Source organism: Nicotiana sylvestris, chromosome 8 (genome assembly GCF_000393655.2).
Source record: "Nicotiana sylvestris chromosome 8, ASM39365v2, whole genome shotgun sequence".
NCBI classification, from domain to species: domain Eukaryota; kingdom Viridiplantae; phylum Streptophyta; class Magnoliopsida; order Solanales; family Solanaceae; genus Nicotiana; species Nicotiana sylvestris.
Genome location: NC_091064.1, coordinates 12092828 through 12152577, shown reverse-complemented (window position 1 = coordinate 12152577; position 59750 = coordinate 12092828). Strand labels below are relative to the sequence as shown.

The 59750-nt window shown below is 38.0% G+C and overlaps 1 protein-coding gene across 1 annotated transcript; it reads right to left on the bottom strand.

The window, feature by feature from the left end:
* Window positions 1–19393: 19393 nt before the first annotated feature.
* Window positions 19394–23766, bottom strand: LOC104212876 (uncharacterized). Its single transcript, XM_009762239.2, has 2 exons — window positions 23044–23766; window positions 19394–19745 (listed from the first exon to the last, which is right to left on the bottom strand). The coding sequence occupies exons 1-2, from the start codon at window positions 23362–23364 to the stop codon at window positions 19572–19574; spliced, it is 495 nt and encodes a 164-aa protein (XP_009760541.1). The 5' UTR covers window positions 23365–23766; the 3' UTR covers window positions 19394–19571.
* Between the last annotated feature and the right edge of the window lie 35984 nt (window positions 23767–59750).

Below are 59750 nucleotides of genomic sequence, written 5' to 3'. Positions count from 1 at the left end.
GTGACTCACCCCAAACTGATGCTAATCATTTGTTTTTTATCAAGAACAAATGAACAGCATCGGTTTTGTAGTGAGTCGACCTTCTAATCACAAAAACTAGAGGCTTGGATCGATGCATGTCATCAGGCTCAACGGAAACTGATTTTGAACTTTTAGGTTCGAACTTAGATTTAAAATTCGATGAGTTCTGGTCAGATTCGAAGGAAACCATTGATGGATTTGGTATGAGGGAGTTATGGGGGTTGTGTAGTGTTAATTTGGGAGTGATTGGGGTAACCTAGGGTTTGGGGTTCAAACTTCGATCGAAGATTCGACGAGTTTGGTTGTGACTCGAAGGAAACGGTTTGGGGATTTGGGATGGGGAGATGAAGGAGAATCGATGGTGTTAATTTGGGGTTGTTTGGGCCACCAGAACCATCGTGAGGCGATTTTCGGTGGGCGAACGAGGGCGGTGTGCGGTGGTGCATGTTCTTGGTCTCTGAAGAGACGAGTGCGGGGGGGGGGGGTGTTTGGTATATTAAATTAGTCAGTTAATTTGGGCCGTTGGATGATGGGAATCCAACGGCTCCGATTAACTTTCTGATGAAACGAGGTCGTTTTGTGTAGTAACTGGGTGGTCCGGGTATGGGAATGGGTCAGGTTGTGGGGAAGGTTTGGGACCGTCCGATCAAATGAAATTGACGGCCCTGATCAAAACGTGTCCAAACGACGTCGTTTGGTTCTGGTAGGGGTGGACCGGGTAGGGAATGGGTTGGGTTGGCTTGAGGATCAGGTCTGGCTGGGTAATTGTTTGGGCTTGGGGATCTTTTGGCCCAGATTTGCTCTCCTCTATTTTATTAACTCTTTTTCTTTTCTTTTCTTTTCTTCTTTTTCTTTCAAAAATTTAAAACTAAAATCCTAATTAAATTATAAAACACCAAATTAACTTAAAAATACTAATTAACTCTAACTAATAATTATCACAAATAATTAAATGCCAAATTAAAAGAAAATCACACAATTTGACTAAAATTACAAAAATATGTTATTATTTTTTGAATTTTCATTTTTATAAAAAACCTAATTATTAATTCATTCCAAAAAATGTAAAAATAAAATCTTAAATGCAAATGCTATATTTTTGTATTTTTAATGCATTAATAAAATTAAACATGCACACAAATATATGCAAACAATCAGGAAAATCACACAATAATTCCTAAAATAACACATAATTAAAGACATGACCTAATTTTGGGAATTATTTTGGAGTAATTCGTATGAGGCAAAAATTACGTGCTCACAGCTGCCCCTCTTTGTCCGAAAACACGAAGAGTTTTCGTGCAAAGATAAAGTGAGCGGATACAAGCGATTTTTGTCTGTTCGAACACTCCGTGGGAAGCATTTTTTGAAAGGTTTGACCGAACCTCTGCTTCAAAGGTTTCCTACATATCATTGGCTATAAAGGAATCAGATCAATGTAGTTCGGGAAGTTTTGGTAGCTGGGACTACCATGAAGCTGCGGTTTTGCTGTTACTGCTGTTGTTGCTGCTGATACTGCCTACTGACCTCCTTATTACCTCATGACAAAAATGAAGAAGCTAGACTAAGCTATGATCTATGCTTTACAAAGATTTATTTTCAAACTTGATCTTGTGACTGATGTTGCCTCGTTGACTTGTATTTTCCTCAGAATTTCCTTTGTGGCTGACTTGAATGGTATTCTTTGAAATGCTTTCCTTTCTTCTCCAGGCGGGCACCCGATTGCTGAACCCTTTAAATGTCTTCCTTTGACTATTGTTTCCTTTCCTATGTTCTCCAGGCGGGCTTTGAAATTTGAATTGCTTCTTCCCTTCGTTCTCCAGGTGGGCTCCTGATTGCTGAAACTTGAATTATATTCCCTTGTTCTCCAGGTGGGCTCCTGATTGCTGAAACTTGAACTGTATTCCCTTGTTCTCCAGGTGGGCTCCTGATTGCTGAGACTCGAATTGTATTCCCTTGTTCTCCAGGTGGGCTCCTGATTGCTGAAACTTGAACTGTATTCCCTTGTTCTCCAGGTGGGCTCCTGATTTCAACAAAATAGACAAAAGCAAAGAAAATTTTCTGCCCCAGTTCGGTAGCTGGGCGCATCTGTGAGTGTTAAACTGAAGCATATTACCAAATATTAATAAGAATTTGAAAGCTAGGTCCCATTATCCAGGGGGCCCCTAACAACTCTTAACTAAACGCCAATTTTAAATCTAAGCTATATCTTTTAAAGGCATGACTTCTGCTAAATCTTGTTATCTAAACTAGTTTTAAACTATGTCCCATTATCCAGGAGGGTCCTGACAACTCTTATGCGAACTTTGAAACCAACTTATATTCCTTGGGGTACATTTATGCTAGATTTTGCTACTTATGATTGTTTCGATTTTTAAACTATGTCCCATTTTCCAGGAGGGTCCTGAAAATTTATACGATCAAACCTTCATGGTACTTGTTTCCCTCATAGGGTGCTTCCTGAAACAAATGTCATCTTTGCCCCTATTTTCAAATCAAAGAAAATCTTGTCAATTTAAAATGTGGTAGTTAGTTGTGGCATTCTTGCTGGGGAGGGTTTTCTCTTTGCCCTGCTTTGCTTCAACAGACTGCCTTGAACCGGTCGAAAGGACTGTTTTGACCTCATGATTGATCCTTAACTGCAGGATCCCCAACTGTTGTTTTTCACTTCTGACCCTTTTATTCGTAACCATACATCTCTCATGACATTACTGAACCATTCCACCGATTTAACCTTTGCTTACACCCTAAGTTCCACTTTTTATCATACTATCTCCAGCATGTCCTAGCCGTATTTTGCTTTGTGCAATTTTAAATCTTGGTAGTATACTTTGACATTCCTTCTTATTTGTTGGAACAAGGCTAACCTTGGAAGAGCTTTAGAGGAGTAAAAATTAACAGCAATGAAATGCGACGATTTTGAGAATTAAGAATAAAGAAGAAAATCCAGATTTGGATGACCGTTGGAGATAGGAAAAAAAGAACTTATCTGAGTGGAGGCACTGACACCAATGATCATGGTATGTATTTTGGATTAATCAGCCCAGTCTATTTAACCAATCTCCTTTCCAATTGTTTTACTTTGTTCTCCAAGATTTCCACAACCCAATTTTACTTTCCGCCAACTTACGGACCTTGTTCGACTTGCAGTGCCCTGAAGGGTTTTCACCGACAAACTTCTCTCATTTGTTTGTTCCTCAATTCCTTGTTGCCTTATGGTGCCCGCGAAGGTTTTTACCGATAAGACTCTCTTATTTTTACTTTCTCTCAACTTTCGTCGCCTCATGGTGCCCGTGAAGGTTTTCACCTATAAGACTCTCTCATTTTTACTTTCTCTCAGCTTTCGTCGCCTCATGGTGCCCATGAGGGTTTTCACCAATAAGATTCTCTCATTTTTGCTTTCTCGTAGCTTTCGTCGCCTCATGGTGACCGTGAAGGTTTTCACCGATAAGATTTTCTCATTTTCATTACTTTTCCTGCTTGGACCAGAGTGTTATCCTGGTATGAATCAACTCTATTTGCTTAACTTGGCATCTCTCGAAGACTGATCGGAAGGTCTTTCTTTGGACCGTAATGTGGGCTTTTGGATGGGGTTAGAAAGAAAGGGTATCAAAGGCTCAAAATAATTTGACATGGGTTTAAAATTACAACTCTTAGAATCACATTTCTTATTACAAGTACAACTTTTGCCCCAGTTTCTTGCTTGGGGATCTTTTGATATTTTATTTTACTATGACCGAGCCGTGAGGCTGCCTACGTATCCTTAACAGGAATCAGGTCAAACGTAGTTCACACCTGAATTTCCTTGTTGTTATACTTTCTCTTTTCACTTCTTTTCTTTTCTCTTTTTCTTTCTTTTCCTTTTCTTTTTGTTATTGATTCCAAAATAGGGGTATGAAAGAAACAAATGCGGCTTAAAAGGGGGAACAAAGGGTAAAGTGTTGAGATAGCAGAACGAATTGTCTTGTCATTCCAATCTTTGAAACAATGCCAAGTACAAACAATCAACAATTATAACAAAGAAATCATACATAATATCTCTTGACCGCGACGGAATTGATGGCAATGTCTATGCATTTTCCTTCGATATCTGTTAAACATAGAGCGCCATTGGATAATACTCTGGTCACAATGAATGACCCTTGCCAATTCGGGGCGAACTTGCCTTTTGCTTCAACCTGATGTGGAAGAATACGTTTCAGCACTTGCTGACCCACTTCAAACTTTCGGGGACGCACCCTTTTGTTGTATGCTCTTGCCATTCTTCTTTGATATAACTGGCCATGGCATATTGCTGCCAATCTTTTTTCATCAATCAAGTTCAACTGCTCCAAACGGGTTTTGACCCACTCATCATCATCAATCTTAGCCTCAGCGACAATCCAAAGGGAAGGGATTTCAACTTCTGCAGGTATTACTGCTTCAGTGCCATATACCAACAAATAAGGAGTTGCACCTACCGAAGTGCGAACAGTAGTGCGATATCCCAACAACGTGAATGGTAATTTTTCGTGTCATTGCCTCGAACCTTCTACCATTTTCCGAAGTATCCTCTTTATGTTTTTGTTGGCTGCCTCGACTGCTCCATTCGCCTTGGGACGATATGGGGTAGAATTGCGATGTGTAATCTTAAACTGTTGACATACCTCTTCCATCAAGTTACTGTTAAGATTAGCACCATTATCTGTGATGATCACCTTTGGGATTCCGAATCGACAGATGATATTTGAGTGAACAAAATCGACCACTACTTTCTTGGTCACCGATTTGAAAGTTTTGGCCTCAACCCACTTGGTGAAATAATCAATGGATACCAGAATGAACCTGTGCCCGTTGGATGCTGTTGGCTCAATTGGTCCAATGACATCCATGCCCCAAGCAACGAAGGGCCATGGTGCCGACATTGTGTGCAATTCCGATGGTGGAGAATGAATCAAATCTCCGTGTATCTGGCACTGATGACATTTGCGCACAAAATTGATACAATCTCGCTCCATGGTAAGCCAATAATAGCCTGCTCGGAGAATTTTCTTTGCCAACACATATCCGCTCATATGTGGTCCGCAGACTCTCGAATGTACTTCGGACATGACAGTCGTAGCTTGTCTAGCATCTATGCATCTTAATAATCCAAGGTCTGGTGTTCTCTTATACAAAACTCCTCCACTTAAGATGAATCCATTTGCCAACCGTCGAATTGTTCTCTTTGATCACCCGTGGCTTGCACTGGATATACCCCCATTCTGATGTACTCCTTGATATCGTGGAACCATGGTTCGCCATCAAGTTCTTCTTCAATCATGTTACAGTAAGCATGCTGATCTCGGACTTGAATATGCAGAGGATCGACATAAGCTTTGTTCGGATGGTGCAACATTGATGCCAGGGTAGCCAAAGCATCGGCGACCTCATTATGGACCCTTGGAATATGTCTGAACTCCACTGATCGAAACCGTTGACAAAGATCATGTAAACATTGTCGGTACGGTATGAGCTTCAAGTCTCGCGTTTCCCATTCTCCTTGAATTTGATGTACTAGAAGATCCGAGTTTCCCAAGACCAAGATTTCTTGGATATCCATGTCTGCAGCTAGCCTTAGACCCAAAATATAGGCTTCATACTCAGCCATATTGTTGGTGCAATAAAACCGAAGTTGAGCCGTAATAGGATATTGATGCCCTATTTCAGAAATAAGCACAGCTCCTATCCCGACTCCTTTCATGTTGGCAGCCCCATCAAAGAAAAGTTTCCACCCCGGTTTTTTCAATTTGCTCCAGTTCATCGATATGCATCACTTCTTTATCGGGAAAATAAGTTCTCAATGGCTCGTAATCTTCATCGACCGGGTTTTTGGCTAAATGATCGGTCAATGCTTGGGCTTTCATCGCAGTTCGAGTCATATAGATGATGTCAAACTCTGTGAGCAATATCTGCCACTTCGCAAGTCTCCCTGTCGGCATAGGCTTTTGAAAGATATACTTCAACGGATCCAAACGCGAAATGAGGTAAGTAGTGTAGGATGACAAATAATGTTTCAATTTCTGAGCCACCCAAGTTAGGGCGCAACATGTCCTTTCTAGATGAGTGTACTTAACCTCATAAGTCGTGAACTTCTTGCTAAGATAGTAGATGGCCTGTTCCTTTCTGCCGGTGATGTCATGCTGCCCCAGTACACAACCAAATGAATTTTCCAAGACTGTCAAGTAAAGAATCAAAGGTCTTCCTGGTTCTGGCAGAACCAACACGGGTGGGTTTGACAAGTATCCTTTTATCTTATCAAACTCTTCTTGACACTCATCAGTCCACTTGACCGCAACATCCTTCTTCTGCAATTTGAAAATAGGCTCACAAGTTGTCGTGAGCTGAGCAATAAACCTGCTGATGGAGTTCAACCTCCCTAACAGACTCATCACTTCAGTCTTGTTCCTCGGAGGTGGAAATTCTTGGATGGATTTGATCTTTGATGGGTCCAACTCGATGCCTCGCCGGCTGACTATGAATCCCAACAGCTTTCCAGATGGAACACCAAATGCGCACTTGGCAGGGTTAAGCTTGAGGTTGTACCTGCAAAGTCTCAGGAAGAATTTCCTCAAATCCCCAACGTGGTCGGCTTGACGCTTTGACTTTATGATCACATCATCCACGTATACCTCAATCTCCTTATGTATCATATCATGAAACACCGTAGTCATTGCTCTCATGTAAGTTGCCCCGACGTTCTTCAAACCAAGTGGCATTACCCGGTGGCAATAAGTTCCCCATGGCGTGATGAATGTCGTCTTTTCTGCATCTTCTTCATCCATTAGAATCTGATGATACCCGGTATAGCAATCCACAAAAGATCATATCTCATTCTTGGCACAATTATTGATCAAAATGTGGATATTGGGTAGTGGGAAGTTGTCCTTCGAACTTGCTTTGTTGAGATTGCGGTAATCGACGCATACTCTGATCTTGCCGTCCTTCTTTGGCACAGGTACGACATTAGCCAACCAAGCAAGATATCGAGTGACCCGAATAACCTTTGCATCCAACTGCTTGGTGATTTCTTCTTTAATCTTCACACTCATATCAGTTTTGAATTTCCTTAACTTTTGCTTAACGGGAGGAAACGCTGGATCAGTGGGCAATTTGTGGACCACTAAATCAGTGCTCAAACCCGGCATGTCGGCATACGACCATGCAAAAACATCTTTGATTTCAATGAGTGCTTTGATTAACTCTTCCCGGATCTTTGGCTCGAGGTGGACACTTATTTTAGTCTCTCGGATATTATCTGTGTCTCCTAAATTGACGGCTTCTGTATCATTCAGGTTGGGTTTGGGTTTTTCTTCAAAGTGAATTAACTCCTTACTAAGCTCTTCAAAGGCCTCATCCTCATCGTATTCTGATTCGTAATCACAATCTACTTCTTGAACTATTATTTCGGAATCAGATTGATTTTTAAGACTGGGCTGAGGAATCCTTATGCATGCCATATCACTAGAGCCAGCGTAAAAAGGACTGTACAGAGAAGAAAAGAAAAACAAAAGAAAAACTATCAGGAATGATAAAGAAAGGGGAAACTGCATTTCATTGAATGATGAAAAATAACAAGGTTTGCACACTTCAAACAGACTGAAAGATGAAAAATTTGGATTACAACCCTGGAATGATCTAGACAAATTGAAGGAAAATCAAAATAAACTACCAAGACTCCTTTCGAATGGGGAGAGGGGTGGCTTTCCAATTATTAAGCTTTGTTTCTGGCCCAACGAATTGAATTTCTGCGTTGCTAGGACCTTCACCACTTTCCACCGTGTTCACACCATCAAACAACTTTTCAAACCTTTCAATTAAATCCTCGTCAGGATTAATCATAAACTAGGAATTGTTATTACCGGGCGACCTCTGGTACCAGACTTGACAAATAATTTGGAAAGACGTGGGACTGGCTTTGGAAGGACCCATGCCTTCTGTTTTAGCTTTATGGCCTTTCTTATGTCTGCGGCAGTGGGCTTGAATCCCAAACCAAATGTTCCCAAGTTTTCGGGAAGAGACACCAGCTGTATGATTCCTTGCAAAGATGAGCCCAAACCTTTACCGAGTACAAAACCATTCTTCAATATCTCATAGGCTACCATGACTGATGCAGCGATTATCTTTGGATTTGGAATGTATTTCCCCTCCGGAACTTTCTCTACCAACATCGTGTCAGAAAACTGGTAGACCCATGGTCCCTGGTCATCTTCCACCTCAATGACTGGTACAATAGCATTGCTGCGAGCACATAAACTGTCTTCCCCATGCACAACTATTTCTTGTCTATCCCATTCAAATTTGACTACCTGGTGTAGTGTTGATGGGACTGCTTTAGCGGCGTGGATCCAGGGTCGACCCAACAATAAGTTATAGGAAACAGCTATATCCAGCACCTGAAACTCCATTGTGAACTCGACTGGCCCTATCGTCAGCTCCGGCACTATGTCCCCAACTGAATCTTTACCTCCGCCGTCAAATCCCCGCACGCAAATACGGTTCTTATGGATCCTCTCATCTTCTATTTTCAACTTGCTTAGAGTGGAGAGAGGACAGATGTTTGCGCTTTATCCGTTGTCAACCAATACCCGGGTCACCACAGAGTTCTCACATTTTAATGTGAGGTAAAGAGCTTTGTTGTGCTCAGTACCTTCTACAGGCAATTCATCATCGAAAAATGTGACTTTGTTTACTTCGAAGATTTTGTTGGCTATTTTTTCCAAGTGGTTCACGAAGATCTTATCGGGAACGTGGGCCTCATTCAAGATCTTCATTAAAGCTTGACGGTGCTCGTCCGAATGGATCAATAATGACAATAGGGAAATTTGAGCGGGCGTCTTTCTTAATTGTTCCACGATAGATAGTCATGCAGCTTCATTTTCCTCAAGAATTCTTCTGCTTCTTCTTCAGTTACAGCTTTCTTTATTAGTGCTGAATTATTTTTAGCTCTTCTTAACTCCTCGGGAGTAAAACACCTTCCCAAGCGAGTCAAACCCTGTATTTCACAGATTTCTTCCTTGACTTCCTTCCCTTTGTACATCACCGTTACCCGTTCGTAATTCCATGGAATAGCCTTGTTGTTGATTATTGGTAACTGGGTTACTGACTTGATAATAACCTGATCTGTACGGGCTCTTTCCACGATTATGATGGGTTTGTTGGCCGCTCCCGGTACAATCACCTTTACCCCTTCCTGTTTCGTTGTAACTCTGCTTAAAGACCCCTTCTCTACTGCCACAGATGGCTCACCACTCTTTTTGCTCTGCTTGAGCACCAACTTCTCATCTGCTGATTGTTCATCTATCTTGACTCCACTAGACCGAATCATCATGACGGTCTGTGATGGCTTCTTGGGTTCCCTCTCCGCATGTACTATTTCGATGATATTTGCCTCCTAATGGGCTGGCATCGGATTCCTGTTGATATTGGGTGCTTTGGGAGCTTGAACTTCAATTCTATTGGTATCAATCAACTCCTGTATCGCACTTTTCAAGTGCCAGCACTTTTCTGTATCATGACCCAGAGTACCAGAACAATACTCACAGCTGACCGTATAGTCAAGATTTTTTGGAGGAGGATTTGACAGTTTGGACTGTATCGGCCTTAGCATATCTAGCTGTTTTAGCCTGTGGAACAGACTGGTGTATGATTCTCCCAATGGAGTAAAGTTTTTCTTTTTCTGCAACCTTTCACCCTTGAGTGCTTGACTAGGCCTGAAACTTGGTCCGAGAGTGTTTTGGTAGGCTCGTGGATGTGGATAAGTATTTGGTAGGACAGGAGCACGCCATTGAGCGTGGGCAGGAGGTTTGTTGTATGCTTGTGCATGGTGGACGGAAAAATGAGGTTCTAGTGGGGGAGAGTAGTGTTGGGGTGGATTGTGGTGATAAGTTTGTTGGTGGGGTTGAGGTTGATTGTAATGGTAAGGTGAACCTCTGGATCCAGACCAAGTTCCTGAATCAACCATTGCTGCTTCCTCTCTCTTCTTCTTCCCAATCCCTCCTATGCTGCCCTGAATAGCCTGAGTAGTTGCTTTGATAGCCGAATAGCTCATGATTTTATTCGACGTGAGGTCTTCTTCTACCATGCCCCCCATCTTTACTACTTTGTTGAATGACTTTCCCACAGTTGAGACCAAATAGCCATAGTAAGTAGGTTCCAAATCCTGTAGGAAGTAATCTACCATCTCACTTTCCTTCATTGGGGGATCTACTCTTGCTGCTTGCTCCCTCCATCTGAAACCATATTCTCTGAAGCTTTCACTGTGCTTCTTCTCAAGTTTAGTCAAGGACAGTCGATCTGGAATGATCTCAAGATTGTATTGGAAGTGACAAGCAAATGCTTGCGCCAGATCATCCCATGTGTACCATCTCTCATGGTCTTGGCAGGTATACCATTCCAATGTTGATCCACTCAAACTCTGACTGAAGTAAGCCATTAATAATTCGTCTTTTCCTCCAGCTCCCCTCATCTTGCTGCAAAAACCTCTCAAGTGGGCTACTGGATCGCCGTGCTCATTGTATAGATCGAACTTGGGCATCTTGAAACCTGCCGGTAATTGCAAATTCGGGAACAGACATAGGTCCTTGTAGGCCACGCTGACTTGCCCTCCCAACCCCCGCATGTCTCTGAATGATTGTTCTAAGCTTTTAACTTTCCTGAACATCTCCTCCTGTTCGGTATTTTTGACTGGTTTATCAACTTCTATCGGGAGGTCAAAGCGAGGAGTATATGAATGGGTTTCTGGAGCTTTGAAAGTGGGCTCCGAGGGGTAGTATTGGTTGTCTTGGGCCTGGAACGTAGGCTCGCTAGGAGATTTGTGGAGTGTAGCTGGTGGAGGTGCTACGAAGACAGGAGTTACTGGTGGAGGAGGGTATGGAATTGGTTAGGGGGTGGAGATTGTGGTGTATGAGAAGTGGTGCCCCGGTAGTGCTGGTAAATGGGAAAGCTCGGGGATAGATCGGTGGCAGGATGATCCTGAGTTTAAGCCGGTGGTGGGGTGGAAGCAGGGTTAGCAGGGTAAGCTGGGGGTGATTGTCCTTTAGACCAGGCCTGATACATCTCGGTCATCTGTTGCTTAAGTTTGAGCATCTGCTCTTTCATTTTACTGACGTCCAACTCCTCTACCTCAACACTTGTGTCGACATCTGGGATAGACATGATTTTTGGTATTGGTCCTTTTGATCTGGTTTGGTAATGATAATGTGCCAGTATACTCTAGATAAACTAACTGCTTGAATTCTGGAAAACAACAAACTTGTTAGTTTTTAGAGTTTAACACATATGCAATTACACGTTGGGATGCAATGCACCTAGGCAATTAACCATTTTCTATCATGTATTCGCTCGGTTGCTTGTGTCATCCCAGATTTTCCTGACCTTTCCCTTTTATTCTTTTCTTTTGGTCGTGGTCGAATCCTATGGAGATTGCCTACGTATCATGACCCAGCATGAATCAGACCGAGAGTAGTTCTGGCGGTCATAATTATTTATTATTTTTAACAAGCGAAATAGTACAAAGACAGAAATGATATTACATTTGGACAACACTTTAAGAAAATGGTTTAAAAGACTCAACATAGACTTAAACTAAAACATGACTATTATATGAAAAGTTCCAACAACTATGACTACACTTCACTCTACAATCTTTTGCTTTTAATCACTGGAACATCTGCTCACGGTGGGGCTTGACCCGGCTGACCTCCTAGTGTACGGTACATCCTCTCTAACTCCATTGCAAGATGACAGGCAAAAGTAGGTGCATGCTCTAGAAACCTTTCATAATCCATCCCTTGGCAGTTCACGTAACTTTGAGAAGTACAAACGGCCAAATCATGGATTTGTGCTCTGAAATCTTGGAGATTTTGGTCTTGGTTTTGAAATCGTTGTTGGCGAGTGGTGGCTATATCTCTTATGTGGTCTTCGCGATCTAAAGCTGAGTCCAATTGAGCTCGAAGTCTGGCCTGATCGAGTCTTGCCTGTGCTCTTTCCCTATCAATATCTGCGTGTTGATGTTCTCTATTGTACCTTCTCATTTCTTCCAACTATGCATGGAGTTGAGCTTCTGAATGTATCCAATGGTCCTTCTCTCTGTTGAATTGAGCCATTTATTCTTCACATCTCATTACTTGGCGTTCTTTACTAGATTTGGCCTTCTCATTTAACTGTATGATTTTTTCCTTAGCTTTGTTTAACGCCTTCTCAGTCTTTGTCAAGATGGAGTCATAATCTTGCATTTTTTCCATCAGATTGGCAATGATTTTCTGATCTTTCCAACTTCTCACTGGCGCTTCAGAGGCTTTCTTCATATGTTGAAACTGAACGTGGAGAGTTTTATTCTCGTTAATCAGACTCTTCTTTTCACCTTCTGCTTCTTGTGCTTGTAAGTCTCTCTCCAAATTGAGGTTCCTCGGGCTTTCTTTTAAGGCACGAATAGTTGCTTTGTACCCCTTTTCCTTTTCACCCCAAGCCAACCATTCTTGGATTTTGTCATCAAAGGCTTGAGCATGCGGTCTTTTTATGGGCCTTTTAGGATCAGGTTCTGGTGCATCATCCACACGGGATCTTTTTTCAAACCACCTAGCATAACCTGGATTTATCTTGCCTTTCGCAGGATATGGAACTTGGGTATCATCTTTCAAGTATCGACAACCATTCCAAATCCGCTGGATTAAAGCCTCAGGGAGAGTGGCTTCGGGGTGTAGTTCAATCACTTGCACACTCAAATCTTCATCATCAGGCACCACTTGGTATCTCCCTAGCTGTCTTAGAACTATTTGTGGTGCATACGGCTGGACGCTTCTTAAACCCAACAACAGCAAATAACTCTTCAAGGTTGACATGTGTATCACCTCTCTTACCGGGAGCCATCCCAAAGTCCACTCAATTTGACTTGCCATTAAAGATCTTAAATGAGATATCCAGGCTTCCACCCCTTCTGGAGATTTATAATCTTTTATTCTTTCTTCATAACTCTCGATGAAATTGTCCTTGCTTGGACCATACTGCATGAACTTGGGGTGATGTCGGAGATGTTCAGTCAACCACATTTGCAACAAAATATTGCAACCTTCGAAGAATTTTGCCCCGGATTTACATAAAGTCAACGCCTGATAAATGTCTGAGAGAATGACTGGGGCAAGAGTGTGACGTTCTTTGGTAGTGAGGACTTGTACGACTCTGGCTATGCGAATATCAATCGCCCGCTCTTTGTTTGGGAAGACCATGATTCCCAAAAAAGCCACCATGAAAGCGAAGCGACGGTGAATTTGTCAGGTGTCCTTATTTTGTTTGTTAGTAAGGCCCTTTTGATGAATTTCAAATCCATCCGGCTTTCCGAACCTTGAATATAGGAAGTTGAAAGAACAACACCCTTTGACAATGTTGTTTTTTCTGATTTGATTACTGATATTCAGAAGACCAAAGAATCGGTGTACTGAGGGAGCCTTTGGGAATATAAGATTTTGGTTTCTCAAATCTCCGTCAAAACCGGAATATCCAGCTATTTCTTCTAATGTGGGAGTAAGCTCGAAATCAGAGAAGCGAAAGACATTATGAACAGGGTCCCAAAAAGTCACTAGTGTCGTAATCAAATCATTGTGCGGTTTAACTTTCATAATATCTGTGAGAGCTCCCAAATACTTAATGACCCATTTCTGACCATCTCCTCCCAACTCATACCACCACACCTGAAGCCGAAACAGAAACTCATCTACATCTGTGAACGGCGGGTTTTGGATGGTGCTCATTTTGTACCTGTGAGTGATTTTAATTTTAAAAAAAACAAAATCAAGACTTATTTGAAAAAAAATCATTAATATTTCTAAAAAAAAATCATATATATAAAAAACACTTCGATGAAGAAGGTTTAAAGGATGTGTTTGCTAACCGGCAAATTTTTTTTTTGAAAAAAAAATGACCAAAGGCGGATGTTCTTGCAAAAACAGCCTTCCGGCGCCCTTTTGGGGACATTCGGCATATTTTGGACAAGAATGACATCGCCTTACTTATGACAACACAATGACATTTATGTACCCATATTTTTAATTATTTATTATCTATTTTTTAATAGTTGGGCCCGATGTGGGTTGCCTATGTATCTCACATCCGGTGAGAATCAAACTTACGTAGTTCGTAATAAAAAGACCACTCTTAAAAGAAACACAAATTTTTTCTTTTTTTTCTCAAAATTTCAGTAGTATTTTAAAATATTTTGGAAATTGTTTTTTTTTTTTCGAAAACAACCAATTTTCTTTCTCGGTCCTCACAGTGATTTTCCTTTTCTAAATTTTTCCTATAAACTGATCAACATGCAAATCCGAAACAAATGAATGCACAAGTAGCAAGTAAGATGCATCGGGATGGTCTTTTTATTTCGGGTACACTTGTCCTAAATAGACCCAACCCCTGTGTTGAGTCTCCGAAGTCAAATGCACATGATGCAAACAAACGTTCCTACTAGGGATCCGGCATGAAGCTGAGTTATTCTAAGTGTAAAACCTGGGGTATACTGTTCTAGACCTGGCTTACTCAAGCGGACAGCTTGAGCCGAAGTGGGGGCAACGTACCGGGCGCACGAAAGTCTACCCGGCCTAGTTACTTGGCCCAACTTCGTTCTATTTGGAATGACTTCTAACAGAAAGGTGGGCCACGCGCACGTGTGCATCATAAATTCAGAAGAATCAGAAAGAAGAAGGTTTCGTAACAGTTTATATATACAATTCAGATAATATCAAAGCGGTAAAAAGCAACATTTATCACATTAAGCCCAAACATGTGAATAAACCAGATAATAAATAAAGTCAAATATAACAATTATTCTAAGCTCAAATTCTTGAACCCTGAACCAGAGATTCTGGATTCGAGTCCCCAGCAGAGTCGCCAGAGCTGTCACACCTCCTTTTTACTACACATCTGAGAAGGAGTGTATAAGGGAGTTTTCCAATTAAAGGACAATCGAAACGGGATTTGTTTATTTAAAGATTCAGAGTTGCCACTTGGGATAATTTATGTTGTCCCAAGTTACCGGTTCGAATCCCAAATCGAGGAAAAGATTGACTCTGTATTGTAGCCTGCGAACCAGAAATCCGGGTAAGAAATTCTGTTAACCCGGGAGAAGGTGTTAGGCACTCCCGAATTCCGTGGTTCTAGCACGGTCGCTTAACAATTTATACTTGGCCTAATTATCTGAATTATTACACGTTTTAAACTTATTGTGTATTTTTAGCTTTTATAACCGCTTTTAGCTTGATTATTTGTAATTATAGAATTGTCTTGAAACAAATCACGCATACGTATATTCGTTTTATTTTTGCATGTAAGGAATCATGTCACGCGTACGTGTACATAATTAATAACACTTTTGGCGAGTCAAAATCATGTCACGCAAACGTATCCACGATTAATAATGCTTTTGTCTATTTATTAAGAAATATTTGGTTGAAGTTGCGCGAACGCATCCCTCAAGTCACTTTTTAGAATCAAATTCGCAATTATGTTACGCGAAACGTATACGTAATCACAACACTAGTCTAAATCGAGCCTAAAGCAAACTACGAGTGTTCATTTTTTAGAAATTGTAATCGTGTCACGCGAACGTGTACACAATTATTTGCGAAGGAGTTCATCTAATCTAGAATTAAAATAACAAAAACCAAAGTTCAAGCATCTTCCTAAAATATACGGCATAAGTCATGACTGAATACAATAATGTCCAGGTAATCAAACTAATTTAAACAAGAAAACACATGTACAGATCATTCAAAATAGAGGTCATTTATTAACTATCTAAATCAACTACATAGCTTCCCTTTACATCTCATATGCTACTCAAATGCTGAAGCATACCTGGAAAATGAGAGGAAGTAAGAAATGTGAGATCAGTAGCCAAGCAGCAGCAGTCACAGCTATGAAACAGTGCCCAGAACCAATCAAACAGTAACCAAACAGCAGAATTTAGAACAGAGCTTTCAGAACCCCTAAATTCAGACCATTTCTCAACTCAAGTGCAGAATGTAAAGCTTTTAGAGATTTTGGCTCATTAAAAAGATCAAAAAGACCCACTTAATACAGAATTTGATCAATTTTTATCAAGCAAAATTGCTGGAAATCAGTGCAGTTTCAGAACTTCAGCCGTTTTTGGTTTTCTGGATTTTCTATCTCTTAAAGTGTCTAAGCTCTCCTTGATCTATCTTTGTACTCTATCTCTCTGTATTCTTAAGCTATCTTTCTGTATCTTTTTTCTGTCTCCTTCCCTCTTAGAATCTCTCTCTTAGAATGTTTTTCTTTTTTGTATTCAATTCCAGTATTTTCTGAATCCCCCCTTTTGTCTTTGATTTTCAGCTCCCTTAAATGGGCATTCAATTAGTGCATTTTCCACTACCAATTCAACTTTTTATTTCTTTAATCATCCACTTAATTGTCCACTCAATTATCCACTCAATTAGTGCGTTTAGTTAATTCGATAATGCAAATACTACCCTACCACTATTAGAAGCTTCTCAATTAGTGACCACTTGCATAAACTTATACTAATCAGTTGATTATTATACACATTCAACCAAATTATTGAACTAATCCCAGTTATTCTGCCTAAGTGATTAAACGAGATACCATTTCAAAATTTTCTGATATCCTAATTATACGAAACACATCCACAAACCCAATCTAAATAAATAAACAGTGAACAGAAATAGTTTATACCAGAGTACTGATCGAATTTTTATTGACCAGGAAAAGAAAAAGAGATGAGGAAGCCGAGTATCAGAATAAAACTAATGTAAATAAACAAAGACTAAGAGAGAACTCACCGGACAGGCTCGAACTTGGGTTTGGCTTTGATACTGTGACTCACCCCAAACTGATGCTAATCATTTGTTCTTTATCAAGAACAAATGAACAACATCGGTTTTGTAGTGAGTCAACCTTCTAATCACAAAAACTAGAGGCTTGGATCGATGCATGTCATCAGGCTCAACGGAAACTGATTTTGAACTTTTAGGTTCGAAGTTAGATTTAAAATTCGACGAGTTCTGGTCAGATTCGAAGGAAATCATTGATGGATATGGTATGAGGGAGTTATGGGGGTTGTGTGGTGTTAATTTGGGAGTGATTAGGGTAACCTAGGGTTTGGGGTTCAAACTTCGATCGAAGATTCGACGAGTTTGGCTGTGATTCGAAGGAAACGGTTTGGGGATTTGGGATGGGGAGATGAAGGAGAATCGATGGTGTTAATTTGGGGCTGTTTGGGCCACCGGAACCGCCATGAGGCGATTTCCGGTGGGCGGATGAGGGCGGTGTGCGGTGGTGCATGTTCTCGGTCTCTTAAGAGACGAGTGGGGGGGGGGTGTTTGGTATATTAAATTAGTCAGTTAATTTGGGCCGTTGGATGATGGGAATCCAACGGCTCCGATTAACTTTCTGATGAAACGGGGTCATTTTGTGTAGTAACTGGGTGGTCCGGGTATGGGAATGGGTCAGGTTGTGGGGAAGGTTTGGGACCGTCCGATCAAATGAAATTGACGGCCCTGATCAAAACGTGTCCAAACGACGTCGTTTGGTTCTGGTAGGGGTGGACCAGGTAGGGAATGGGTTGGGCTGGCCTTGGGATCAGGTCTGATTGGGTAATTGTTTGGGCTTAGGGATCTTTTGCCCAGATTTAATCTCCTCTATTTTATTAACTCTTTTTTTCTTTTCTTTTTTTCTTTTTCATTCAAAAATTTAAAACTAAAATCCTAATTAAATTATAAAACACCAAATTAACTTAAAAATACTAATTAACTCTAACTAATAATTATCACAAATAATTAAATGTCAAATTAAAAGAAAATCACACAATTTGACTAAAATTACAAAAATATGTTATTATTTTTTGAATTTTTATTTTTGTAAAACACCTAATTATTAATTAATTCCAAAAAATATAAAAATCAAATCTTAAATGCAAATGCTATATTTTTGTATTTTTAATGCATTAATAAAATTAAACATGCACACAAATATATGCAAACAATCAGGAAAATCACACAATAATTCCTAAAATAACACATAATTAAAGACAAGACCTAATTTTGGGAATTATTTTGGAGTAATTCGTATGAGGCAAAAATTACGTGCTCACACTGCATATGACGGAGACCCAAGACACACACACACAAAAAGAAAGAAAAAAAAGCCTTGAAACGAAAAATAATGCTAATATTCAAGAATCGTTCATATTACGGGCATTTTATGCAGGTTTGTCCTTATATTTCCGCACATCTGATACTCCTAGTGCAACGGAAACATGACATCGGTGGGGAAAAAAAGAGGAAAAAGTTACTCCCTCTATGTCATTTTTACAATAAGTAGTATTTAAGTATGCACGAAGTTTAAGATGTTAATTTGAATTATGTATTCCATTTGTGAAAGGTTAAAAGTATTAACGAGATAATTGAGATGCCAGTTTATTATAGAAAACATCATATCAAAATTTGAAACAATGAATAAATTTGAATTTGAAATTCGTGGAAGTTGTGAGAAACAAGATGGTGTCATAACATCTTTTTTAACGTCTCAAAATGGAAAGTGTTACGAAAATTGGTAGGGATGAAGCTTCAGAATCAATCCAATAAAATGACAAAAGCAACTTGCTCTAAATTCAGTAAGAGAAAATTAATTTCCCAACCGGTGGATGATTCCTATTCGAATTTCAAAGAGAGACCTAAAATAGAATCTTCCAAAAAGTCAGAAGCGAAGTGCTGTACCAGAGTGGAAGGTAGGGAGGAGGGGGAAAAGAAAAAAGATATCAAGATGATTTTGTGTAGCAGGCTTGTAACAGTGACGTCTGGAGTCTGGACCGATCTTCCCAGACATTTACACTACTGTATTTCTTCTCTATACTGTTGTGATCTCCATGCTTGCTTGGAGCCGAGGGTCTACCGCAGTCCACAAACAACAACTCTACGTTACACAAGGTAGGGGTAAGACTGCGTACACGCTACTCTCTCCAGTCTTCACTTGTGGAATTACATTGAGTTTTTTGTTGTTGTTGTAATGACATCTAGACCAACTTACTCGCACATCGATCATTCCATGGGATATTTGCTAGGTCCTACTAAATAGTATCTTTTTGCCATGATATGCTACATATAACTCAAAAGAAAGACCATAATAAAAAGGAGAAAAGGAGAAGGCTTTTTGAGATAATGAAATTGTGTTTTGCAAGGGAGTAAGATTGTAAGAGGTTTTGAATCTGCCTTGATGTGCTTGTGTAAAAATGTCAACCAAGAAACAAGCAAGAAAGTGAGTTTGATTCTTCATTTTGGTATTCCAAGCCCCATCTAAACAAGGGCTGGAGTTGGAACATACCCTGGAGTAGTGAAGAAAGCCAGTAGGCAAATTACATTACACTATGTAAATACAATGATAAGTTCCTCAAGGGGAAAAAAGGCCCTTAAGTTTTCATCTCAATATGAGTGGACATTTCTACCAATATCTACTTTTACAGGTTCAGGATACTGATATCCATAAACTTCAGTTTCATATTTGTATTGTCAATTGTGGCTATGGCCAATAGAAGTTGAGGCTGGACTTGAACACGCGTCGTCTTGATGACGGGGTTGAGGAATACACTCCGGAGGACAAGGTGGAGGTGCAGGATGTGCAATGAAGGTAGGAACTTCTTCTCCAGGCATCAGTACTGAGACTCCGTTCGCGTAAAAAGTCATCTGAAGTAGTAACAAAGAAAATCAGAAAGGCAGCTCTGCATAGTTGAGAATCATTTAAAAAATGAACTTAAGTTATATACGCTAACAATGTAAAAAATCCATACTTCAAGTATAGTTTAACCTTGTATGGAAGTTAAAACGGAGGAATGAAACCAAAAGAGTAACATATAGCTCTACTTATGAAAGAAGCAGGTAAATCCAATACATTATAATCAAATCTAGTCTAGCATATAGCCATGGCTCTGACTTTGCCATACAACATAAACATAAATTTTCTCCTACATTTTCACAGTAATATATATGTATGCCTGTACATTCGTATGTTTCGTGTTTAGTGCTCTCCAACAACAGCAACAACAACAAATACAGTGAAATCCCATAAGTGGGGTCTGAGGAGGGTAGTGTGTACGCAGACCTTACCCCTACCCTGGAGAGGAAGAAAGATTGTTTCCGAAAGACCCTCGGCTAGAGAGGATGTTTAGTTCTCTCCACGTTTTATATTTTGAATAAATTAGTTCTCTTCACCATTAAGCATTTGTAAAACATGATTCTAGGAATCAATTAATTAACTAAACATCTAAAGCAAAGAATGTAGCTTTAGGAATAATCTTGTGAATATTACTAGACAAGTGTTGCTTAGCTAAAAAGGAACAGTTAACAAGTATCTCATAATATAGCCCGCTATAGAAGTTTCAGATATTCCCACTTGTACTCCATCTAGATTGTGAATTTTTAAATTCAAATTCATTGATCTGCTCCATTATTTTGCCAAAAAAAAAAAAGGTAACATTTCAACACAATGTTGAATCCCAGCATTAATTCAAAGGAACCAACAAAGGTTATGGTGAGGTGCTAATTACCCCTCCATCCTTAACTAGATGTCTCGGTTCAAGTTTCAGGAATGGAATCGTCATTGGTAAGGAGCGCTTTATTATCCATCAATATGGGACTTTCCAGCACAAAATCCGGATTTGTTGGACCTCGAAATGGGTATCCGACACCGAGTGAAAAAAAAAGGTCTTATGTCATTTTGGTCTCCAAAGTCAAAATATGGTAGGATGTCATATAAGCTATAGTTTCATGTCTCCCTACCACATAATTTTTTTTTGGCTAGATACTGAGACAAGCTGACCAAAAAATTGTAAATCAGTCAATTAAAAAAAACATGTTTTGAATGGCTCCTTGTATAAAATAGCATATCCTGGGTATTAATGTCTTCTATTATGCACAAAACTGGGACACACAACATGGGTTTCAATCAAAAAAGTCTTTTTCCCAAAAGTCTTTTAACTTAAATAGTACCATGCAAAGCCACAATGGGGCCATCATAGCAACCTCTTGTCCAATATAATTTTGGCTTTAGATAAAGAATCGCATGAACACTTGGGAATGAGATGTTTCAACTTGGAAATTGTATTTTTCTTTGATAAGTGAGAAATTCCCGAGGATAAATGGCGCTCGATATAAAATTCGATGGATAATGGGCTCATTCTTTACCGTTCTTCACCTAAATACAAGACGTTTGTCTGTGACAAAGTTTGAACTCGTGACGCGCAAATGCTACGCATTTTACCGCTAGACCAAAGACCTAGGGACAATTATATTTCATTTTTTTGGAAGTCTTTTTTTTTTGTTTCCCACCCGGTGTCCGGTACCAGCATTGGAGCCCGATTATATTCGGATTCACGCCACGTAGGGCCCCATTCAGGGGAAGCGCTCCCTACCAAGGATTTTTCCATATCCAGGGCTAAAATTCGAGACCGGTTAAGAGAAAAGCAGCCCTATTCGCTGCACCACATCCTTTGGTGGTAAAATTCATGACGCTGAAAAGAAGCATTTTACACAACAATTTTTTTGTAATTTAACCATATGCTATTCGAATCTATTTGGTCTGAGAAAATCACCGAATTAAAAGATATCTTTAACCGGAATAATATTATCACTTTTTCTTTTTGGTCTGAGGCATAAATATTTCAACGACATGATTATCACGAATCATCAACAGTCACTAAGGTCTACCAAATGATAATTATGAATAGAATCCCAGTCAAATAATCCAGCTATATACTATAATAGCCATAATTATGTGAAAAAGCAATAATGGCATAAGGAAAAAAGCAATTAACTGTCACAAAAAAGTTAGTTAGCCTACTCATTATGATCCTTAAAACATACAAGAAACCTAGAATAACCGTATATATTTCCATTTTCTTAGGAAATATTGTAGTAATACTTACTTTTATTTTCCATGCAAAAAAATTATTAAATGACTAGCACTGAAGCAACGATTAAAACATACACAAATCACAAATTGCTAGATAAAACACTAAAAATAATTTTTTATATGAGTTTAAGTTTTATTTACTGACAAAATAAATAATAAATTAAACATTCAAATCACTTAATTAAGAGAGGTAATTATAAGTTAGTATTCGTGATATATAGTAATAATAACTTGGTAAAATATAGTTAACCTATTATCACATGTTAAACTACATTTGAAAGACCAATTATCTACTGTCTCTAACCAATATAGTTGAATAAATTATTTGACTTACGGTAAATGAAATTTAACACTAACAGTCAGAGGCGGATTCAGGATTTGAAACTTATGGGTTCCTACCGTAATTTTAGATTAATATGCAATAATAATTGGGTTCACAGTTAGATATTTATAAATATTTAGTGAATTTCTTAATATAAATACAGGATCGATGCAAAAGTTACTGGGTTTCGGAAACCCATATTCTATACTCTAGGTCTGTCCCTGCTAACAATTTATCTTAATTTGTAATATGTCATATTTTCGAGACTACTAATCCTTCTAATCCTTCATTTTATAAAGGATTACATATACAATCAAACTTTTTTATGAAAGCTTTGTATGTTTTGATATTTTTTGGTTGTTATAACATATGATAAAAAACTGATTCCAAAGAAAACTTGACCGATATATCCAAGTTTTGTACTTATTTTTTTCACAAGTATAAAAGTTAAACTCAAATAAAATATTTTTGTCGCAGAATTCCTCTGGTCCACAATAAGTGACCAATTTATTGTGGGCATACCCATTAAAAAAATACTAAATTCTAGATAAAAATAGTTTGTGTGACTAAACTACCCTTAATTAAATGTTGCATATACGTAGACAAGGATAATTTTTTAAGAACAAACTGAATTTTTTTATTATATAAATGTACACTTATTTTGAAAAAAAAAAAAAGAGAAATTAATTGCTTAGGAGTGAGTAAAATATTTTCCTAAGCAATATTGGAAGAGAGAGAAAGAGAAAGCATACCTCGGGAGATGGGTAATCAAGTTTCCTTTGGACCCTCATTTGAGCAACAAGATCAGTACTATTCCGGCCACCGGTGGTGGAAGATCTTCGCCGGAGAAACCTCTCAAAAATAGCCATAACTAAGAACATAGAAATAAGAATAGCAGTTGCAACAAAACCAAATGACACAGCATTTACAGAATTGTCAAAGCTTCTCCAATGGTTACTATCTTCTCCTCCTTCTACATCACTACCACCACTTACTGCTGGTGCCAAACTTGAAATTGGTGGTGGCACTATTTTCCAACTATTAACACCACCATTAATTATATGTCTTCCCATTTGAGTAAAAACAAAGTACTCTGTTTTTGTCTCATCACCAATTAACCAATAACTAACCAGTTAATTGTAACACACAATATGTTTGAATTTTTGCCTAACTGAAAACTGTCAGTTTTGGAGAAAAGAAAGAATTGAACAGGGTAAGCTACTATTCAAGAAACAGAGAAAGACCCAATTATTCTTTCATACACAAGACTCTACACTTTACTTGGTTGATGAAATTGGAGAGAGAAAGATTGTGTGTGTGTGTGTGTGATGGTGGATTCGAGGTGAGTAACTTTCAAAGATTTACGCTAATACTATAAGAAAATTTGGTTTAGTTTACTACTCCTAGATTCTTGAAATGGACAAACAGAGGGTGGAGGGAGAAGAAAAAGTGTAGAGCTTTGGGATGGGGAAATGGAGGAGGAGAAAAAGGAAGACTAGTAGAAAATCAAGGTAAACTAGAGTTTGTTTAAGATAATAATGTTCTTTAATTGGAAGGTAACTATGGTTAGTGGAGAATACAGTGTATTGCAAATACGAGTCCGGAACCAAAATGTGGGTTTTTTTTAACTCAAAATACGCAAATAAGTGTTAAAAAAAAATTACCAAACTATATATAACGCCACAAAAAGTGGCGCTATACAGTAACGGTAACTGCACCGTTACTGTATAGCGCCACTTTTTGTGGCGTTATATATAGTAAACCTGACACATCTTACATAGCGCCACTATTAATGGCGCTATACCCCAAAATCCCATCTTACATAGCACCACTATTAATGGCGCTATACCCCTTATTAAAAATCCTTCCGTCTTCTTCTTCTTCGTTTCATCTCCATTATTTTACTCCCTTTTGGTCCCCCCACGATTCTGCCCCATTTTTTTAAAAAAAAATAATAATTTGGGTCTACCCGGCACATAAAAGTTGAAGATTGGTGGTCCCACTGTCGAGTAGAGCTTCATGTTATTATGGATTCACTCTTCCGGAGTCAAAATTTCGATCTATTTACATTCCGAAAATTCTAAATCGAGGTATTTCGATTTATTTTAAGTTGAAACTTTTATAACAATGCATATTACTTGATTTGTATGTGTTCTATTTCGGTTTGTGTTTATTTTTTCCGAAACTAGCATGTTAAATTTTATCCGGATTTAATTTTAGTGTTGTATAAAAATATGTAAATTAGTCTAAAAAATGTGTTTGTTAATATCCTCATGTATATTTATGTGTTTTTATGCCTTTTAGTTTAGATTATTTTTTAGCGTAGTAAAATGTAGACCTTTTTAGTGTAGTAAAACGTAGACCCTTTTAGCGTAGTAAAATTTAGAGCCTTGTAGCGTAGTATTGTGTAGTATTTTAGCTTAGAATTCATTTTGTTTAATTATCTTATATTCTAGCACGAAACCCATAATTATAAAAATTTTATATATATATATATATATATATAATTTTTACAATTAATTTATTAAAAAATATGAATAAAAATTATAAAAAAATATAAAATTATTAATGATAGTTTGGTACCACTGGGCCACAGAAAATCTAGCACGAAACCCATAATTATAAAAATTATATATATATATAATTTTTACAATTAAGTTATTAAATAAATATGAATAAAAATTATTAAAAAAACATAAAATTATTAATGATAGTTTGGTACCACTGGGCTTCAGAAAATCTAGCACGAAACCCATAATTATAAAAAAATTATATATATATATATATATATATATATATATATATATATATATATATATATATATATATATATATATATATATATATAATTTTTATAATTAAGTTATTAAAAAATATGAATAAAAATTATTAAAAAACATAAAATTATTAATGATAGTTTGGTATCACTAGGCCAATCTAGCAGGAAACCCATAAGTATATATATAATTTTTACAATTAAGTTGTTAAAAAATATGAATTTAAATTATAAAAAATCACATAATTATTAATGATAGTTATTAAAAATTATGAATTTGCAGTTGACGACATGGATGAACCTATACATCCCGGCCCTCGGACTTCGAAGCTACTACCCCTACAGCCCCAGCATAGATCTGAGCATATATGGGGGGAGATAGTTTGGTACCACTAGGCCTCGGATGTTGCTGCTGATATGGGAGGTGGCATGCATGAGACCGACATGCCGTCTTACAGCCTTGGCATTTATGACACTCCAGGGACGTCGCAGGTGACCCCATCGGGTCAATTCTTGATCATGGGCTCGGATTTTCAAGGAGTGGAGTTGGGTAGATATTTCCCTGGCCCGTCTACCACTGATGAGTCTCGACCGATCCGAGATTTTGATAGTGGGCACCGACTGAGTTATGGCAGCTCATCACATGCGCAGGTATGAGTTTATTAGTATTAATTTTATTACTGTTTTTACTATAACTTATTTATTTTCTTTAACTTTATTAATTTACTTTTTTAGGCTTCATGCGATGCTGCGACAGATGACTACATTCAGGATCCAGACACGATTATGGTAAGACAATATAAATTTTTGTGAATTGTTATGTAGTTTTCTATACTAAGTTTGATATTATTATGTAGCCTTCTACTGGACCTGACAGCACCACCGATACATGTCATCCTGTGCCGCATACAGCCATAAGGAGACGACTTGATGATGATGATCCTGATAGCGTACCCGGACAGCAGGGGATGCGCCTCAGGCCAACGGCTACTTTGAGACACATCGGATGCGAGACACATTGATTCGGTCTTCCATTTTTATGTTTTTTGGTGTAAATAATATTTTTGTATACATTAACAACAATATTTAATCGATATGACAGTTACTTTTTTTAGTTCTCATTTCGTTTTATAGTATTTGGTATAGTAACACAACAACTTAAACTTAACTTCCACTTAAATTAAAATAAAATTTAGTACAACAAACAAGGAAAACATTACTACAACACAAACACAAACATAACAGGCCAACATAATAAAAATACATGAAATATGAAAATGACACTAAACACATACACGCCAATGCTCCATCCTCAGTTGTCATTTATTCTTCGCTCCAACCACTTAAATCGTTCTTCCATTTGTTCTTTTTCTTCTTCTAACTCTTTCACTCTCGCCTTCACCTCCGCAAGTTCCCGTTTATATTTTTCGTTGCGTTCCTTGTGTGCTTCACAATTCCATTCTGCTCTCCATTTTTTATCTTCCACCTCCTTCAGTTTCTCCCTCATTTCTGTAATAATTCTATCTCCCTCCTTTTGTATTCTATGCTGGTATAACAACATATTATGAAATTCCTGTAATCTATCCCTGTAGCTTTCCTGATAACATGGTTCCTCAGCCCATTCATCAAATTCACAAGTAGGTTCGTCGGGTTGCTTGTACAACGTGTTCATACAGCACAAATAGCGGCATCCAGCGTTAGCACCTTCCCACCCACAATCCATCATGCATGGTTTTCCACATAAGCAAATTGGTGGACGACCAGGTTGAGCCATTTGTGAAATATTTGCTATAATAAAAAACCTTACTTACTTTTAATGAAATATTTCTGGGGGAAATTTTTAGCACACAAATTAACTACAATGACCTCATTATTTATAGGCGAAACAACACACATATAGTGCCATATCTAATGGCTCTATATTAGATAGCGTCATATCTAATGGCGCCATATCATGATGTTGACAAGACGACTTTATGTCAGCCGATCAGCTTTTTCAGGTTTTTCAGTTCGACAAGACAAGACACACATAGCGCCATATATAATGGCGCTATATTTTGCGTATTAAATATCGTGATGTCGACAAGACAACACACACATAATAAATATACCGATAATTATATTAAATTATTATTTAAATAGGTAAAATGGGAAAGTACAAATCATAATTAACAAACAAGAAAATTTTATTTCATAAATACTTAAATCGTATACATAACAACTAATTATTACAACATGAACTCATGGGTAGTTAGGTACAATAGAAGAACACCCGCCCTGAGCTTGATTACTGTTGCCACCCAAAGGACATTTTCTACGGTCGTGTCCTGTTTGCGAGCATATACCACATTTGCGCGCATATACGGTATCACTAACATCCATTTGGTTCCGTATACGCGTTCTCTTCTGCACCTGTCTTTTACGCAAATAGGACTTGTTACACACCATTTTAAATGGTTCTGGGGGCCAGTAATGCTCAGAACCCACTGGTTGCAACTGACCACTATATGTGTTTAGGTATTTGGAAACACTATATTGTTGATCAATATAGTTGGTCTCCGCATAACCAACACGTTGAAAACACTTGATGGCATGTGAACAAGGCATGTGGTAGATTGACCATTTCCCACATGAGCATAACCTTGTAGATTCATTTACAATATGTACATTATTACCCCGATTATTATGGATAGCGGTGCGAACTTCAAAAATACCTCGTTCGTTATCATATTGCAAAAAGGAATGCCAATATGCTCGCCGTCTGTATTTCTCTAATCTCTTCATAGGCACTGGCATAAATTCAACACCCCTTTCCATCAATTCCGTTGTAGCTACAGACCGTTGCACAAACCTCTCCGCCATCTGCTTGAACGACATACGCACCATGGCTGTGACGGGCAATCCTCTTGCCGACTTTAATAACCCGTTGAAGGATTCTGACACGTTTGTAGTAAGAATTCCCCAGCGTCTGCCACCATCTGCATGCAACGTCCACTTTTCAGGATCATGTCGCATTAACCAACGATATGCTGCCTCGTCTTCTTGCCTGATAGAATCCATATGCCTCCGGAATTTATGTTGTTGGTGGTCTGTTGCTGCCATCCACATCAAATCATGTAGATCCTTTTTGGGATGTGCCTTCTTGAAATTGGCCTTAAAGTGCCTCACACAGTAACGGTGGTATGCATGAGGTTCTTGCCAGGTAGGAAGGTTCTCCACAGAACTTAATATACCCCCGTGCCGATCAGATATTAGACAAATACCTGAACGTTGTTTGACAACGTGCCCTTTTAGGTGGTTCAAAAACATTGTCCACGTCTCTGTGCTTTCATAGGCACAAATAGCAAAGGCTAGAGAAAATATCTGTCCATTAGCATCCACTGCCACGGCTATCAATAGCTTGATATCGTACTTTCCATAGACATGAGTTCCGTCTATGGATATTACGGGCCGGCAATACGGAAAACCATCAATTGCTGGCTTAAACGCCCAGAACACGTAATTGAATATATATTCTGGTTTACCCGGACTCCGCTCAAGCTTCCATTCAACAACTGTTCCGGGGTTAAAGTGCTGCAGTGCAGCCATGTACCTAGGCAGATCCGCAAATGACTTATCCCAGTTACCATAGACTATTTCAAACGCTCTTTTGAGCCCAAGATATGCCTTTCTTTTAGTAATTGTGTGGCCATATTCCTGGTGGACTGCTGTAATGCACTCTTTGATTTTATACCTTATGGACGCTTCGATGTGCGGAATAAGTACAAGAGATATCAAGTCAATATCCAAGTTGAAGTGATTCCCGTTGAAAGTGTCCATTTCGCATGTGTGGGTGGGAATGTATTTACCCACTTTCCACATACCTGTCTTCTTCTTCGACGCACGCAACATCCAATACATGGCCAAAACCACCTGCGGCAAATAGCCTTGTATACCGTCGGACTTGACTCCGATACCTGCATCTCACGACACTCTTTAACATTGTGCATTTTACAAGCCCTGCTTACGCGTGCTTTATCAGGAAAAAGCATCCCCTTTGCAAGCACCGTTGGTCTAGACTCATCCCACATTGCTGTCCGGATTTCATCAAAATCCCTTGTGAGAGCTTCCACATCCGGCACGGCTGGCAAGTTATCAATATAAGGAATCTCCCTTGAATGAAACGACACTTCAGACTCGTACACTTTTCGTCTATGGGGGACTCTCTTCAAATCGGGTCCTTCCTCATCGTCCTCTTCATCACCATCCTCACGAGCAAATGGTGTATCGTCTCCCGATTCATCGGCATTGTTATCGTAATCGTTGTTCTCTTCCTCACTCTGTGCATCTGCCAGATCCTGATGTAATACGTCGTTTTCGGGCAATTGAGTGAGTACGGGTAGTTCAACTTGCTCGTTTTCACTGCACATTTCAACAAAAATATAAGCTACTAAATTAATAAATGCTTTATATATGGCTATATCATTTCACTTACAAGTCGTAATGTGATGACATTCCATGATGGACGTTTTCAGTTAGGTGATGACTACCGGATGGGCCACTTGTAAAATTCATATCCGGCCGGTACCCCTATTAAATAAATGAGCGTTAAAATTAATTCAATACGCCAAAAATATACATAATTAACACAAATGAAAATTGAAGTTTACCACTCTTCTTGTGAATTATGGAAAGCAGGGTATAAATTATTTTCTCGCTGCTCATTCGCCGACGGTGATAAATTTAAATCAAGAAAAATTCTTTCATCTGGAACATGTCCGGCAAAAACTGATCCAGAATAAACCACCCGATGACTGGGGGTTATCTCTACTACGCACAACCTCGTTTTTTGGAACGTCTTCGACCTTCACGTACATCTCCAACATTGTGATTACAAGAAATTCCCGGCATTCGTCCGGAGTCCTCAGGAAATCACTCAAAGTGTCATCATCGTCGATGTTAAACTCTGAGTAAAAAGCAACCCCTTGCGGCGTAACGGAATACGGATATCTTCCGGTTACTTTGAGTATCACTGAACGTTTTCTCACACTCATTTTTTTGCATAACAACGATATCAATGTTTCGTACTCCATTGAAAGTGGCAATTTAACATTACACTTAACAGGTAAACTGTAGCCCACAGAGTTATTCTCCATCACAACCTCACCCCCCCAATATAATGATACTCTTATTCTACGTTCTTCAGACATAATGAAAAAATCCTGGAGAATTTAACAACAATAGAAACCAACAAGAGTTAAAAATAAATTTTGAATGAAGTTGTGGCGATTCTACGATGTTTATATAGGAAATGGCTAGTCGGAGAGATTTTTTTTTTGTATATAGCGCCACAAAAAGTGGCTTTATACGCTTTTGAATTATTGAACCCAGAAATTATTGGTGGGGTTAGGTAATAAGGGGTATAGCGCCATTAATAGTGGTGATATGTAAGATGTGTCAGGTTTACTATATATAACGCCACAAAAAGTGGCGCTATACAGTAACGGTGCAATTACCGTTACTGTATAGCGCCACTTTTTGTGGCGTTATATATAGTTTGGTAACTTTTTTTTTTAACAATTATTTGCGTATTTTGAGTAGAAAAAAACCACATTTTAGTTCCGGACTCTTACAAATACACGTAATAAAGCAGCCATGCGACAAAAATAAAAAAGAGATTCACAATTTGATGATTACGGGTGTCACAGTTTTTAATACAAATCGGTGAAGGAGATTGAATTCAAATATAAATTTAATCGGTTCAATTGGCTTTAAATTAGTTCACTTCGATTCAGTATAAAATACTTGTATATACATAAACTTTTACCGGAGCGTCGAGGTATCGTGCCACCCTCAATAGCCTTGATTAGAATAATACTTTTTAATATGAGTTTATGTTATATTATATACATGGTATCATCTTTACCTATTGTAGCATATGATAATTAATAAATTTTAACATGATTTACTTGTAGATATTCTTTGGGTGAGCTCATGGTATTATTTCTTTTTTACTTAATTTAAACTCTCTCCGTATTTACAACTTAACTTATATACATCCAAATTGTAAAAAAATTACACTATAAACTCATAATTACATGTTGTAATAGATAATTAATATATTTTATTTTTAATTACAAATCTTGCTTTTTATAGAGAAATTATATTTTTTATGCGTGACTTAATAGTGTAATTCTTTTTTAATGCAATCGAGTTATATAAATTAAACTCTTGCAAAAGATATTAGACATCGTAAGAAAGTGGGTAAGCCATGTGACAAACTCTAAAAGTTAGAATTGATAATTTTTACGTAGGTAAAAAGCGAGTAGGAGATACCCAATTACACAACAGTGATCGCAAAATTTTAAATATTCGAATATATTGTGATTCGACATGCGACTTTCTTCTCAATTGCGAATACTTTGGTTGTATATCATACCCTAATATTATATATTCTTTAAACATTTTATAAAAAGGAGTACAATTAGAAACTCAGACATTCAAAGATAGGGTTCAAAATAAACTTTTCGTGTATATGTTAGTATCCATGTGTTTCATCTTATATGGTCCTTTTTATAGTTTTTTTCTCATCCTTTTTCTTTTTTAATTTTTACAAATAAAAAAAATTCAAAATATTTTAACTTTAAACTTTATATTTTATCTCTAATAACATGCTTTTGTAATCGCACGATGTCAATAAAATGAACAAATACAATTTTTTTCTGCACAAGTGTTACAGCATTTCATCAGGTCTCTCCCTTAAGAATTTTACTATCAGCTTTTGGGTATTTTATTTTAGATTCAATTAAATAGTACCTGCACCATCTTAAAGGAAGCTTACTCTGCAGTCTGCCTATTTGATTGTTCATAACTTAAAACTTTTAATTTTATTCTTGTTAAACAAAGGAAAGGAAGAAGTAGAATTAGAATAAAAGTAGAATTTTATTTTTAGTCCTTGTAATATTTGACTAAGTATATACAACCTTCAATTGATTGAAATGTGTACTTTCGATCCCTTTGCTTGTGCAATTGCAAATTTACCATAACTATGAACCATTTCACTTCTTAATTACCAATGTGTTAAGTTAATCTTGTACTATTATTTCATATTCGACAATACCAGTGTATGAGGTAAACTATGTTCATATAATGATTGTATGAGAAAGCGACACGTGGAATCAAAGACAAGAGGCAGTTGAACCCGAGGGCAATGGCTTCACTTGTCTTCGAAAATAATGGTATTCATAAAGACAAAATAATTGTCTGTCGTCCGGTAGCATTCAATGAAGAATATTCCACAACATTAAGTGCATGATCTGTTACAGAGAACATGGCATTCAGTGCCCACCATTACACATTCTTCAATGGACCTCATAATTGTCATTTAAGAGGGGCTTGATCCTAGGACCTTGTTCCCTAGGTATAACTATAAATAGTGAACTCTTCTATCATTATAAGGAGGAATTTTCTGAGAAGCATATGCTATATTCTACCAAAAAGCTCAATAACAATCTACTTTTCTTTCTTATTTGCACTGTTCTTACTGACTTTGGTAGCTCTGCGCCCGGAACTAAGATATCTACCGTTTATTTCAATTCCAAGGCTAAGTCTTACATTTCTATCTAAATTCATCTACTATTTTAGGATTAAATTAATTCACTTGTCTATAAAACACGTATAAATTCAACTGTACCATTTTATGGGTAAGCAGTTTGGCGCCCACCATGGGGCATAGAAAATTGTGTAATTGAATTGATTCCTTGTTCTTAGAAAAAATCATTATAAATGGCAGATAATGGTATTAACAACACAAAAAATTGAGGACCAAGGAAATTAGCCTCAACACGAGGATTCAATCAGTGATACCCGTAACTAGGGCAACGAGGCCATGCTGGTTCACGACGGCCGATATCCGTGACATGTTCGGAGGCGACTCCTAATGATACTGAAGAAGAGCACGTCATCGAAGCAGTCAGGGTCTTGCAAGAGCAACAGGAGACCATTATAGGCCATCTCACACGATAGGATAAGGTCATGACAGAGTTGAAGTAGGCGTTGTCGGGAGATTCCAATAAAGCGAATGGACAAGGCCTAGTTCTTCCCAGTGCTCTCGCGAACCAAATGACGCAGATGGTCGACAACAACACCCCGAGGGGTGACTGGTCACAACAATGAGAGTGATTCCTCTAAAATCGAACTCATACAGTTTATAAGGGAAGTAAACGCCCGAATGAAAGCCTTCTAGTTTTTCAAGTTAAAGTTTAAAAGTCCACCACTCTTCAAGTTAATGTTTGCAAAGTCTGTCAAATCGTCAAAGTTTGCCAAGTGTTCAAGTCGATATCGTCAAGTTCACTAAGTCTTCGAGTTGAAACTTTTTAATTTTCCAATCTTAAGGTGGACATTTAAGTCCCTTTGCGCCTTAAGTTGGCCTCTTCGTGGGTTTGTCCTTAAAAGAAACTATAACTTTTCAATATTGAGATGAACATGTAAGTCCATTCGCACCTTAAGTTGGCCTCTTTATGAATTTTTCCTTCTATATATTGCCATGGATTTGTCCTCCCATATGATGTTTGAGGATTTGTCCATCTATTTGTTTCCATGGACTTGTACTTCAATATGCCATATAAACCTTTGCGTCATGAAATAGCCTCCGATTTTTTAGCAGGGATGAGTATCCATCCATTCACACCTTGATAGTAATCTCTCCGATAGTCGGGCCACCTTGAGAGTAATCTCTCCGACAGTCTGGCCACTTTGAGAGTAATCTCTCCGACAGTTAGGACACTTTGAGAGTAATCTCTCCGATAGTCGGGCTACCTTTAGAGTAATCTCTCTGATAGTTGGATCACCTTTAGAGTAATTTCTCTGGTAGTCAGGTCACTTTGAGAGTAATCTCTCCGATAGTCGGGCCACCTTGAGAGTAATCTCTCTGATAGTCGTATCACCTGGAGTGTAATCTCTATGATAGTCGGGTCACCTTGAAAGTAATCTCTCTGATATTCGAGCCATCTTGGGAGTAATCACTCCGATATTTGGGCTGAGTGAGTATCCATCCCTTCATACGCTAAGACAACCATCTTCATGCAAGAGCTTGTACTTCTCTTTTTGGCCTACAAAAAAAGCAACGGAAAATGCAAAAAAAATGGGGCTTACCTTCACTGTGCTCTTGCCTTATAATCATTAAAAGGCCCAGTGAATTAATGCCTACAAGATGAAGAATATGTATCTATATATAGAGACCCAAATAGATTGCCGAGAAGATGTCTTTTGATGTGGGCTCAACCGAAAAGATGGCTAGCACAATTAGTTCACACCATGCATTGGGACGCTATAATTCTATTCCTACTCAAACTTGAATAATGCTAGTTGTGCATAATGAGCCTGCAGTTTTACAATTCTAGTCAGAGAATGAAAGACACGTACAACTCGGTAAAAGCCGGCAATGCTATATGGATTAAGTCTTTTGATCATGGATAGTCACGTACCTTAGCGGTGAAAATTGCTATATCAAATGAAGTGAAACTTTTCTTTAATGTAGAGAATAAAAAAAGGTTTTCATAAGTTTTCTTACGTGATGACTAATGTTTGGTCATTGTGTATCTTTACAAATACAATTATAATATGATATTTGTTTCAAGGAAAGAGAAAGTTCAATTCTCGATAACTTTTAAGAGAACAAATATGTCTTTTACGTGTACTTCAAGCCCAACCTGTGAATTTCAATTAGTCGACACTCCGATAAGTCTTGAAGTAGGGGTTTTTGTAGGCATATAAGTTTTATTAAAATTAAATTCATAAAATAATTTGGGCTTATAAATTAAATTTGAGATATATTGGTCCAAATAAATATTATGGACTAATATAATTGAATAAATTATATAAATCCAATATATATAAATTAAATAAATAAGTCTTAACTCATTGGGCTAGCCCATTTAATTGGGCTAAAGTGATGAGCCCACTTCATTAAGACCAAAATGTCATATTCCTAGTGGCCCAGTTTGGTGTCACGTGTCAAATGACATGGCACGCCAAGTCAATCAGAAGATCCAATGAGATCGTGCCACATATCAAAATGACAAGGCATGATAGGGCAAATTAAAAGGCAAATGAAACTGCGTCACGTGTGCCAGTGACATATTTTGGCCAATCAAATGCGGCCTTATCACACTTCAATTTGATTGGTTGGAAAGAGTGTATTCTTGTCATAACTTTCCCTCCCATATCTATAAATAGGGTTCTTCATAACCCAGAATAGACACAAAAAAATATAACAAGAAAGAGCTCGTGGATCAAACGCTGCAAATTTCTCCACAAGTTTCAAGCTTCAAGCAATCAAGTTCAAGCTCAAGAACGAAGAACAAATCAAGTTCAAGATCAAGAACGAAGAACAAATCAAGTTCAAGTTCAAGTTCAAGCAATCAAGCGCAAGCTCAAGAACAAGATCATCGTTCGTGCCAACAACTACATATTCAAGATCAAGCTCGAAGATCCTTGAATTTATTTAATATTGGAAATAAGAATCAAATGATTCATAGAGAGTGTACACTCATATTAGTTGAAATCAAATACTACGATGTTGCAATATTTTTCGATCTTGATTATATTTTCTTGATGCAATTTATTGTCTATAGACATATAACCAGTTGTTGAAATTCCCAATTCCCCGGGGGAATTAAAAAAAAAAAGAGGTGACCAACCGACAGCAAGGGAGATGAACACAATCTCATCTCTGGTAGCAAAGGGAAGGAGCATGCGACATAGCAATCACAGGAACCGACGCCTACTCCCAAGCCAAGCGAAATCAACCAGGGGAAAGAGTCGTCGGAATCCTATCAATTACCAAGGTATTTTCAGGTACTGGAAGAGACGGACACAACCAAGTCTATAGTGTAGGAACTTGAACAAGTAGCATTGTTTCAAAAGTTTTTGGAAAGGAAGTTCCACTTGGGGACAGGACTGCACCCCGATCTCAGGTCGAGATTTGTTTGAATTCCTTAAATTTAATGTCGATTTTTTTGCATGGTTGTATGTGGATATGACAGGTATCTCACCAGAATTGGTCGTATACAAACTAAGCTTGAATCCCAGCATCCTTCCGGTAAGACAAAAAAATGTCCTATTGCCGAGGTCAAAAACATATTTATCAAAAATGAGGTAACTAGCTTGTTTGATATCGGTTCAATCCGAGAGGTAAAGTACTTTGATTGGCTAGCTAACATTGTAGTAGTTCCAAAGAAGAATAATAAATTTCGCGCGTGTGTAGACTATAAGGATTTAATAAGGCGTGCCCAAAAGACTCGTTTCCATTGCCAAACATTGATCAAATAATTGATGCAATAGCCGGGCACGAGTTAATGAGTTTCCTCGATGCTTACTCCAGGTACAACCAAATAAAAATGAACACGAAGGATTAGGAAAAACTTCGTTCATCACGAATTTCGGCACATATTGTTACAATGTGATGCCCTTCAGGTTAACGAACGCTGGAGCCACTTATCAATGACTTATGAACAAAATATTTGAAAAGAAAATAGGGAAAACCATGGAAGTTTATATGCTTGGTAAGTCTTTAAAAGCAGGTGACCATCTCAAATACTTGCAAAAAACCTTTTACATCTTAAGGAAGAATAACATGAAGCTTAACCCCAAGAAGTGTGCGTTCGGGGTCAACTCCTGTAAGCTCCTAGGATTCATGGTGTAACAAAGCGGGATCGAGATCAACCCCAATAAATTCAAAGCTCTCTAAGACATCCCGCACCAGCTATCAAGTGTAAAAGAGGTTCAAAGGCTAATGGGGAGACTGGCCGCCTTGAACAGATTCAGTTTCAAGTCTTTGTAGAAATGTCAACATCTCTTGTCATTGCTCAAAACGAAGAAGAACTTCCAATAGGCCCCGGAGTTTCAACAGGCTTTGAAAAGGTATTTGTCGAGTCATCCATTACTATCATAACCGGTAGAAGGCAAAAAACTATTGATCTACTTAGCAATCTCGGAGGTTGCAGTAAGTAATATTTGTCTCTGAGGACGAAGGTACGCAATCTACTATTTACTACATTAGTAGAATTTTAATGGGAGCAGAAACTCGCTACCTGTATCTGGAAAAATTGGCCTTAGCCTTCATAGTCACCACTCGTGAGTTAAGGCCTTATTTCCAATGTCATACGATAGCTAAGGTGATCACTTTTCCCCTGTGGAATATTCTTTATAAGCCTGAACTCTCATATAGGCTGGCCAAATGGGTCGTCAAAATGAGCGAATTTGACATAGAATATAAATTGATGATTGTAATTAAGTCACAGGGTTTGGCCGACTTTGTGTCCGATTACAGTCCAAAACTTTTACCTCTAGCTACCAAAGAAGTAGTAATGGTGTCGGAATTGACATTAGGAGTTTGGTCCTTGTTTGTGGACTGATCTTCCAATATGAAAAGGTTCGAGCTCAGCGTGGTTAATCCGGTGTAGTATTAACTACACCTTCGGGATAAACCCTAAGGTAGGCCATAAGAACTATTCCTCTAACAGTGAAGCGGAGTATGAATCTTTGATTGCAGGGCTCGAATTGGCCCAAGGAATGGACACCGAGGTCATATAAATCAAATGTGACTCCCAGTTGGTGGTAAATCAGGTCTACGGGATCATCGAAGCCAAGTAGGAATGCATGCAACAATCGTAATGAAGGTTCAGGCTCTACTCGCTCGATTTCGGAAGTGGTCAGTCACGCATATCCCGAGGGAAGAAAATGCAGAAGCAGATGCGCTAGCTAACCTTGGCTAATTTATGAAAATGAAAGGATTGGACTCCTGTACGATCGTGCAGCTTATGCACTCGGTACTGGACGCAGATAGCCATTACGAGGTAAACGCGCCTAATTTGGTTTGGGATTGGAGAAACAAATTTATTGACTACCTAAAATACGAGAAGTTGCCTGAAGATCCTAGGGCATATTGGCCACAGCTCTCTAAAGCAGCTCGATATAGCTTCAAGGGGGTCAATTATACATAAAATCTTTCCAAGGCCCGTTGGCCCGATGTTTGGGAGCCTCTGAAGCTAATTATGTTATGCGAGAAGTCCACGAAGGGATCTACAGGAATCACTCAGGCACAAATTCCTTAGTACTAAAATCAATAAGGGCAGGATATTATTGGCCTTGAATGGAACAAGACACCAAATCTTACATTGAAAAATGTGATAAGTGTCAACGCTACGCACCGTCGGTATATCAACCAGCAGATCCATTGCATTCAGTTTTGTCACCATAGTCGTTTATGAAGTGGGGAATGAATATCATCGGACCTCTACTATCGGCCCCCGGTAAGGTAAGATTTCTTTTGATTTTAACTGACTATTTTTCTACATGGGTTAAGCCAGGTCCTTGTCAGAAGATTGGTGAGCGTGAAGTGGTAGATTTCTTATGAGAGAAAATAATTTGTAAATTTGGAATACCAAAAGAGATAGCCTACGACAACAGGCCACAATTTATAACAGCATAGATCACAAAATTCCTTGAAGACTTAAAAATCAAAAGGATCACATCTTCACCCTATCATCCAAGCGCAAACAATCAAGCAGAATCAACGAACAAAATGATTATACAAAATCTCAAAAAGATATTGGAAGCAGCTAAAGATAAATGGTCTGAAGAATTGCCAGGTGTATTATGGGCATACCGAACAACGACCAAATCGAGCACGGGAGAAACTCCTTTCTCCCTCGTATACAGAGAAGAAGCCTTGATTCCGGTGGAAGTATGTAAGCCTACTCTGAGATATTACCGAGCGGATAAAGAACAAACGATGAAGCAATGTTGGTCAATTTGGAGCTACTCAATGAACGTAGGGACTTGGCGCATATAAGAATGGCAACCCAATAGCAGAGAATAGAAAGATATTATAGTCGAAGATCTAACCTCCGTTTTTTCAAAGTAGGAGACTTGGTTTTAAGGAAAGTGACGCAGAACACCCGGGAGCTCAATGTAGAGAAGTTAAGTCCAACATAGAAAGGCCCTTACCGGGTTTTAGCTCTCACCGAGAAAGGATCGTATGAGTTAGATAATCAAGATGGAGAAAAGCCTCCAAGCAACTAGAACGTGGCACACCTTAAGAGATATTATTGTTAATGAATATCATCTGTACTGAAAGTATGTGCTGCACTCTTTTTCCTTCGTCCAATTTTTGTCCCAATTGGTTTTTTTCTGGCAGGTTTTTAATGAGGCAACAAAGGAAAGCATACTACGAAGAAAGGGTCAACAATAATACCTTTAAATTACAAGACACAAAAGCAAGGAACCACTACGGAGTAGTTAGATAATCTTTTACTCGATCACAAAGTTCCTACCGAGAAGTTAAGTTTGCTATGAACAGAGATTACCCGACCGTTCACAAGTGCAAGCCACTAGGGGATTTTTAAATAATCTTTGGCTCGATAGCATAACTTCCTAAGGTAAAACGAAGTTTGTTATCGAACTGAAGATTATCTAGCAAGTCACTAGTGGAATCCTCGAAGGTATAAAACTTCCAGTATTCAAATTCGCATTCTTCACATTCGAATACTGGGGGGAAATGATACAAGGATACGGCAACAACGACTTCCATTTCAACTGGAACACGAAACCCAGAAACATAATTATGTCATCGGGACCGGGGACTGCGCTGGCCCGCCCCGTAGAAACAAGTTGTACAAGTTAGCCACAAGAAATGACAATTTATTTATAGCACAATGAATGCTTATGTAATTTTCAAAATGGAAGGAATAAAGTAAAATCCTTTTGTTTCTATCTTGTTTCTTATCTGAACGATGAATTGATTTTATCATTTGAACAAGTACTTCAAATGTTAGTGCCATAATTAACGGGAGACATCCTCTTCAAGAGCACTGTAAACATAAGAGGGCACTCTCTTATGAAAACCCTCTCATTAAAGAGTTGATTTAGGAAGAACTTATGTCCGAAATCCAAATGCTTTCAATGAAAAATACACCCAAACCCTTGTACAATCTAACGCAAAAAGTAAATATGTACAAACCCTCTCTTATGAAAATCCTCACGTTAAAGGGTTGAGTTCGGAAGAACTTATGCCCGAAATCCAAATGCTTTCAGGGGGAAATACACCCAAAGATTTGCACAATTAGACACAAAAAGTAAACTTGCAAAGACGCAGAGATCAAACTTGCATGAATACCTAAACAAAAAGACTCAAAGAGTAAACTTGCGGAAATATTTAAACCAAGTAGCATAATGAAGAACTTATACAAAAAAGTGTTATAATTTACAATAAGTGTGCCAAACAACACAAGTAAAAAAGTTTGAAAAGGAAAGCAAAAAACTAAGTTACTACATCTCCGGAACCCAGAGGAAGAGAAACACCTACGCCCCTAGGAGAAATGCGCAGATTCACCGCCGATTCGATATTTTGGCATTCGTCATTTTGGCATTCAGCATCGTCGCCTTCCGATCCTCTTCAGTTCCCGAGAACTCTAAACTGGAACCAAAAGAATTAGTAGCATTGGACTAGGCCGGTAGACCTCTTTTTGCAACTAACTACAGCTCACGGGCCTTAGCGATTACGGCATCAAAGTCAATGACATATGCTTTGGATTCTTCCAAGGTTTTTCTTCTCATACTATACATATAATGTTATTTTTCCACAATCAGAGAAGCTGCTCGGCTTTGAAGTTCTTCTTTAAGTTGGTCAACCTCAGTATAAAGACTGTCCCGCATGGATCTAGTGGCCCGGAGGTTGACATCAAGGTCACAAACATTTGACCTAAAAACTTGTTATGTTCCGTGACCTTCTCATGCCTCTCCTCCAACCGGGCATACTTTTCCTTAGCAGCAACAATTTATTCAGTTTTAGAGTTTAAGGCTGCCTCCAAGTTATTCAATCTTTTTATGGAAACAACTTTACGATCGGATGCAACAAGAATGGCATTTGAACCTTAACCCATTTGTCCTTGTCTTCTTTAAATTGCACCTTTAACTGGACAGTCTCTTGGCCAAGGGTCACTACATCTTGCTCACTTTGCTGCAACCGAGCCTCCAACTCCACGGCCTCAGCAACCCGTGCTTTCAGTTTTGAGAGACGAGCGACGGTTTGATCTCGCTGGGCCAATAGTTGATCCCGCTTGGAGGTAAGTTCTTCCTTATCACGGATCAACCTCTGAAGGCCCTCAAAAGCAAGGAAGTTGGCCTATAAAACAAAAATGCAAACTCAAAAACCTGCCACAACAAAGATAGAAGAAACAATCGAGAAAATGAGGATTATACCGCCGCTGTGTTGTGCATGGCATTATTTAGCAAACACTCTTCCGGTAGAGTTTGCACTTTATTCCTATCTTTTTCTAAGCCAAAGGCTTCAGATAGTTAGCAAGTTCCACCAGTCGGGATAACAGATGGCATCCGGTGGAAACCGACGCTCCTCCTCCTTTGAGGATCTTCTAAAGGGGCGACATAATTTTGCCCTAGGTTACCATGAACGGGGGACTGGGGAAAAGGAATGTCATCGTTTCGAGTAACTGCGGCCAGTGGAGATGATGTAGCAGTTGTTGGTGGCAGAAATGGATTTGGTCAAAAAGGATATGAAGCTGATGGCGATAAAGGATGAGAAGCGGCTGCCGCAAGCGCAGTGTTGGTTGTTGGTTGCTCATCAACCGAAGATGGAAGGGACCCGGTACTCAGCCTCACGGTACCGGGTACAACGATTGGGACTCGAAAATGGGAGTTGGCATTTTCTACCATATCAAACTCCCCCCGGAGGGCCAAGGCATCAGCCTCAATGGGGTAACTAACTCAACAGATTGAGCATTCTGTTGAGTTGATGAAGGTCGTTGTCTTCTATATAGAGAAGCTCTCTCATCATTATATTCTCCAAAATCATTAATAACCACGGGATCTATGGCCGGCTCGGGCATGACGCTATATACCATAGCATTTGAAGATGACTCGAGCACGACACTCCTTTCCCTTTTATTTTTTCCCTCGGCCGCGAATGAACGTCTCTATTTTGGTTGCTTATTATTCGGCTGGGGACTCCGAAAAGAAGAACTTTCACTAGAAGCAAGCCCGGATATGCCTGTTCAAGTAAATACCTCCTGAAGCAACCTCGTCGCATCAGCAGGATTAGCCAAAACATCCTTCTCGGTAACGACAATTGAGCCCTGGGGTAGACCTGAATTCAACAAAGGAAAAAAGGGGTTAATCGGCTTCCTTATACGAGAGGAAAACAACAAGTTGAGTTTAATCTACCATGATTTTTGGCCTTCCACCCGTATTTGAGGGCTAGTTCTTTCTACGTGCAGGTCTCGGGCGTTGTAACATCCAAAATCTTTTGGACCCACTGGTCCAAACTTTTAACCCGTAGTGGAACCCACCAATTTGTTGAAATAAGTGGAAGAAGAAGGGTCAATAATGATATGAGACGATCTGTAATGGAAGAAAAGAGAAATGGTGAAATTACGAGTGCAGTTCCATGATTCCATAAAGGATGAAGCCATTGCCGGAATGATGTCATTAGTGGCGACTGCAAAAAATTGTTCCATCCACCTATGTTCGTTGTCGTTATCCATGCTAGATAGTAGAACATGGTGGCCACGCTTGCTGAAATTTACCATTCCCCCGCGGAAGATCTTGGGGGACTAGAGGTCCATCAACCGATCTAGGGTTAGCTCCTCTCTTGCCTCCTAGCACATGCGCCAAAGACAAGCGATTGTCCTCTACACAGAAGGACTTACTTGCATCGGCATGCCTGGTAACAGATGCAGAACTCCACGATGACGGAGTCGAGCTCTCCACTCAAAGAGAACTGCCCCAAAGTGAATGGATAAGTATAAAAATACGTAAAACCCTTCTTGGGTAAGTTACCCTCTCCGTTAGATCAAGAGTGATAATGCTTAGATCTTGGAAATGGAAATCTTCCTTCACGGTAGGAATGCTGGAAGGACGGATAGAAGAAGGGTATCTGCCAACGGCCCAAGTGCGAGGATTTGAAGTTGGGAACTTCTCTTCGAAGTCCTTGGTTGTGATAAGACTTCTTGGATGATGGTGCTCACCGTATGATGAGTGGCTTCATCAGCTTTACCTTTGTTTTTTGAGGAACTGAGATTTTTGGAAGAAGAATCCATTTTTTATCGAAAAGATAGGAAAGTTTTCTCTCAAGAAGAAGATCAAAGAAGGGTTGAAAACAAAGTAAGAAGTTGAGTAAAGAGGGTTTGAGAAGTTCGATAGATTAAGAAGTGTAAATGAAAGAGTTTGATGTGTGTAAGTAAAGAAATGGACGGCTAAAATCGTGCCTATAATTACCTCGATAACCGACAAAAGTGGTGATGAATCATGGGGTGACGCGTGTTCAAGGCATTAAATATAGAGAGACGTGCGTCTAATCAATCGTGAGAAACCTTTTGGAGGAGGTTAGAGAATTTCCCACCAAGAAAGGTATCTCTACCAACTTCCCGGTGACACAACATTATGCCACCGGAAAGTAGGGGGACTATCTGTATGGGGTAAAATATGTTCATTTTTAACGATCATATGAGAAAGTGATACGTGGAGCCAAAGACAAGAGGCAGTTGAACCCGAGGCCAATGGCTTCACTTGTCTTCGGAAGGAATAGTATTCATAAAGACATAATAAATGCCTGCCATCCGGTAGCATTCAATAAAGAATATTCCACAGTATTAAGTGCATGATCCGTTACAGAGAACATGACATTCACTGTCCACCGTTACACATTCTTCAATGGCCCTCATAATTGTCATTTAAGAGGGTTTGATCCTAGTACCATGTTCCCTAGGTGTAGCTATAAATAGTGAGTTCTTCCATCATTGTAATGAGGAATTTTCTGAGAAATGTATGCTATATTATACCAAAAAGCTCAATAACAATCTACTTTTATTGCTTATTTGCACTGTTCTTACTGATTTCGGTAGCTCTGCGCCTGAAATTAAGATATCTGTCGTTTATTTTAATTTCAAGGCTAAGTCTCACATTTCTATCTAAATTCATCTATTAATTTAGGATCAAATTAATTCAGTTGTCTATAAACCACGTATAAATTCAAACGTACCATTTTATGGGTAAACAACCATAGTTGTCAAAATATTTAAAATGTAACATACTTCCTATATAAAGGGATCAGACATATATATTTCAATTAGCACAAGAACCAAAATAAGAATTTATCCATAATTGAGGGACCAAAAGTGTTATTATTCCCGTTTAATTTACGAAAGCATGTTACTGGATGGACCAAAAGCTCAAAACTCTATTAATTACAGGTTACATATGCTTGTTTGTCAAACGTTGAGAAAATCAAAATTGGAAGATGACAAAAGTTAAGGGACAAACAAAAATTTATCTCTTAATTAAAATATTAACAAATGAGCATCCCAATCAATAACTTTATTTTGAAGTAAGTAAGCGAGTATAAGGTTCTTGTGACAGGTGCAACGAGTGTGCATTTTTAATACTCCCTTGTTTCAAATTATATGATGGTAATTTTTATATACAAATAATACTTTTTATATTTAGATGTAATTTAATTATTTTATTCGTAATGAGATAATTTATAAATACATGATACTTAAATTATTTTTGTCATGGATTTTTAATATTTTTGAATTTTGTACCCTCTCAAAGTAAAATCACATAAAATATGGAAAAATAAATATTTTTAACCTCTCCTAAAATAATAGCCGGTAATATATGTGCGCGCACATTATATACAGTGGCGAATCTAGAGTATAGTTACTGGGTTCCCGGGAACCCAGTAACTTTTGCGTAGAGACTGTGTTTCTATTAAAAAAATCATTAAATATTTATAAATATCTAACTGTAAACTCAGTTATTATTGTATATTAATTTGAGATTACGATAAGAATCCACAAACTTTAAATCCTGAATTTGCCTCTGATTATATACATATACCATTTATAATTTATATACTTTTTAGCTAGCAGAAATTATTAATTTTGATCGACCGGTCAATATCTTATTTTGCGCTAATATGTGACGGTGTGGAGCAAGATGGTTCTCTCATATTTCCTTGTCATATCTGTAATTTTCTTCATATGGCAGCACCCTGCAAAAATCAGAAATTGACTTGATTCTCCTGCTGCTGCTTTTCTGATTCTCTTCGTCACCTTTGCGATTATTTCCTTGTTTCGCTTTTTTCTTTTTCTTTTTTGGTGATAAAAAAATAGACCATTGTGCAGGCTGCATAAAAAATAGACAATTGTATTGTTTTTTATATTAACCAAATTAATTTTGTAATTTTAGTATATTAAACTGAATGTTTATTGATCACCTACGAAATTGCCACAGTTTTTCTTCATTGCTAATCAAATTGAGTTCTCTACTTTTACATTAATTACTCTTTCGTTGTTTAATTATACACGTGTTCAGTTTTGACATATTACATTAATTAAGTATAAAAATGATAATCTTACAATTGACTTCAACAATAAATCTTAACAGCTCCTATAAGACTATCTCAAAGTAAAATGAAAATATAAATATTGAAATATAAAAAAATTATCAAATTTTAAAATAGTTTTAAAAAAAGATGCGACAAACAAATTAAAACTGAATGTAATATGTAAAATTAAGATAAATTTTAAAGAGGGATATTTAAAAGGAAAATTATCATAGAAAAAAAGAAAGAGGGGTGGTCTCCGATAAACCAGACTAATTAATATTCCAAGGTATAAACCGCAATTTTCGTGGTCGTTGGTTCCCTGAGATAAAGAAGGACCACTGAAACAACTGCAAAAGTTACGCTAATTTCTCTATTGTCTTTGTCGGGTTTTAGCCGCAGTTCATCGAATCTCTAGGTCTTCTTATTTTAATGGCAGAGATTCTCAGTCTTATTACACGGTTTATGTGATTTCTAACATTAGTTTGGTGGCTTTTTATAAATTTATTTTTAATTTTTTAGCCTAACCTTTTTTTTTTTTACATATAGGAGATTTACTTTTACAAATCTGTGTTTTTTTTTTGGTAAATAAAATTTTATTACCAGGGAAAGATGTTATTGTACAATTCAAAACAAAACCCCTACAGTATGATCATTAGACTCAAACTGTAGTAACTACTCAAAAAGAAGCTAAGCTACTGGTATCAATCTATCGATAAGCGTTGTCTCTCGTAGTACAATAGTCATGGATACCAATTCATCGTTCTCAATTTGCTTGCAATCCTCACCTTGTTTGCACCTCGCACATGTACATCTTGCACAATTGATCTTGTCAGCCATTCAGCATCTCTTTTCTTGTTCTGAAATGCTCTGAGGTTCCCCTCTTGCCAAATAGCGTAGCCACATGCTGCTAAGGTCATTCTGTATATATCAGCTCTGTCATTTTTGCCTCTAGCATATCTCTCGGCCTATTGTTGCTCCATACTCCATCCCATATGTCTCCTTCTTATCCCCTGCCATTTTAGTAATCTGCTCCACACACTTTCTGAGTATTTGCACAGAAAAAAAAGGTGTTCTCTCGATCCATCCTCACCTTCACATAGTGGACATACCATATTATTCACAATACCCTATTTTGCAAGCCTGTCCTTAGTGTATAGTTTTCCATGAGCTATCAACCGCAATATAAAGATCCACTTTGGACTTCCAGCATTATTACATACAAGCCTTCTCCATGAGACTTTCTGGTATCCCCTTGCATTTGTTGATATAGCTTCTTTATAGAAAAAGAATTCATTTCAACTATATCCGCAGGCATGTACCCGCATTTGCAAAGTATTCTTTGGCCTTAAATATTTTCCTCACCATCTAGGATGCTTGAGTTGGATTTATGTCTCATATTGGTCTGTTCTTCCCGCAATAAGTATGAATCTATTGGATCCACAAATGATCCTTCTTCTTGCACAAATTCTAGAAATGCTTACTGATAGCAGCTTTGTTCCAAGTATGCACATCAATTACGTTTAGTCCCCTTGCAAAGAGTGGTCTGCAAACTTTATCCCATGCTAGCAAATTCTTATTATTATTTTCAGCACCCCATGTCCAAAGGAACTTCCTGCACACTGCTTCAATCAAGTGAATAATCTTCTTTGGGAGAACAAACACTTGGGCCCAGAAAGTTTGTATAGAAAATAGGACACTTTTTATCAATTGTTCTCTCCTAGCATAGGATAGGTACTTTGTAGTCCATGATTCAATTCTTCCTAGCATTTTCTCCAGTAGAGGGTAGCATTGTACAATGGTTAATTTCCTTGTACTTAGTAGGACTTCAAGATATCTAGCTAGTAGCTGCCCTTTAGTAAAGTTCAACTTTGTCAGGATGTCATTCTGCACTACCTCAGGAATCCCACCAAAGTAAATAGAGCTTTTCTGCTTGTTTACTACTAATCCAGAAGCCTTTGAAAAATTTAGAAAGCAATCAAATAAGAGCTGGACAGAGATGACATCTCCTCTGCATAAAAGAAGCATATCATCCGCAAAACCAAGTTGTACAATCTTCATTTTCTCGCATCTGGGATGGTAATTGAAATCTGGATCAAAGGGCTTGCAAGGCTTCGTTTGGCATCAAAGGGCTTGCCTTAGGCCTCTTTTGGGATCAAAGGGCTTGCAAGGTTGACCATTTATCAGTACTGAGTAAGATACTGTTTTCACATATTGCATGATCCACCTTGTAAACCTTCCCGGAAATTCTAGACCATCAATCACTTGCTCCAAGAATACCCACTCTACTGACTCATACGCCTTTTGCATATCCAATTTCATCATACACCTTGGGGAGATCCCTTTCCGCTCATAGCCTTTCACCAATTCATGGCTTAGGATTATATTATCAAAAATGACTCTACCTGGGACAAACGCAGATTGAGAATTGTCCACCAGCTCATCCATCACATCCTGGAGTCTTTGGACAAGTATTTTGAGATGATTTTGTACAAGATTGTGCAACAAGATATAGGTCGATAATTCTTTATGGATGATGGGGTCTTCACTTTTGGAATCAAAGTTACTGCCATGCAATTTATTGGTTTGAACATGTCTGTTTTCTTAAAGAACTGCAAGACAGCTTTGGTGATTTCATCTCCAATGACAGGCCATGCCTTCTTAAAAAAACATTCATTCAACCCATCTAATCCCGGTGCTTTCAGATCATCTATCCCCCATAGAGCTTTTTCTACCTCTTCTCTTGTTACTTGTGCAATCAATTTAAGTTGTTGACTTCTTCTTAGAGTTGGCCCCTGCTTCATTACTTGCAATTGTATTGCTGGCACAACCTTGGCAGCAATTCCCAGTAGGGATTTATAATAGTCAATTATCTCAACTTCTATGTCTTTCTCCATTTATAGCAAATGCCCCGATTGTTTAGCTCTCTTATGTAATTTTGTGAGTTCCTAACCTTTATATTTGCAAAGAAATATGTTGAATTTGAGTCTCCAAATTGTAACCATTTCACCCTAGACTTCTTTCTATATATACTTTCTTCAATATAATCCCACTTCTCTATTTGGGTTTTCAGCTTTTTTTCTTCCTCAATTAGCTCATGTTGCCTCAAGTTGGTATCCATCTTCTCCTGGACTTCCTTTAATTGGTCCCTAAGATATTTCAACTTCTTATCTACTCCCATATAGTGCTGTGTATTTAAGGTCTTAAGCGCTTTCTTGACCTCTTTAAGCTTTGCCCAAATACTGCCCATGCTGCTCAAATTTTCTTCTTTGCACCAGCACTATTTTATCAAGGAAATGAACCTTCCATCATCCGCTAGGCAATTCAAAAATCTAAATGGTTTTCCTCCATTGTCTGTTCTCCTTCCAAATTGGATGCTTAGAGGGGAGTGATCCGAGAAGTATGGTTCCATTACTCGCACTTGCAATGTTGGCATTGTGGTCATCCATTCTCCATTTACTATTGCTCTATCAATTTTACTGTAGACATGATTGTTTGTCCAAGTATATTTTCTGCCCATATACTGTAGTTCAGTCATACTAGTATCAAATAGAAAATCCCTGAAATCTCTAATTTCTACCTCCTATATAGGGGCTCCAAATTGTCTGTCTTCAGGATGTAACACTATGTTGAAATCTCCCATGATGAGCCATGGTCCCTGTTGAGTAGTTTCCAAGGCTTTAAGTTTCATCCATAACCTCTCCATGTTCTTTATGTTGTGTAAATCACAGACAGCCATAAATGTGAAAGCTATATTAAGAGCAAATATTCTCACTGTTCCATGCACTATTTGAGGGTCCATATCCAGCATTGTGAATCCAACATATTTAGGATCCCTGAGTCCCCATATCCTCCCTTTTGTGATTGTACTGCATTTGAAATTCAGTTCTAATTAGGAACTATTTTTTGTATTATCTTCCCTTCTTTACATTGTTGTACTCTATGTTCTACTATAGCAACGAAATTAACTTTATTCTCCCTCATAAACACCTTTATCTACTTGTGCTTATGTGTTTTATGCATGCCTCTCACATTCCACGTCACTAAATTCATCATTAATTATGATAGAAGCCGGTATCCCCTGTCCCACCAGTGTAGCTGCATTGTCCCCTAGCATCCCCAATCTTTTGTATCTGATACTCATATTGATCATTCGACCTCAGTAATGGGTTAAATCCATTAAAGGTCCCAACATTCTGTTCCTCAGTGATTGTGTTCTTAGCTTTGACTGCTAATTTTGTTGCCACTTTTGTCCATTCCTCTTGTTGCGTACTTGCATTTGGAGCCTTTTTACTCATAGTGCTTATCTCAAGTTGCTTTTTTAGGTTGGCAGTACTGGGATCAGCCTTATTTTGTTGCACACCCTGGTTACATGTGGCATTATTCTTCCTCCACACTTGTTTCACTTTCTACACTTTACCTCTAGTTTGCTGTACAATAGGGTGCTGGGCTTCCACTTCACTACAGGAGTGACCTACTTGCAAGCATTTTCCATAGAATTCTGGCTCCCATTCATAAGCAATTTCTTGCTCCAATTGATTTTCTTTTGGATCAAGCATCAGTATACATTTAGGCAGTTCCTTTGTGATATCCATATCTTTAATGACCCTGGCATATGATATGCGAGTAGTATTTGTAGTGCAATCATCAGCATACAATGGCGTACCAAGCCCACTACTAATTTTACTTAAGGATCTTTTGTTTCAGCATTGTAATAGCAGGTTTGGAAACTTTACCCACAACAGAATCGTCTTTAGAACTTCATTTTTAAAGTTAAAGTCAGCAACTCAAGGCTTCATTATCACATGCCTATTGTTGATCATATTAGGTCCAGACAATAGCACTTCATCTCTATCCTCCATATTATTGAATCTGATCACAAAGTAGTCCTCATTATGGTAGAAGATTTGAGGCTTTGTAGTGAATTTCTAGTGTGCCAGCAGAAACCTTTCAACAGCCCCTATCGTAGGAGAGTACCCAATTACATAGAGGATAATTGATTCCTTCCATTTCACAAATCTGTGTTTTTAATATCTAAAAAGGTCATTTTCTTAATTCTAAAATTGTAAAAGGGCATTATGCACAAATAACACCCTCTCATGATCACTTAAATTTGAATTAAATTTTAATCGATCTTTAATAAAATGGTCACCTACTAAAATAACATTTGAAATGTGTCATAAACATAATCTCCAGCCCCATTATGTTGCTCGCAAGGGATGATTATATTAGTAGTAAGAAAATAACACGTTGCATGCATTTTGAAAGACACATTGCAGCTAGGACTGTCAAATTTGGCCCAAGCATAAATGACCCGCCTAACATGCCTAAAATTAGATTGGTTATTGACCCGTCCATTTATCGAACTCAGCACATTATGATCCAACTCATCTCAACCCATTTAAAGTTGGGTTAATTTTTAGCCTAAATTGATCCACGAGTAACTTTGTCAAAATATTTTAGAAATAATTTTTTTTGATATGTTATATATGACCATAACAAAAGAAAAAAAAGTCTTATTTAGTAATTATTATACAATTCATAAGAAAATAACACATATTAAGTAAAGAATGATAAGAGTTGGCCGGATTGGGTTATGACCTAAATTTTAGTCCATTTTAGCCCAAGTAACTTTTGGGAAGGTTGTTATTAACTCTACCCATTTTGATCCACCCAAAATCAGCCCAACTTGCCCATTTGACACCCTTAGTCGCAACCATTGTTGTGTCGATTGTTTTGTTACTCTGATTATTGTATAGGATAAAATATGATATGACACGTGGTCGTCTAAAGGAAGGACACGTAGAACCCATGGAAAGGACGGCTGAAGACCTAACACAAATATTATGTTTTCACCTGAAGGGATAACGTTCATAGGAGTGTGTTAAATACCTCGCACCTGGTAGCATCTAATAAGGAATATTCCGCAGCATCAAGAGCAACGGCCCATTACAGGGAATTTGACATTTATGTCCACCGTTACATCTTCATCAATGACCCTCATAATTAATTTAAAGGAGGGCACGATCCTAGGACTCCCTTCCCTAAACACAACTATAAAAAGTGATCTTAGTTATCTTTGTAAAGGACACAAATTTTCTAGCAAACTTGCATTACATTTTATACAAAGCTTAATATAATCTTATGTTTTGCTTTCTGATTTCATCATCGTTGTGCCAGGGAACCTTGCTCCCAAAACTGTTCATCTTTGCTGTTTCATTTACGTTCTAAGGCTAAGTATTGCTTTCCTTATTTATTCTATTATTTTCAGGATCAAATTAATTCACATATCTAGAAATCACACATAAATTTAACTATTCCATTTTACGTGTAAATAATTATATCGTCTGGAGCCTCTATTTACGATTACACTTGCACAATAGAATAAATACCCCTATCCTTACGCTTTTAAATCTCTTAATTCTTTTTTATGCATGATATATACTACAATTGTTGTACAAAGCTTTAGTCAACTTTTGTTCAACCTTGTGAATTCTTCAATAAGAGATCCGTGCTACTCTTGCTTTTATTTTACTTTTACGATTCCTCTTGCACTTACTTGTAGTTATCCTTGTATTGGAGAAAATCAATATTATACTTGGAATTAATTATGTGGCTGACGTAGCAAGACACATGGATCATTAGGAAAGTGACAGCTGGAGGTAAGTACTTAAGGAGATGCGAGACTTAATAGGTACGAGCAGGCGTCTAAGAGACAAGAAGAAATGGTCGCTCGGGTCTCTTCATAATTTGAAGAGATACCGGTGGAATGAACCAAGACAACAAAAAGTACAGATTCGTTAACCTTTAATTAATGAGCATGAATAATTAGAATTGTTACAGAATCTTCATGAAACAGTTACGATTGCCAATTATAATGTTTCATTAATGCCATTAATTGCTCATTATGACTCGATTATGAGAGGGAAGAAACGTTGTACTTAGAAATAGCAATAAAAGGGAGAGAAATAACATTTGTATGGACACCGATTATTACTGAAATATACTTATTTACATTGCTTTACATTGATTACTTTGCTATTTCTCGTTCTAATTTTCTTTCTCATTGCAAAAATATTCCTTTATTTGATTATCAGTAGCCAGAGTACTTCTAAAAATAAGCTTTGATCAAAATTTCTATTTTCTGGTTAAAACAAATTGGTTCCCTTACTGAGAATCTAATAATCTTTTACTTTCCAAATCAATCCTTCTGCCAAAAAATCATGTCGAACGTCAACGACAATAACCAACAAAACCTACAAAACCAAGAAAATCTGTAATATCAGTTGAATCAGCAAAATCAACAAGATGATGGAACTCCAACCCCCTCACCTCAAAACTCTCCTCGACAATCTCAAGAGGGAACTCTTGACAGATCTGAATCAAATATGAATGACCAGCATGAGAACGATGAAGCTATTGATGCACCGTTGAAGCAATTAATTGCCCAACAGGTTAACAATGCACTTCAAGATTTTGTCAGCAGGTTGCCGATTGTACCACCAACTCCACCTCCAAACAACACCGCAATCATAGAAAATCCCCGCTCAGGACTCGTTAACTCAGACAGTGGAGGAACTCCCAGCGAATCTCGTGATGGAGGGTCAGGTAACCCAGTTAATTCTGATTTACAAGGTTTAGTACTAACTTTGCAGAAGCAGCTTAAGGAGCAGAGCGATCGCATAGAGAAGATACCTGGTGTACCACTTATAATCAAGGGAATAGATATGGAGAAATACTCTCAACAACCTTGGAAGCCAAGTGTCGCTCCTTTGCCAATTCTGAAAAAATTCAAGATGCCCGATATCCCGAAGTACGATGGGACAACTGATCTACGAGATCACGTAACGACATTTACAATTGGCGTAAAGAGCAATGATTGACCAAGCAAGAAATTGAATTAGTATTGGTCAAAAAATTCGGAGAAACACCCACGAAGGGAGCACTGACATGGTATTCTCTTTTACCTGAAAATTCTATTGATTCTTTTGCTGAGCTTGCAGATTCATTTATAAAAGCACACTCGGGGGCTCAAAAAGTTGATAAAAGGATGGAAAACATTTTTAAAATAAAACAAGGAGATATGGAGTTGCTCAGGGAATTCGTAGACAGATTCCAGCGTGAAAGGATGATGTTGCCACGTGTACCCGATAACTGGGCGGCTATAGCATTTGCCAATAATCTAAATGAAAAAGGCTTGGAAGCCATGAGAAGACTCAAAGAGAGCTTACGAGAGTTTCCCGCAATAACTTGGAATGATGTTTACAATAGATACAACACAAAGCTACAGATAGAAGAAGATACTATCACTCAGTCTCGGAAAGATGAAAGAGTAAGTTCAAGTTGGGAAGAAACTGAAAAAAGGTCCGGTAAAAATAGGTACGAGCCTTATATGGGACCATCAGGATGGGATTCACATTCAAAACAGGAAAACCCAAGGTATGATCCTAGATCAAGGGACAGAGAATCTGGTTCGTCGTCAATGTTTGGAAATGAGTGAAACATGCAAGATATGCGAGACGACGATAGAGGTTCAAAAGCAAAAATTGGAGATTACAGTTTTAATGTTAGCACATCCGAGTTGGTAGCTGTTTTAAGAAGCATGGGAGATAAGGTACGGTGGCCAAAATAAATGAGATCGAACCCAAACAGAAAAAATCCAGATTTTTGGTGCGAATTTCACAATGATCATGGACAAAACGGCAGATTGCAGATTGCTACAAGGTGAAGTACAGAATCTATTAAAATAAGGTTACTTAACCGAATTGTTTAGTGATAAGAGAAAACAAGCATATATGAAGAATAGGCAAAAACCGCTGAAACCTCCATCACCAAAAAGAATTGTTAATGTCATAAGTGGAGGGGAGGAGATCAATGGTGTAACATACGCGACAGCAAAAAAGGTGTCAAAAATTACAGTCACCCACGGGAAGCGAGTTCGTTAAGTTTTGGAAGAAGATAGTATAACATTTGATGATGTAGATGCAGATGGCGTGCTAACCCCACACAATGATGCTCTGCTAATATCTTTACTTATACATGATACTAATGTAAAGTGAGTTTTGATTAATCCAGGTAGTTTTGTAAATATCGTTCTGTTAAGAGTGGTAAACGAGATGCAAGCCAATGATAAATTGGTACCCAAAGCACGGACCTTGTCAGGTTTTTAAAACTCGAGCGTTGTAACAAAAGGGGAGATAATACTCACCACATTCGCAGAATGAGTAGTCAAAGATACCAAATTTCAATTGATAAAAATGGACATGGCGTACAATATGATTCCCAACAGACCATGGATTTACGAAATGGATGTTGTTCCATCTACCCTACACCAAGTTATCAAGTTTCATTCACAATGGGGAATACGACAAATCTGTGGTGCTCAACAGGCTTCTCGAAGCATTAACTCAGTGGCAGACTCAAGCGCAAAAGCGACAAAAAATAACAATTACAGAATTCAGTTGAGGATTTAACAACACCAGCCTCAACTGTAGACAGACAAACGGATGTAGACTCAACGCCCGATACTATTCAAGAACCAGAAGAAAATAAAAACATCAAAACAACAATCAAAGAACTAGAAGCTTTGGTATTGTTTATACATTGGCCGGACAGAAAAATCTACATTGGAGCCAACCTTAGCCCGGAGATGAAAAGTAAGTTAATTGAATTTTTAAAAGCTAACGCAGATTGTTTTGCTTGGTCACATTCAGATATGACAGGTATACCACCGGAGGTAATGACCCATAAGCTAAATGAAGATCTAGAATATCTACCTGTCAAACAAAAGAAAAGGAAGCAAGGGTCCTTCAAGAATCAGGTGATTCAGGATGAAGTACAAAAGCTCTTAAAAATCGGGTCTATTCGCAAGATAAAATATCCTGATTGGTTAGCTAATACTGTAGTAGTGCCCAAAAAGAATAGTAAGTAGCAAATTTGTGTGGACTATACTGATTTAAATAAAGCTTGTCCTAAAGATTTTCCATTACCGTACATAGATCAACGAATTGATGCTACTGCAGGACATGAACTATTAAGTTTTTTAGATGTCTATTCAGGATATAACCATATAAAGATGGATCCTCTAGATGAGGAAAAAACTTCATTTATTACAGACAAGGGGACTTACTGTTATAAAGTTATGCCATTCGGTCTAAAGAATGATGGGGCCATGTATCAGAGGCTAGTGACCAAGATGTTTCAAAAACATCTATGAAAAATCATGGAGGTTTATATAGATGATATGCTAGTCAAATCACAACAGGCAGAGGATCATATTCAACATCTGTCAGATACATTTCAGATTCTCCGTAAATTCAACATGAAGTTAAATCATGAGAAATGTGCATTTGGCGTGTCGTCAGGTAAGTTCTTGGGATTCCTTATTTCTAACCGTGGCATTGAGGTAAATCCCGCGCAAATTAAGGCTATTGAAGAAATACCAGAAATACTTATGAGCAAAAAAAAGTGCAGAGGTTGACAGGTAGAATAGCAGTGTTGGGAAGATTTATTTCCAAATCATTGGAAAAATCCTTTAAGTTCTTTTCAGCCTTGAAAAAGCAAAGTCAATTTGAATGATCTGAAGAATGTCAACAAGCACTCAAAAATTTAAAAGCGTACTTGTCAAACCCACCATTGCTGGCCAAACCAAAGGACGGGGAAAAACTACTCATCTACCTTGTTGTTTCGGAAGTGGCGGTAAGTGTCGTATTAGTTCGAGAGGATCAAGGTAAACAATCTCCAATTTACTACGTTAGCAAGTCTTTATTGGATGCTGAAACTCGATATCCTCATTAGAAAAACTTGCACTAGCATTAATTATGGCATCTAGAAAATTAAGGCCTTATTTTTAATGTCATCCTATCTCTGTAGTAACTGCCTACCCCTTATGTAATATATTGCATAAATAAGAATTATCAGGTAGGTTAGCCAAAGGGTTATAGAACTAAGTGAATATGACATCACCTATCAATCTACAACTGCAATAAAGTCACAGGTTTTAGCAAATTTTGTGGCAGATTTTAGCCCAGGGATGATAGCAGAGGCAAAAAAAGAACTACATGTATTTAACAGGTATAATGTAGGCACTTGGACCTTATTTACATATGGCTCTTCAAATGTAAAAGGGGCAGGTTTGGGCATTGTCCTTATCCCACATGCGGGAGAGGCTATATGACAAGCCATAAAATGACATCCTATTACTAATAATGAAACAGAATATGAAGTTGTGATTGCAGGTCTAGAATTGACACGAGAGCTCGGAATAGAACAGGTCATAATCAAAAGCGACTCGCAACTCATAGTTAACCAAATGCAGGGGACTTATATAGCTAGAGAGGCGAGGGTGCAGCAATATCTGGAAAAGGCACGGGACTTAATTAGACAATTCCAAACTTGGAAAATTGTGTAGACACCAAAAGAGGAGAATTTTGAGGCAGACGCATTAGCTAATCTTGCATTCACTGTAGAATTAACAAATCAGGAGAATGCTTCTGTAATACATTTGTTTCATTCGGTACTCGACCAAGATAAAAATGAGGTAAATTTTAATAATTTAACTTGGGATTGGAGAAATGAGATTGTCAATTTTTTGCAGTACGGAACACTACTTGAAGATAAGAAAAATGCTCAGGCACTTCGTCGAAAGGCTTCTCGTTATTGTTTAGATCGGGGCAATATATATCGAAAAATGTTCGGTGGCCCTCTAGCAAGGTGTCTCGGACCTTCTCAAACGGAATATGTGTTGAGGTAAATACACGAGGGATATTGGGGAAATCACGTTGGAGGAAGATCCTTGGTAAAAACTTTAATTAGAGCAGGGTATTACTGGCCAAAAATGGAAGAAGAGGCGGAAAGTTTTGTGGCTAAATGTGACAAGTGCCAAAGGTATGGTAACAACATGCATCGACCAACAGAGTTATTACACCCAGTTATTGCACCATGGCCTTTTATGAAGTGAGGGATGGATATTGTGGGTCCACTACCACAAGCCAAAGGTAGGGTACGATTTTTGTTAGTGCTCATTGATTATTTTACTAAGTGGGTAGAAGCAGGGGCCTTTAAACAGGTATGAGAAAAAGAGGTCAGGGACTTCATCTGGCGAAACATCATATGCTGGTTTGGAGTTCCAAAAGAGATCGTGTGTGATAATGGCATGTAGTTCATAGGTGCACAAATCACAGAATTCTTTCAAAGTTGGCAAATTAAAAGGATTACTTCGACACCTTATCATCTAGTGGCCAATGGACAAGCTGAATCAACAAATAAAGTTATTATTAATAACTTGAAGAAAAGACTAGAGGAGTCAAAAGGCAAGTGGCCAGAGGTGTTACCTGGAGTCTTGTGGGCATACCGAACAACAAAAAAAACAAGTATGGGAGAGACACCATTCTCACTTATATACGGTGCTGAAGCTTTAATTCCAGTTGAAATAGAGAAGCCAAGTACGAGATATGCTCAAGCAATCGAAGAGTCAAATGAAGAGGAGATGCGGGTAAATCTTGATTTGCTTGAAGAAAGGAGAGAAACAACTTTGATAAGGATGGCTGCGCAAAAATAAGTTATTGAGCGATATTACAATTGGAAAGCTCGTCTTAGATATTTCAAGATTGGGTACTACTTACTCAATATAGTTTTCTAATCCACAAGAGCAGCCAATGCAGGAAAGTTGAGTCCAAATTGGGAAGAACCTTACAAGGTTCGAGGTATCGCAGGAAAAGGTGCATATGAACTTGAAACCATGGATAGCAAGGTTCTACCCTCAAGTTGGAATGTTGTTCATCTAAAAAAGTACTATTTCTAAGAAAAAGAAAGGAAAGGAAATACCCACGGTCAGGTACTTTTAATTACGATTTTTGTTTTTGTACTATTAAAATTATACTAACAATTTTAAATGATAGGCAAAAATCTAGCCCACGCCAAATGATGATATTAGACCTGAAAGACATGCAAAATAAACATAATTCCCGGTCTAGGGTTACAACTTTTCTGATGGAACTATAAAGGGTTAAGAAGTCTTCATCTAAGTTATACCTCCGAGTCCCGTATGTTTTTCCATTTCAGGAAAAGGACAGCGTGGAAGGAATAATCAAGTGCTCGAGATTTCATACTTCAATGCTCAAACACTTGGGGGACTATATAATATATGTATAAGGAAGGCAAAGAAGACTGGAAAAATTAGAATTCAAGTCAAACCTAAAGTCTACCCAACAAATCAAAAGTTCAGAGCAAAGCCACGAGCCAAGAACACAAGCCTGATTCACAAACTTATGAAGAATACACTCGTGGATGTAAATTCTAAAATCTTACGAATGTTTAGGTTAAAGGCAATATTTAGTAATGGGTTATCAAGATATACCCTTGAAGTTGTTTTTTATCACAAACCTACTGTAAAGAAAATAGTTATGAAAGAATTATAGGTGATACTTAAACATATGCGAAGTATTATTTAGTTCGAAAGCTTGAATGATATAAAACTTTCCTAAAAGCTATTTACAGAAGCATGTGTGTTCCTATTTCTTTTTTCGTAAGTTTACACCATTATGAAGTTGAGACGTCTTCTTCATTAAGTGTTATATATAAAAGGACCATCTTTTATAATTCATGCTGGTTCGAAAAGTCATGAAATCTAAAGAGCATTTCTAAATGCAAAAGTTAAAATAGCAAAGGGTAAAGCAAAAACCCAAACATTAAAGTTAAAGTGGAAAACAAAGCCCCAAACTTATAAAGAAAAAGGCAAGGTCAAACCACTAAGAGAGTAAAATAGAAACTCGAAATAAAGATTTCATAAAGATTGGGCAAAAAAAATTTATAATATCATAATGCCATGGTTAAAACTGAGTATGAACTTAGTTCTAACCTAATTCTCTTTACAAAAAGACCCGAAACGGACTAGGGGCAAAACCTTTCAAACATCACCCCAAAATAAGACCCACCAAGTATTCCACCAATAAAAAAAAAAGACAACACTTCAAATTTTCTTGAACTTTCACTGAGGGGCAGAATCCGAACCAGCCACGACATCATCAGGACTAGGAGGGGCAACTTGAGCAGAAGGGGTTGGACATCCACTTCACTGGGATTAGCCTTATCACCCTCGGGAGTGTCAATCACGGGTAAAGAAAAACTTTGGTTTTGCTAGATTTTCTCAATTGTTTCCTTAATCTTTGCTATCTCAGCAGCCAAGTTAAAACCTTCCCAATTTTCCTCTATAAGAGTATCATGGCACGCATTCAAAAAGGCCCAACTTACTTCAACGGCAGCCTTGTCCTCAAGAGCTTTATAATCTCTCTCCCAATGCT

What these genes read in the sequence shown, in the direction of transcription:
- LOC104212876 (XM_009762239.2), bottom strand. Translation starts at nt 23,364, where the DNA reads ATGGGAAGACATATAATTAATGGTGGTGTTAATAGTTGGAAAATAGTG. An exon ending in TTGATTACCCATCTCCCGAG is followed by an intron (nt 19,746 to 23,043) that starts GTATGCTTTCTC and finishes TTACTACTTCAG; the next exon opens with ATGACTTTTTACGCGAACGG.